We start from the raw sequence: 72089 nt of genomic DNA on the forward strand, positions 1-72089 counted from the left end.
TCAAGTAGCAATTAAGTCACATAAATCAAATAAGTATGTAACAATTATAGCATGGATTCAAGGCATAATATTGAGCAAGGAATATGAGAGAAACAATTAATATAATAATTAATTCATGATTTAAAATAATTTGTGATTTTTAAATAATTATGTAAACAATTAATTTGACGACGTATAGACACTCGTCACCTCACCTATATGTCGTTCACATGAATTTCCCATAACAAATAATTTAAGGGTTCTATTTTCCCTCAAGTCAAGGTTAACCACGACACTTACCTCGCTTCGCAACCAATTTCAAGATTTTAATAAACCTTTGCCTCGCGAATTCATGTCTGAAAGTTTCAAATCTAGTCACAAACAATTCAATATACTCAACACAAATCGTAGGAATTAATTCCATATGAATTTACTAATTTTTCGGATTAAAATCCGAAATTTATTTTTAAAATATAAAGTGGGACCCATATCTCAAATCCCGGAAAAACTCACGAAATCCGAACACTTGTTCTGATACGAGTTCAACCATATAGAAATTATCGAATTCCGACATCGGATTGACCTTCAAATCTTCATTTTATATTTTTGAAAGATTTTATAAATATTTGTTTTTTCTTCCATAAATTCATGGATTGATGATGTAAATGAGTATGGAATCATGAAATATAATCAATATAGGATAAGGAACACTTACCCCAATGTTTTTCCGTGAAAATTGCCCAAAAATCGCCTTACCCGAGATCAAAATCGTGAATAATAAAAAATGGGGCGAAATCTCATTTCCAGAACTTAAGTTCTGCTGTCGAGGGATTTCTTCTTCGCGAGCGCGACAGTACCCTCGCGTTCGCGAAGCACTAAATTGTGTTGCCCGGATTTCCTCCATCGTGAACGCGAGCTTGGTCTCGCGAACGCGAAGATCAATTCCCCCCAGGTCGGCTTTTCCCATCGCGAACGCGAGGCCTCGACCGCGAACGCGAAGCTTTGCCCCTCGACACTTCGCAAACGCGTGCCCCCAGTCGCAAACGCGAAGCTTTGCCCCTCGACCCTTCGCGAACGCGTCCTCGGTCGCGAACGCGAAGCACAAAATGGGCCATTCCAATTTTCATCTTCGCGAACGCGAGACACGTCTCGCGAACGCGATGAGGGAAACCAGATACAGGCATCAGAAAATTCCATCAGCTGTTTAAGTCCAAAATTCGATCCGTTAACCATCCGAAACTCACCCGAGACCCCCCCTGGATCTCAATCAAATATATTAACAAGTCTTAAAATATCATACGAACTTAGTCAAAATCTCAAATCACATCAAACAATGCTAAAACCACAAATCATACCCCAATTCAAGCTTAAGGAACTTAAGAATTTTTAACTTCTACATTCGATGCCGAAACCTATCAAATTAAGTCTGATTGACCTCAAATTTTGCACACAAGTCATAAATGACATAACAGACCTATAAAAATTTTCAGAACTGGATTCCGACCCCGATATCAATAAATGTCAATTTTGGTCAAACTTTAAAATCTTTAAGCCTTTAAGCTTTTAGTTTTCGTCAACTGGCGATAATTCAAGCTAGGGACCTCCAAATTAAATTTCAGGTATACGCCCAAGTGCCAAATCATGATACGGACCTACCGAAACTGTCAAAATACTGATTTGGGTTTGTTTGCTTAAAATGTTGATCGAAGTCAACTCAGTTGAGTTTTAAAGCTCTATTTCACATTTTAATCAATTTTTCATATAAATCGAGGAATGATGAATAGTGCTATTCGAGGTCATAGAACACAGAAATGAATGTTTAAATTAAAGATGATATTTTGGGTCATCACATTTCATCTGTACCCCGATTATGTGGTTGCTTAATTACTTGGTTGTTTCTCGTTGCCATTCGTGCTCCCATTATTTTTACTGTTAGGAAAGGTTATGACTTGTACTACCGATTTTTGGATATTGTATCATGTTGAGATTGTTGGCTTATTATAGAAACTTCTCTTTCATGCTTATTAATTATTTGGTTAGAGATCTTTTATTAAATCAGCAAGTGTTAGGCTTACCTAGTTTTAGAGACTAGGTGACATCACAATAACCTACGGAGGAAAATTTGGGTCGTGACAAGCGTTCAGCAGGAAATAGTCTTACTTAAGGTGTTAAAATAAAATCCGAAGCTAACTTTAAGGTATCATCTATGTATTTGGCCTATTATTTACCTTTTTATAATAGATGTTTACCTATAACAACATCATTCATCATTACTCCGGTATGATCTTTATAAAATTACCTCTCTAAACAACCTTACTCAAATATCTATAATATATATTACTTTGTAATAACCAAAGAGCAATCTATTAATTATATCTTATTGGTGACATAAATTTAGTAAATTTTGTAAGTTCCAACAAGAAATCTGGAATATCAAAAACTAAATTAAAAAATGAAGTTGGTGACTGTTTGTATTTTGCCATATTTTACATTTTCTATTTTATTAATATTATATTAGATTTTAAAAAAATTTAATTAATGAAATATGAATATTATTGGAGATATTAAAATTAATAACTTTATTATTTTTCAAAACATCTACAAAATGAAAAATGAGTTTTTCAGTATTTTTTCCGATTATAGCAATGAAATAAGATTTGAGTGTCAAATATTGGTATAGTTACTATATAACAGTCAATTGCAATAAAAATAAACAAAATTTTGAACAACAAAACTGTTGTTTACCCGTAAAACAATACCGTTGAATTTGTTACGTGGTTTATGGACAAGCGAATTGATTTGATCCAAAAATGTTAAATAAACAAGATTAAAAGTAAGACTTAGCGAAGAATATGTAAGAAGATGGCAAGCCTGGCTCCGAGAACAACGTCTCCGAGGACTGAAATAAGAGCAATATAGAAAGCAAATAAAGTTGTTTTAATTGAGAGCGAAAATGTAATATAGCATAAGTTTTGCCAAGAATTTTGTGTCCTTACAATGGTTGTTGAGCCTAATATTTATGGCTATAACTAGGAAAACAATATCCTAGGATCAAACCCCTTCTTAAATGACAATAAAGGGATTATGAATATGTAACGGCAGACCATGAATGCAAATATTCTCTACAACAGTTGCCCATTTAATGTTAGGGAATATTTTTCATTGAATGTTGTCTGATGGCAAACATTCAAACCGCTCCCGTTGACCAGGCTCCCTTCGGGGTTTATCCGATATTAACTGCAGCTTGTTGTTCCCAATACTGGTAGTTACTTGACTTCGTCTTTTACCGTTCTTCGGTTCCACATGGTACGCTATCATTCGACTATTTATTACGAACCAATTTTACCCTATACAACTGTTATAAAAATATTTCATTGTACAGGTATCCTTCAAACAGGCTCTTAATTAAACTGCACTCAACTAGTGGACTGGATTGACCCGATCTTGCGAGGATAAGTTCATTTAGACAGCACTACCCAAGGGTGGCAAATAAAGCAAATACCCTCTTATATGTAGTTTGCTTAGTCTGGAGTGATGTAGCTACGATGTGCTATAGTTGAATTACACGAACGCTGAGGTCGTTTAGGAGTTGATTACGAGTTCACGTTAACGTAGTATTCCGTGGCGAAGGCATGACTTATGCCAAGAAGACTCAAAAAATTAAAAAAAAGAGAACACAAAGAAGCCAACTACATTGAATGAATACAATATTGACAATATTCCCTCTCATACTTTACGAAATTTTTATACTTCACATAACTTCATGAAGAATCAACAATGCAACTGCTATACTACTTTTAGCAAATGTGACTTGAAGACAACTACATTTTCAAGTTTTTCTGTAACACTCTTAATTACAGAAATCTGCTATCCATTGACAATAGCAATAAGTTGAATCTTTCCCATTTAAATAATAATGAGTAACGGGGTTATGACCTTTTGATAGTTTAGAGCATTCTGTCAAGCATATCCTTGAATCTACTTCTGGTGGACAGACAACGCCAAGAACTAATCTTTCACAAACATTTACTGCTTGCCCTTCAACTGTATGCATTCCATTTTCTGCAAATAATAATAATAATAATATAGCATTAAAAATACCAGGTTAAATAATAGATTAATACTCATATATCATCATTTTTAAATTTAGACCTTAACTTGTTTGGGACTGATCAGCTATTGTTGTTGGTGTATCCTCTTTTAAAGCTCACGAAAATTATAAACGTGTTCAAATATAAGAAATATAAATTAACTTAGCAGAAGAATATACCTGATGTGAGAATAAGAAAAGCGATCACGACGAAAAATGTTGCTAAAGCTTGCTTCATCTTCATTTCATAATAATTGTTAGACAGTTTGGGGGTGTTTGGTATAACGGAAAATATTTTTCGTGGAAAATATTTTTCAAAAAAATATTTTCTTGGAAAATAAGTAGTAATTTTACTCATTTTTCGGTGTTTGGTACGCAAATTAAAGAAAATAATTTCTCAAGAGTATTCATAAATAATTTAAATACAATAAGTATGAAGTCATAAACTTTCGAACCAACAACCTTCCTAACCCATAAATTTGATAAACTTCTAAACTGCTAAACTGTCGAACCCGTAAACTTTTGAACTCGTAAACTTTATAATTTCTAAACCCGCAAACTTTCAAACACATAAACCTCTAAACTCATAATTTTGAAACTCGCAAAATTTTGAACATGTAAACCGAAAAAATAAAAAAACTAGCACTGAAAATATTTTTTTTTAAAACTTTTTCCGGATCGGGTGGCGTGGGTGGGTGGTGCAAAAAAACGAAAAAAATAAAAAATTGAAAAATACAAAAAAGGTAATTTATTTTTTGCGGCAAATGGGGGTGGGTGGGCGCTGACGGGAAAGAAAAAACCGAAATCTGAAAAAAAAAATATCTTTTTGGATAGGAGGGCGAGGTAGGCGAGAGAAGGGGGAGGAGGTTGGGGTTAGATGTGAGAGTAGGTGGAATTTTTGGAAACTGTTTTCCTAACTTTTTCTAGGGAAGTCATTTTCCTCCAATTTCAGGAAAATATTTTATCTAGGAAAATATTTTTCAAACTATTTTGTGTAACCAAATAGTGAAAACTGAGATCTCAAGTCTAATATGAATACCTTTTACACATATTTACAAGGATTAAATTAATACTGAGATCTCAAGTTTATTTCAAATTTGCAAAAAAAGGATTTTGCCAGTACAGATCTTTTTCACCTAATTGCATATCTAACTGCTGAAATGAGATTTAAATAACTCTTCCATTCTATCACAGTTGCTAGATGAGCAATCAAAGAAAAAATTTAAGCACATAAACTACATACCTATTTATTTTAATTTCCTAAGATGGTCAACTTTTACACATATTGTCACGACCCAAATTTCTGTCGGAACCGTAATGGCATCTAGCACTACTTGCTAGGAAAGTCAACAGATTCACAATATCAATAAACTCAATAAACAGAAAGTGATAATCTCAACAACAAAAGTAACCTGAAATATATGAGGAGAACAATGATAATACCATTACAACCATCCCAAGAATCTGGTGTCAACAAGTACATGAGCATACTGAATATCAAAATAAAAAGTCAAATCCTCAATACAACTGTGTGAACAATAGAACAGTAATAACACAAATAAATAAAAGAGAACTTCAAGGTCTGCGAACGACATAACAGCTACCTCGTAGTCTCCCAAAAGTTGGTACCAACACAACTCCAGCAATCGCCGCGTCCGGGAGTACCTGGATCTACACACGAAGTGCATAATGTAGTATGAGTACAACCGACCACATGTACTCAATAAGTAACAAACATAATCTTGGACTGAAAGCAGTGATGAGCTCAGAAGAAACAGTCCGTGAACAATATCAATAACAAGTAACAGCTCAGGATATAAGGAACAATATAAGTAAATAACTCAATGATATCATGTTCAGCTCGTTCACATTACAGAAATTTAGACATGCTTTCCAAGTATAACAGTTAAAGCTCAACACAAATAAAACAAATCATTTACCAGCTAGCATGAGGAAAGTAAATCTCTATGCCTACATGTTAAGTATACATGTCAAGTCAATATCATCACGGTGAAACCATTAGGAGTAACACACTCAACAGCTCACGGTACCTGGAACAATGCCCCTCGCCATCACACAACTACTCTCAGCACTATACGGGTGTCTGGAATAATGCCCCTTACCAAAGTACATATATATAACTGTGGTTGCGATCACTGTAATATCAGACTCCGGAGGGACGGATCCTAGCACAAGCGCTAATCAATATCATATAGCCCAATAATGGGTTCTGGTGCATGCATCGCGCCTAAACAGTACTAATTATCCCAATATGGACCTGATGCACGCGTCACCTCAAAATCAATATCACATCGTCTCTATGGCCCAACTCAGTCATTAACCACGCATGTCTCAGTTAACCATCTTTTACAGTACTCAGTTCAATAGTGTTGCACATATGAGGCATCAATAACATATGAGAAAATCAAAATAAGTAAACACTGAGACAGAGATATCATACACGAATATAGTATCATGACTGAGAATATGTGTACAATTAAGGCAAACAGCGCAAAACAGCATGAATAGCCCTATCACGTCTCAAGAAATAAGCACATAGTCTAGACATGATTTCTAATATGAATCACAACTCAAATAATCAATCAAGTAAAGAAACCACAGATATAACAAGGCATGATAGCAAACAAGTCCCACGATAGTCTAGAATCTACCCAGATCATGAATACACCAGCGCACGCCCATATGCCCGTCTGTGTCACCCCAAAATATCTCAAATATATAGTCCTCGTGGATAATTACCCTCAAATCCAAGCGTAGATATGTTACATACCTCAAAATGTGTGAACCAATACTCCAGAAAGCCCTTCCCACGTGAATCGGTCTCTGAACGACTCGAATCTAGTCACAAACAACTTAATATCATCAAATGATGCCGTAGGAAGCAACCCCAAATAATAAAGCTTCGATCTTTATCAAAATCAAAAAGTCAACCTCGGCTCACATCCCGGAACCCAACAAAACTCACAAATGCCTAACACCCATTCATATACGAGTCCAACCATATCAATTTCATCCAATTACGACCTCAAATCGACTTTCAAATTATCAAATTTCATCTAAAAAGGTTTTTACTAAAATCTCCAATATCTTCACTTAATTTCACCAATTAAATGCTAAAACAAGGATTGAATCATGGAATATAAATAAATACGAGTCAAAAATACTTACCCCAATTCAAATTTTGAAACTTTTCACCAAAATCGCCCAAAACCGAGCTCTCTAACTCTAAATGTGATATAATAACCAAAACCCTCGAAATGAGATGTTAAATAGCCTGCCCAGGCATACCCTTCGCGATCGCGGGGCCATCTTCGCGATCGCGAAATACAACCAAACACTGCCCAGAAAAAGCTCTTCGCGCATGGTCGCGAATGCGATGCACTCAACCTCTAAGCCTACGTGAACGCGTCCATCCCCTCGCGATCCCGAAGGCCAAAAGCCTGACGCCCTAGCTGGACTTACCTACTACGTGAACACGTCTGTCTTCACGCGTTCGCGATGACCACTACCAACCAAAGCTTCGTGAATGCAGGATCCCTTACGCGAACGTGATGAAAAATCACCCCTGCCAACAAAATAACCTAACGCGATCGCGAAGAAGGAAACCAGACATCAAAAATTAACAATGTTAAAACATGGAGAAATGGTGTGGAACCCATCCGATACACACCCGAGGCCCTCGGGACCCTGACCAAGCATACCAACCAATCTCAAAATATAACACGGGCATGTTCAAGGATTCAAATCACATCAAACAATATCAAAACCATGAATCGCACCTCAATTCAAGCCTAAGGAAACTAATAAACTTTTCCAAGTTCAAAACTTACACCGAACAAGCCTAAACAACTCGAAATGAGCTCAAATTTTGCATATTAGTCCCAAATAATACAACGGACCTATTTCAACTACCCAGAACCAAAATCCGAACTCGATATCAACAAAGTCAATTCTCGGTCAAACATATCAACCTTCCAAACCTTCAACGTTCTAACTTTCGCCAAAAAGCACTAAATCAACCTACGGACCTCCAAATACACATCCGAACATACGCCTAAGCCCAAAATTATACCTAAGCCCAAAATTATCATACAAAGCTATTGGAGCCATCAAAAATCTATTTTGGAGTTGTCTACACAAAGTCAAACTCCGGTCAATTCTTACAACTTAAGCTTCCAACCTTGGGACTCAGTGTCCCAATTTACTCCAAAACCTCCCCGAAATCTAACCAACCACCCTGCAAGTCACCTAACCATAACCACTCATAAGTAAATCATCAAATAGGGAAAACGGGGCTAAAGAACTCAAAATGACCAACCAGATCATTACATTCTCCCCCTCTTAACAAATGTCCGTCTCGAACGGGTCTAGAATCATACCTGAAATCTTAAAAAGGTGAGGATATCTGCTCCACATCTTTTGCTCGGTCTCCCAAGTAGCCTCCTCGACTGGATGACCTCTCTAATAAACTTTCACCGATGCAATATTCTTTGACATCAACTTCCAAACCTGCCGATCCAAAATGACCATCGGCTCCACATCATAAGTCAAATCCACATCTAACTGCACTGTACTGAAATCTAAAATATGAGATGGATCACCATAATACTTCCGGAGCATGAAAATATGAAACACTTGGTGAACCCCCGATAGACTAGCTGGCAAGTCAAGTTTTAAGCCACCACGCCAACCCTCTAAAGCACCTCAAAAGGACCAATATACCTAGGGCTCAACTTGCCCTTCTTCCCGAATCTCATCACATCTTCCATGGGCACTCTGAGTAGAATTTTCTTACCCACCATATATGCAACATCATGAGCCCTCCTATCAGTATAACTCTTCTACCTGGACTGTGTTGTACGAAGCCGCTCTTGGATCAACTTTACTTTCTACAAAGTATCCAGGACCAAATCAGTGTCCAACAACCTAGCCTCCCCGGGCTAAAACTAACCAAACGGAGAACAATAGTGCCTCCCATATAAGGCCTCATAAAGAGCCATCTGAATACTCGACTGATAGTTGTTGTTGTAGGCAAACTTTGCTAACGGAAGAAACCGATCCCATGAACCCCCGAAATCAATAACACATGCACGTAACATGTCCTCCAAGATCTGAATAGTGCGCTCGGACTACTCGTCCATCTGGGGATGAAATATTGTACTCAGCTCTACCTATGTGCCCAACTTTTGCTGCTCCACTATCCAAAAATATGATATGAAATGAGTGCCTTAATCCGAGATAATAAACACGGTCACACCATAAAGGCGAACAATCTCACGAATGTAAATCTGAGCCAGCTGCCCTGAAGAGTAGGTAGTCATGACTGGAATAAAGTGTGCAGACTTGGTCAGTATGTCCACAATAACCCACACTTCATCAAATCTCCTCAAGGTCCGTGGAAGTCCAACTAGAAAATCCATTGTAATATGATCCCACTTCCACTCTAGAATATCAAGCCTCTTAAGCAACCCACCGAGTCTTTGATGCTCATACTTCACCTACTGACAGTTCAAACACCGAGCAACATACTCAATAATATCTTTCTTCATTCTCCGCCACTAATAGTGTTGTCTCAAATCATGATATATCTTCTCACTACCCGGATGAATGGAATATCGCGAACTATAGCCTCCTCAAGTATCAACTCTCGCAACCCATCCATATTTTGAACACATATCTCACTCTATATCCTCAATACCCCCATCATCACCAATAGTAACCTCCTTATCATCATTGTGTTGCAATGTGTCTTTCAGGACAAGCAAGTGAGGATCATCATACTGACGTGCCTTGATGCGCTCAAACAAAGAAGACCGTGAAACCACACGAGAAAGAAACTGGCTAGGCTCCGAAATATCCAATCTCACAAACTGATTGGCCAAAGCCTGAACATCCAATGCTAATGGTCTCTCCCCAACTGGAATATAAGCAAGATTCCCCATGCTCTCAACCTTCCTACTCAAAGCATCGGCCACCACATTGGCCTTTCCCGGATGATAAAGAATTGTAATATCATAGTCCTTTAGAAGCTCTAACCACATTCGTTGCCTCAAGTTGAGATCCTTTTGCTTGAATAAGTGCTGGAGACTCCTATGATTCGTGAACATCTCACAAGACACACCATAAAGATAATGCCTCCAAATCTTCAACGCGTGAACAATGGTTGCCAACTCCAAATCATGTACAGGGTAATTCTTCTCACGGGGCTTCAATTAATGCAAATCATAAGCAATAACTCTACCCTCCTTCATCAACACACATCTAATGCCAATCCGTGAAGCATCATAATAGACGGAATAAGAATCCAATCCCGAAGGCAAAACTAGAACTGGAGTTGTAGTCAAGGAGGTTTTGAGCTTCAGAAAGCTCTTCTCCCACTCATTAGACCACTTGAATAGGGCACCCTTTTGGGTCAATCTAGTCAATGGGGCTGCTATAGATGAAAATCCCTACACAAAACGGCGATAATACCCTGCAAAATAAAGGAAAATCCGGATCTCAATATCAGAAGACGGTCTGGGCCAACTCTGAACTGCCTCAATCTTCTTCGGATCTATGTTAATCCCCTCACTGGACACCACATGGCCCAAAAATGCTACTGAATCAAGCCAAAACTCGCACTTGGAGAATTTAGCATATAGCTTCTTGTCCCTCAACGACTAGAGCACGATCCTCAAGTGTTGCTCATGATCCTCCTAGCTGCGTGAATACACAAATATATCATCAATGAAAACTAGGACAAAGAAATCAAGATAGGGCTGAAATATGTTGTTCATCAAGTGCATAAAAGTTGTTAGGGCATTGGTCAGCCCAAAAGACATCACCAGAAACTCATAGTGACTATAGCAAGTCCTGAAAGCCGTCTTTGGAATATTTAAATCCCGAATCTTCAACTGATGGTACCTCGATATCAAATCAATTTTTAGAACATTCTAGCACCCTGAAGCTGATCAAACAAATCATCAATATGCGGTGGTGAATACTGGTTCTTGATTGTAACTTTGTTCAGCTACTTGTAGTTAATACACATCCTCATAGTACCATCCTTCATCATCACAAATAGAATCGGTGCACCCAAGGTGACACACTAGGCCTGATGAAACCCGTATCAAGTAGCTCTTGTAACTATTCCTTAAAATCCTTCAATTCTATAGGTGCCATGCGATATGGTGGAATAGAGATAGGCTGAGTGCCCTGCACCAAGTCAATACAAAAATTAATATCCATATCGGTGGCATGCCCGACAGGTATGTAGGAAACACATCTGGGAAGTCCCTCACTATTGGGAACTAACTTAACGGTGGGAGTATCAACACTAACATCCTCAAGAAGGCAAAATATGCCAAACACCCCTTCTCAATCATTCGTTGAGCCTTCAAATATGAAATCAGTCTACTAGTAACATGATCCAGGGAGCCTCTCCACTCCAACCTCGGCAACCCGGCATCGCCAACATCACGGTCTTAGCGTGATAATCTAGAATGGCGTGATATGGTGACAACCAATCCATACCTAAAATCACTTCAAAATCTACCATGTTGAGCAATAAGAGATCAACCCTCATCTCATAACCCCCAATGCTCACCACACATGACTGATATGCCCTATCCACCATAATACAATCACCCACCGGTGTAGATACATGAACAAGCATAACTAAAGAATCACGATGCATATTCATATAACGAGTAAAGTATGATGACACATATGAATAAATTGAACCAGGGTCAAATATCACTGAAGCATCTTTGTGGCACACAAAAATAGTATTTGTGATCACGGCACCGGAAGCATCTGCATCTGGTCTGGTGGTAAAAGCATAGCAACGGGCCTGACCACCACCGAACTGGCCTCCTCCTCTAGGGCGACCTTAACCCGTACGACCTCCACCCCGAGCTAGCTGCGAGGATGGTGTAGAAACTAGTGTGGGAGCCACAGTCTGGCCTCCCTGCTGCACTGGACCTAATAACGGGGGAAATACTTCCTCACATGCCCCAACTCTCCACACTCATAGAAACCTCTACCTGGAAATGGTTGTGGGGCCTGAATCAGACCCCATGAACTAGAGTAACCACTAGAACAACCCGGTACTGACGAACCATGAACTGATGGATCACGGTACGAGCTCTGAGCTGGGAGTGCACTGAATGGTGACTGAACCGGACGAGCATTATATAAATTATGGCTAACTGATGAGCCACGAGGAATCTGAATAGCTGCCTGAGCGGGCCTGAAAGGACGACCTCTGCTGTGATGTAACTGACCTCTATATGAGGTACCACTAAAACCACCTGAACCATGGGGCCTCTTGCCCTCCTGCTCCTAGCCCTCAAGCCTGAGAACTTTCTCCAAGAGCCTAGAAATCTCAACCACCTGGTCAAACCTAGCTTTTGTCTCGACCTCTCGAGCCAAACTGTAACGTAGTCCATAGTTAAGGCCATCAATGAACCTCCTGATCCTCTATCTATCTCAGTAGGAACCGACCATATGGTATGACATGTCAAATCCGCGAATCTCTTCTCATACTGAGTCACAGTCATATCACCCTAGCGTAGCTGCTCAAACTCCCTACGCAACTCCTCTCTGTGAGTCCGGCGAACAAACTTCTCCAAGAACATAAGTGAGAACTCATGCCAGGTAAGTGGTGTTGCGTCAGCTGGCCTGCCCAACTCATAAGTCCGCCACCATCTGTAGGTTGGTCCTATCAACCGAATGGTAGTGAAAGCAACTCCACTAATATCTATAATGCTCGCGAAGCGAAGAATCTGATGACACCGGTCCAAAAAATCCTGAGCATCCTCTGACTCTCTTCCACTGAACTCGGGCAGATCAAGCTTCCTAAACTGCTCCAACCTCTCCTACTCCTCATCAGTCATATGTGGACCAACCTCGGCCCGAGCAGCAATAACTGGCTGGACTGGTAACACCCCTGGTGTCTGATAACCTTGAGCTAGCTTCTCCAGCATACAGGCGGCGGGAGTCTAGGCTCCTCTCCCATCCAGTGAGGTAGCTAGTGCATATGGCATCTTAACCGCCTGAGCCAAGCCTGTGCACACTCTTCAAATCTGAGCCATAACCACTTAAAGACCCGATATGACAATAGTACCGCCTTTGTTTGAGCTGGTCCCACCGGCTCAACAGTATCTAGAACCTACTCCTCCGCTGAAGCAACTGGTGACTCCACAAGTGTTGCTCTAGCTGTAGTGCATGAATCCCAACTTGGCCTCTGCCTCGATCGCGGCCTCTCGCGGCCCTGACATGTGGTACTGGTGCCTGATCAGCACAGTGTGTCCTCACCATCTGTGAGAGAATAGAAGAGTAAAGGTTCAGACTTCGGAGTTAACAAATCTGCACATCAGGGATACAAGATAGTGAAATTTCCTAATAGTTTGGTAGCCTCTCGAAGATAAGTACATACATCTCTGTACTGATCCGCAAGACTCTACAAATCTAGCTCATGACTCGTGAGACCTACGCAACATAGTGCTCTCATACCAACTTGTCACGATCCAAACTTCCACCGGAGTCGTGATGGCACCTAACATTACTTTCTAGGCAAGCCAGCAGATTCAAAATATCAATAAACTTAGCAAACAGAAAGTGATAATCTCAACAACAGAAATATCATGAAATATATGAGGAGAACAATGATAACACTACTACAACCATCCCAAGAATCTGGTGTCAACGAGTACATGAGTACTACTAGATATCAAAATACAACGTTAAATCCTCAATACAACTATCTGAACAATAGAGCAGTAACAACATAAATAAATGAAAGAGAACTTCAAAGTCTGCGAATGACATAGCAGCTACTTCATAGTCTCACAAAAGTTGGAACCAACACAACTCTAGAGATCGCCGCGTTCGGAAATACCTGGATATGCACACGAAGTGTAGAGTATAGTATGAATACAATCGTCCCCTTGTACTCAATAAGTAACAAACCTAACCTTTGGCTGAAAGTAGTGATGAGCTCAGAAGAAAAGGTTAGTGACCAATATCAATAAGCAGTAACAGCTTAGGATATAAGGAACATTATAAGTAAATAACTCAATAATATCATGTTCAACTCGTTCACATTACATGAATTTAGAGATGCTTTCCAAGTATAACAGTCAAAGCTCAACACAGATAAAACAATTTATTTATCAGCTAGCATGAGGAAAGTACATTTCTATGCCTACATGTCAGTATACATGTCAAGTCAATATTATCACGGTGAAACCATTAGGGTTAACCACACTCAGTACGTTTATGTACGGGTGTCTGGCATAATGCCCTCACCATCACACAACTACACTCAGTATTGTACGGGTGTCTGGCATAATGCCCCTCATCAAAACACATATATATTACTGTGCCTGCGCTCACTATAATATCAGACTCCGAAGGGTGGATGCTGGCCCAAGCGCTAATCAATATCACATAGCCCAATGGTGGGGCTTGATACACGTGTCGCCTCTAAATAGTACTAATTAGCCCAATATGGGCCTGGCGCACGCGTTACCTCAAAATCAATATCACATCGGCTCTATGGCCCAACTCAGTCATCAACTACTCAAGTCTCAGTTAACCACCTTTCACAGTACTCAGTTCAACAGTGTTACACATATGAGGCATCAACAAGATGTGGGGAAATCAAAATAAGAAAATACCGAGATGGAGATATCATAAACGGATATAGCATCATGACTGAGAATATGTGTATAATTAAGGCAAACAGCTCAAAACAGCAGGAATATCCCAATCATGTCTCAACAAATAAGCACATAGCCTAGACATGATTTCTAATATGAATCACAACTCAAATAATCAATCAAGTAAAGAAAATACGGATATAATGAGGCATGATAACAAACAAGTCCTATGATAGCTTAGAATCCACCCAGACCATGAATACACTGGTACACGCACATACGCTCGTCACCTAACACGTGTGTCACCCCAAATCATCTCAAATATATAGTCCTCATGGATAATTACCCTCAAATCCATATTTAGATATGTTACTTACATCAAAACGCGCAAATCAATACTCCAAAAAGCCCTTCGCATGCGAATCATCCTCCGAACGACTCGAATCTAGTCACAAATAACTTAATATCATCAGTTAATGCCATAGGAAATAACCCCAAACAATAAAATTTCGATCTTTATCAAAATTCCTAAGTCAACCCAAAAGGTCAACCATGGGCCCGCACCTCAAAACCCGACAAAATTAATAAATTTTGAACACCCATTGAAATACGAGTCCAACCATATAAATTTCATCCAATTCCGAGCTCAAATCGACCTTCGAATCACCAAATTTCATCTAGAAAAGGTTCTTACTAAAAACCACATTTTCTTCACTTACTTTCACCAATTAAATGCTAAAAACAATGATTGAATCTTGGAATATAAATATATTCGAGTCAAAAATACTTACCCCAATCCAAATTGTAAAAATTCTCTCCAAAATCGCCCAAAACCGAGCTCTCTAACTCCAAATGTGATATAATAACCAAAACCCTCAAAATGAGATATTAAATAGTCTGCCCAGGCATACCCTTCGCGATGGCGGGACATCTTCGCGATCACGAAGAACAACCAAACACTGCCCAGAAGAAGCGCTTCGCGAACGCAACATCACGGTCGCGAACGCGCTGCACTCAACCTTCAAGCCTACCCGAACACGTCCATCCCCTCGTGATCTCGTAGGCTAAAAGCCTGACGCCCAAGCTGGACTCCCCTTCTACGTGAATGCGTCTACCTTCTCGTGTTCGCGATGACCACTGCCAACGCTTCGCGATCGCGGGCTCCCTTACATAAATACGATGAACAATCACCCCTGCCAACAAAATATCTTATGCGATTGTGTTTGCCTTCTCGCGATCGCGAAGATAGAAACAAAACATCAGAAATTAGCAATGCCAAAACATGGAGAAATAGTCTGAAATCTATCCGAAAAACACCCAAGTCCCCCGGGACCCCGACCAATCACACCAGCCAATTCCAAATCATAACACAGACCTGCTCGATGCATCAAATCACATAAAACAATATCAAAACTATGAATCGCACATCAATTCAAGCCTAAGGAAACTAATAAACTTTTTCAAATTCAATACTTACGCCGAATAAGCCTAAACAACTCGAAATGACCTCAAATTTTACATGTTAGTCACAAATGATACAATGTACTTATTCTAACTCCCGGAACTAAAATATGTACCCGATATCAATAAAATCAACTCCCAGTCAAACCTATCAACCTTCCATACTTTTAACTTTCTAACTTTCTCCAAAAAGTATCGAATCAACCTATGGACCTCCAAATCCACATCCGAACATATGCCTAAGTCTAAAATCACCATAAGAAGATATTGGAACCATCATACTCCATTCCATAGTCGTCTATACAAAAGTCAAGCTCTGATTAACTCTTACAACTAAGCTACCAACCTTGGGACTAAGTGTCCCAATTCACTCCAAAACCTCTCTGAAACTAAACCAACCACCTTGTCAATACGTAATCATAATTACACATAAGTAAAGCATAAAATAGGGAAAATGGGACTAAAGTACTCAAAATGACTGGTCGAGTCGTTACACATATTTACGTGGATGAAACTAATAAAGAGATCAAATATTATTTAACTTTATGAGAAAAGGATATTGCTACTTGACACTTTTTTCATACCTAATTAAATTGTGCATCTAACTGGTAAAATGAGATTTAAATAAGGAAAAATACATAAACGACTCATTTAGGTTGTCCTCGTCAACCAGGTAGACATTTTAATTGAGCTCATTTCCAGTTGGACACTTCGAGTATTCATTAAAGCAGATCAACTAAACACCCCACCTTGTCAACCCACTTCGCTGAAATAATACTCTCGAATTCATGTCAAGCTTGCCCTACCCACGTGTCTCTAAAATTCCACTGGAGTTATCTAGACGGGTTGTTCTGTCACTGTTCATCGTATGCATAGCCCCCATGACCTTCTTAATATTTATGCACCTACAATGCCTAAAATCTCAACGATTCTTGGAGTTCTCCAAATCACCTATCAGAATGTTCATGTCCCCCTCTTTATTCAGGAGTTTATGGAAGTAAGTCTGCCATCTTCGTTTAATATGTGTCTCTTCCATTAAAACTCTGCCTTTCTCATTTTTTATGCACCTCACTTGGTCCAGATCATGACCCTTCAGTCCTCTCACCTTGGCCAACCTGAATACTTCTTGTCCCCGCCTTTATCCTCCAATTTTCATAAAAATAACTAAACACTCCAGTATTATCCTCTGTGACTGCTAACCTCGTCTCTTTCTTAGCATTCTTATACCTTCTCTGTCCGTCCTCTTCTCCTCATCGTATGTGCTCTCCACTAACTTCAAATATATTATTTTATTTGCTTATACTTTTTCTTGGACCTCTTCATTCTATCACCGGCCCTCTTTGTGACTGCCAAAATAACTCTTCGAGACCCCTAACACCTCTCTCGCAACCTCCCTAATATAGTTCACCGTCATGATCCATATGCCGCTCGCTTCTCCACCAGTCCTCCAGTCCCACATAGCCAGCAATTTCTCCCCCAATTCTTGCGCTTTGTCCTTAGTCAAGACTCCCCACCTGATCTTCGGTCGACCCCATACAACCCTCTTCTTCCTCTGCATCATGATGTATAAGTTCATCACCAAGAGTCTATGCTGGACGGCGAGGTTTTCGCTTGGGATAACCTTGCAATAAGATGAAGGAAGAAAAAAAGTGCAGGGAGAGACGAAGTGAGAGATGTGTGTGTATCAGTTATTCCCTACTAAATGTCTAATAAATTAGGAATCCTTATTTCCAACTAATTTGTATATAATTAATAAATTATATATTAAATTATAATTAAGTTAAAACCTCTTTAGTATGAGTAAATAAATTTATAATAAGTATAGCTAGGTAATCTCAATTTCTTACCAGTTAAGCCCAATACTACACAATAGTCCGCTTTTATTTTAAATTGTGGTCTCCACTCCTTTTCTCTCTCACCCATGTGCCTGCTTGCTGACAATTCTATTTTACCCTCTTAACCTTTTAGGATTTGAAAACAATCTCTCTTTCTTTTTGCCCAAAAATCAACTAATAAAATTTATAAACTATTGCGAGAATTCACAAAATGTCAGAACTATCCCTTGTTTGCAGGGAAAACTAATGTTATTGCACATGGGGGCAAAGATAATACGGGAATTTCTTGTAGTTTCCTTCTTTATATCCTTTCGAATATCTTTGTTGCATGATACCAAGCCCTCTACCTTATCCCTATGCCTATGGCTATCGAAAAGAACCCGGTGAGAAATTTGTGGAGACGGAGAATAATTTTTGTTTGGTGAGAACGAGCATATGCCATTTCTTTTATTTATCATGTATCACATAAAGGAAGGAAAAAGAAATGGAGATGCATAGTTGGCCATTGTGCCAAATAAGCAATACCGATGCATGATCTCTTATAATACTTCTTTAAGTATCTCTTCTTCTATTTATGTTATTCTGATGTGTCTTTCTCCAAGAACTTGATGCTAGGTAGGTTAAATTTCTATCAAGAAGCTCTGCCAACTATCAGCACCTCACTCCAAGGTGCATAGATTTGTCACACTTCCAAAATTCAGTTATTGCCTAATTCGGAGATGAATGCATTTCATGATAATAATCGACACATATTTACAATTAATGAGGATTATAATCTTAGTCTGAGTTGATCATTGAATTAATTCGAAAGGATACAAAGTAGTAAAATAAAAGAACTTTTTTGTATTATCTTTGCTCTATATGTATCTGGCACTAATTTCTTCTCCAAGCAAGGGATAGTTATGACATTTTGCCAATTCCAATGACAGTTTTAAATATTAGATTTTGTTGGTTGAAATTTTAGGTCAAAGGATTTTCTTTCTGTCACGACCCAAGATCTATTAGTTTTGATGGTACCTAACCCAACCCGCTAGGTAAGCCAACTAACAGTCAACATAATCCAAATGAGATTTATAAGAAAATAGTGAAGAATTATCTAAACATTTATATAATAACTAAGGACTAGTAGTACAAATCATGAGCTTCTAAGACATAGAATTTACAAAAGCTGGTATGAAATTATGATGACCCGATAGGTAATTTATAGTTTTACCTTTAATTTCTGTGTTCTGAGACCTTGTATAGCTCTGTTTAGTCTTCCTCGATTTGCATGCGCAGTCCGTGTCCTTTTTCCGGAAGGTTTTTATGAGAAAATTGATGAAAGTGTAAAATCGTGCCTTAAAACTCATTTGAGTTGACTTCGGTCAACGTTTTGAGCAAAAGGACCCGGATCAGTATTTTGAAGGTCCCGGAGGGTCCGTATTGTGATTTGAGACTTGGGCGTATGCCCGGAATAGAATTCGGAAATCCCTAGCTCGATTTAACGTAATTTGTTGAAAACTAGAAATCTAAAGGTATAAAGAATTTCTACCGGGTTCATATTTCGGTTCCGGAACTTGATATAAGTTCATTACAGTATTTATGACTTGTCTATACAAATTTGGTGCGAAATGGAGTTGCTTTGACGTGATTCATACGTCCGGTTGAAAAATTGCATGTTCTTAAGTTTCATTAAAATTTCATTCGTTTTGGTGTCTAATTCGTAGTTCTAGGTATTATTTTGGTATTTTTGATTACGTGAGTGAGTTCGTATGATGTTTTTGGACCTCTGTGCATGTTTGGTTTGGAGCCCCGAGGGCTCGGGTGAGTTTCGGATAGGCTACGGATTGATTTTGGACTTAGAAGAATAGCTGATGCATGTTTGTTTCTGGTGCTGGACTGCAGATCTCGCATTTGCGAGGTCTAGCTCGCAAATGCGAGCCTTGCTTTTGCGAACAATGAGTCGCATTTGCGAGCATGGGCTGGGTTGGGAAGAGTTCGCATTTGCGAGAAATTCTTCACATTTGCGGACTCTATATCTTCGCAGTTGCGGAGGTTTTGGTCGCAATTGCGACCACTGACTGACTTTGTACTGCTTCACTTTTGCGAAGGATTGTTCGCATTTGCGGACAGCCTTGGTTTGCAATTGCGATAAAATTGTCGCATTTGCGACGACAACATGCTCAGTGACCTTTTCGCATTTGTGAAGGGTTGATCACTTTTGCGATCATCGCAATTGCGAACTATGTCGCAATTGCGATAACTACAGCTAGGTAAAAGAGGGGGAAAATGGGATTTAGCTCATTTCTTTCAAACTCTCAACCCTAAATACCCTAGAGGCGATTTTTCCAAGAGATTTTCTTCTTAATTTCATTGGTAAATGACTTTAATCTATTTATTTTCAATAACCCATTACATTTCATAAGTTTTCAACATCAAATCTTGGATTTTTATTGTACAAATTAGGGATTTGGGCAGAATTAGGAATTTTTATAAATTTGGGATTTAGACCTCGAATTGAGGTCGGATTTCGAAACTAATTACATAACCGGGCTCGGAGATGAATGGGTGATTGGATTTTGGTCCGAATCTCAGGTTTTGACCAAGCGGGCCCGGGGTTGACTTCTGTTGACTTTTTTGAAATCATTAAAGATTTAATATTCTTCACTCATGGGTAGTTTCTAAAGCTTATTTTGCATTGTTTGAACCATATTTGGATAGATTCGATTGATTTGGAGGAGGACTTTAGAGTAAAGGCCCCGGTTGAGCTTTGAGTTGATTGTGGAGCGAGGTAAGTATCGTGGTTAACCTTGACTTGAGGGATTAGGACTTGTTTACCTATTTGCTACGTGATTAACATGTGGGTACAATGTATATGTGAGGTAACGAGCATTTATGCATTGTTGGGGGATAAAACATGCGGGTATACTTGTTTCCTTGTGATTTGTTGCCTTTTTATTATGTCGTGCGATTTTATTCTATCATTGATGATTGAACCCTTATATTCTTATTCTCTAACAGATGGTGAGAACACGCACTGCATCTACGGTCGGACAGGAGCCGGAGCCCCTAGTGACAGCTACGACTAGGAGCAGAGGTCGAGGTCGAGGTTGCGCCAGAGGCTAAGGCTGAGGCTGAGCTCTGCCTAGAGCTCGAGTAGCAGCCCCCGCAGTGGAGCCTCGGGTGGATTTTTATGAGGAGGTTCTAGCTCAGACTGTACCGGTCAGACTAGCTCAGGTCCCGGAGGGGTTCACAGCCACTCTAGTGCTTCAGGACAATCTAGTCCGTTTGGTGGGCCTTATGGAGAGTGTGGCCCATACCGGTACATTCCCGGTGGCACTAGATGTCTCTCGAGCTAGGGGAGGAGCACAGACTCCCGCTACTCACACCCCGGAGAAGGTGGCTCCCCAGTATCAGACTCTAGCAGCACCGCCAGTTGGGGTAGTTCAGCGGGTTGTTGCGGCATAGGTCAGTGATATGCCCGCTTGGTCTTCTGAGGTTATGTTGAGGTTGGATAAGTTTACCAAGTTCTTTCCTGTTTATTTTAGTGGCACATATTCTGAGGACCCACAGGATTATCTGGATCATTGCCACAAGGTGTTGCGCAACATGGGTATAGTTGGGGTCAATGTGGTCGATTTTGCAGCATTTCAGATGAGTGGTTCCGCCCGGAGATGATGGAGAGATTATATGTTGACTAGACCAGTTGGGTTGCCTGCACTTACCTGAGATCAGTTCTCAAAGCTATTTCTAGAGAAGTTCATTCCTGTCACTCTGAGAGAGGAGTACCGTAGGCAGTTCGAGCGTCTTCAGTAGGGTGGTATGACTGTCACCCAGTATGAGACTCGATTTGTGGACCTAGCTCACCATGCCACTATCTTGCTTCCTACGGAGAGGGAGAAAGTGAGGAGATTTATTGATAGGCTTACGTTCACTCTCAGGCTACAGATGGCCAAGGAGACCACGAGTGATATTTCTTTCCAGACGACCGTAGATATTGCTAGACGAATCGAGTTGGTTCGTGCTCAGGAGAGGGGGCTGGTGTCAGATAAGAGGCCTCATCATTCCGGTAGTTTCAGTGGTGCCTCATTTGGAGGCAAAAGTACTTTTGGTAGAGGTCATCCTCTCAGGCCATATCATCCAGCGCTTTAGGCATCTCACAGTGCTTCATGGAGGCATGGTTCTTATGTGTCTCATCCTGAGCAGCTAGCCTACAGTGCACCACTAGCTCATATTAGTGCACCTCCGATACAAAGTTATCAGAGTGGCTACCCAGGTCGACAGGGCTAGTTCCAGGGTCAGCAGTCATAGTAGCCGAGGGATTGTTATACTTGTGGTGATTCGAAGCACACTACTAGATTTTGCCCCCGGTCATAGGGCAGCGTGCAGCAGCAGGGTTCTCGTGCCATGTTTCTAGCAACGACTGCTCCACCGCCCGCTCAGCCAGCTAGAGGCAGGGGCAGTCAACCAGAGGTGGAGGTCAGTCCGTTAGAGGTGGAGGTCATCCCAGAGATGTAGTTTAGAATAGTGGGGCCTAACCCCGATGTTATGCTTTCCCAGCTAGCCTTAGGCCAAGTCATCTGACGTCGTTATCACAGGTATTGCTCCAGTTTTCCATAGAGATGCTTTAATTCTATTTGATCCGGGATCCACTTATTCCTACGTGTCATCCTATTTTGCTTTATATATGGTTGTGCCTCGTGATTATTTGAGTGCTCTTGTGTATGTGTCCACACCTGTGGGAGATTCTATTATTGTAGATCGTGTCTATCACTCATGTGTGATTACTATTGGGAGTCTTGAGACTAGTGTAGATCTTTTACTTCTTGATAGGGTAGATTTCGATGTTATCTTGGGTATGGATTGGTTGTCATTTTATCATGCTATATTGGACTGTCACACCAAGACGGTGACCTTAGCCATGCCGGGGTTGCCTTGATTAGAGTGGAGAGGGACTCCTGGCCACTATACTAGCAGAGTTATTTCCTATGTGAAGGCTCGATGTATGGTCGAGAATGGATGTCTAGCTTATTTGGCCTATGTCCACGATTCTAGTGCGGAGGTTCCTTCCGTGGATTCAGTACTAGTTATTCGTGAGTTTCCAGAGGTATTTCCTGCAGATCTGTCGGGGATGCCACCCTACAGAGATATTGACTTCTGTATTAATTTGGTTCCGGACACCCAGCCCATTTCTATTCCATCATACCGTATGGCCCCACTGGAGTTGAAGGAATTGAAGGAGCAGTTGTAAGATTTGCTCGATAAGTTATTCATTAGACCTAGTGTCTCGCCATGGGGTGCACCCATATTGTTCGTGAAGAAGAAAGATGGGTCGATGAGGATGTGTATAGACTATCGGCAGTTGAAAAAGGTCACTATCAAGAACAAGTATCTGTTGCCGAGGATTGATGACTTATTTGATCAGCTTCAGGGTGCCAAAGTGTTTTCGAAGATTGATTTGAGGTTTGGCTACCATCAGTTGAAGATTAGGGCATCCGATGTCCCAAAGACGGTCTTTTGGACTCGGTATAGGCTATGAGTTCATAGTGATGTCATTTGGGTTGACAAATGCCCCAGCAGCATTTATGGATTTGATGAACTGGGTGTTCAAGCCCTACTTGAATTCTTTTGTGATCGTATTCATTGATGATATCTTGATTTACTCCCGCAGTCGAGAGGAGCATGAGCAGCATCTTTGGATTGTACTTCACACTATGAGAGATAGCCAGTTATATGCCAAGTTTTCAAAGTTTTAGTTTTGGTTAGACTCAGTCGCCTTTTTGGGGCATGTTGTATCGGCAGAGGGCATAAAGGTGGATCCTAATAAGAATGAGGCAGTTCAGAACTGGCCTAGACCCACATCAGTTACAGAGATCCGGAGTTTCCTAGGTTTGGTTGGTTATTATCGCCTATTCGTGAAGGGGTTTTCATCCATAGCAGCCCCATTGACTAGATTGACCTAGAAGGGTGCCCCATTCAGATGGTCGGATGAGTATGAGTTGAGCTCCCAGAAGCTCAAGACTGTTTTGACTACGGCTCCATTGTTGGTGTTGCCCACAGGTTCAGGATCCTATACGGTGTATTGTGATGCATCTTGTATTGGGTTTGGTGTAGTATTGATGCAAGATGGTAGGGTGATTGCATACGCGTCGTGGCAGTTGAAGGCTCACGAGAATAATTACCTTGTTCGTGACTTAGAGTCGGCAGCCATTATTCACGCGCTGAAGATTTGGAGGCACTATATTTACAATGTGTCGTGTGAGGTATTCACGGGCCATCGGAGTCTTCAATATTTGTGCAAGCAAAAGCATCTCAACTTGAGGAAGAGGAGGTGCTTGGAGCTGTTGAAAGACTATGATATCACTATTTTATATCATCCTGGGAAGGCCAATGTGGTGGCCGATGCCTTGAGTAGAAAGGCAATGAGTATGGGTAGCCTTGCGTATATCCCAGTTGGTGAGAGACCGCTTGCAGCAGATGTTCAGGCTTTGGCCAATCAATTCGTGAGGTTAGATGTTTCAGAGCCCAGTCATCCGCTAGCTTGTACAGTCACTTGGTCTTCCTTGTATGAGTGCATTAGAGAGTGTTAGTATGATGATTCTTATTTGCTTGTCCTTAAGGGCATGGTGCAGCACGGTGGGGCCAAACATGTTATTGTTGGAGATGATGGGGTTTTGCATATGCAGGGCCGTATTTGTGTGCCCAATGTGGATAAGTTTCATGAGTTGATTCTTGAGGAGGCCCACAGTTCCCGGTATTCTATTCATCCGGGTGCCGCCAAGATGTATCAGGACTTGCGACAGCATTATTGGTGGAGCAGGATGAAGAAGGATATAGCTGCATATGTAGCTCGGTGTCAAAATTGTCAGCAAGTAATGTACGAGCATCAGAGGCCTGGTGGTTTGCTTCAGAGGTTAGAGATTCCTGAGTGGAAGTGGGAGCGTATCACTATGGATTTTTTTGTTGGACTCCCACGGACTCAGAAGAAGTTCGACACGATATGGGTCATTGTGGACAGGCTGACCAAGTCGGCACATTTCATTCCAGTGGCATTCACCTATTCTTCAGAGCGGTTAGCTGAGATCTACATCTGCGAGATCGTCCGTCTTCACGGTGTGCCAGTGTCTATCATTTCTGATCGAGGTACGCAGTTTACCTCGCACTTCCAAGGGGCCGTACAGCATGAGTTGGGCACATAGGTTGAGTTGAGTACAGCATTTCATCTCCAGACGGATGGGCAGTCCGAGCGCACTATTCAGATATTGGAGGATATGCTTCGCACTTGCGTTATGGATTTGGGGGTTCTTGGGATCAGTTCTTACCGCTTGCGGAGTTTGCCTACAATAACACCTACCAGTCGAGCATTCAGATGACTACCTATGAGGCATTATACTGGAGGCGATGTTGTTCGCCAATTGGATGGTTCGAGCCGGGGGAGGCTCGATTGTTGGGTACAGATTTGGTACAGGATGCTTTGGATAAGGTCAAGATTATTTAGGATTGCCTTTGCACCGCTCGGTCTAGGTAGAAGAGTTATGCCGACCGTAGAGTTCGTGATGTTGCATTTATGGTTGGTGAGAGGGTATTGCTCCGGGTTTCACCCATGAAGGGTGTGATGAGGTTCGGAAAGAAGGGCAAGTTGAGCCCTAAGTATATCAGACCCTTTGAGATTCTTGAGAGAGTGGGTGAGGTGGCCTACAAGCTCACATTGCCACCTAGTTTATTAGCAGTCCATCTGGTGTTCCATGTGTCCATGCTCCGGAAGTATCACAGTGATCCATCCCTTGTGTTAGATTTCAGCTCAGTCCAATTGGACAAGGATTTGACTTATGAGGAGGATTCGGTGGCTATTTAAGCCCGACAGGTCCGACAATTGAGGTCTAAGAGTGATCCTTCAGTTCGAGTGCAGTGGAGAGGTCAGCCGATCGAGGCAGCCACGTGGGAGTCCGAGTCGGACATGCAGAGTAGATATCCACACCTTTTCACCAGTTCAGGTACTTTTCTATGTCCGTTCGAGGATGAACATTTGTTTTAGAGATGTAGAATGTGATGACCCGATAGGTCATTTATAGCTTTACCCTTCATTTCTGTGTTCCGAGACCTCCTATAGATCAGTTTAGCCTTCCTCAATTTGCGTGCACATTCCGTGTTCTTTTTTCGCAAGGTTTTTATGAGAAAATTGATTAAAGTGTGAAATCGTACCTTAAAACTCATTTGCGTTGACTTCGGTCAACGTTTTGAGCAAACGGACCCGGATCAGTATTTTGACGGTCCCGGTAGGTCCGTATCATGATTTGGGACTTAGGCGTATGCCCAGAATTAAATTTGGAAGTCCCTAGCCCGATTTAACGTAATTTGTTGAAAACTAAAAATCTAAAGGTTTAAAGAATTTTTAAGTTTGACTATAAGTTGACTTTGTTACTATCGGGTTCGAATTTCGATTCTGAAACTTGGTATAAGTTCATTACAGTATTTTATGACTTGTCTGCAAAAATTTGGTACGAAACGGAGTTGATTTGACGTGATTCGTACGTCCGGTTGAAAAACTGCATGTTCTTAAGTTTCATTAAAATTTTCATTCGGTTTGGTGTCTGATTCATAGTTCTAGGTGTTATTTTGGTATTTTGATCACGCGAGTGAGTTCGTATGATGTTTTTGGACTTATGTACATGTTTGTTTTGGAGGCCCAAGGGCTCAGGTGAGTTTCGGATAAGCTACGGAGTGATTATGGACTTAGAAGAATAGCTAATGCATGTTTGTTTCTCATGCTGGACTGGAGATCTCGCATTTGTGAGGTCTGGCTCGCAAATGCGAGCCTCGCTTTTGCTAACAGTGAGTCGCATTTGCGAGCATGGGCTGGGATAGGAAAAGTTCGCATTTGCGGACTCTGTATCTTCGTAGTTGCGGAGGTTTTGGTCGCAATTGCGACCACTGACTTACTTGGTACTGCTTCGCTTTTGCAACGGATTGTTCGCATTTGCGGACAGCCTTGGTTTGCATTTGCGATAAAATTGTCGCATTTGTGACGACAACAGGCTCAGTGACCTTTTCGCATTTGTGAAGGGTTGATCGCTTTTGCGATCATCGCAATTGCGAACTATATGTCGCAATTGCGTTAACTGCAGTTGGGTAAAAGAGGGAAAAACGGGATTTAGCTCATTTCTTTTAAACTCTCAACCCTAGACACCCTAGAGGCGATTTTCCCAAGAGATTGTCTTCTTAAATTTATTGGTAGGTGACTTTAATCTATTTCTTTTCAATAACCCATTATATTTCATAAGTTTTAAACATCAAATCTAGGATTTTCATGGTAGAAATTAGGGATTTGGGTAGAATTAGGGATTTTTGCAAATTTGGGATTTAGACCTCGAGTTGAGGTCGGATTTTAAAACTAATTACATAATCGGGCTTGGTGGTAAATGGGTGATTGGATTTTGGTCCGAATCTCGGGTTTTGGCCAAGCGGGCCCTGTTGACGTTTTTCAAAATCATTAAAGATTTAATATTTTTCACTCATGGGTAGTTTCTAAAGCTTATTTTGCATTTTTTGAACCATATTTGGTTAGAGTCGATTGGTTTGGAGGCGGATTTTAGAGGAAAGGCCCCGGTTGAGCTTTGAGTTGATTGCGGAGCGAGGTAAGTGTCGTGGTTAACCTTGACTTGAGGGATTAGGACTTGTTTTCCTATTTTCTACGTGATTAACGTGTGGGTATAATGTATATGTGAAATGACGAGCATTTATGCGTTGTTGGGGGATAAAGCACGCGAGTGTACTTGTTTCCTTGTGATTTATTGCCTTTTTATTTATGATATCCATTCTTAGATTAGATTATTACTTATTTGATCATTCCTTCCATAATTATTGCTTAATTAGTAATGGTTGAGTATTTTGGAAGTTGAGGTTTGGTATCTTGGAATCATATTTGACGTAAAGCACATCCTCCGCATTATTTATCTCCCGAATTTATATTATCTTTACTACATGGTAAGGGAGAGTGTTAAAGCACGAAGAGTGATGCCATGCCATTTCATTATCATTTACTGATGAATACATAGTGAGGAAGAGAATTAAAGCACGAAGGGTGATGCCGTGCCATCTATATCATTCATTCATTGTTACATTGTGAGGTCGAGAGTAAAAGCATGAAGGGTGATGCCGTGCCATTCTTCCCAATTATTCATTGATACATGGGCAAATTGAGAGTAAAAGTATGAAGGGTGATACTGTGCCATTTCATTTTACTTATGCCATCATTTCATGGTAAGGATGAGAGTAAAAGTACGAAGGGTGATGCAGTGCCATCTTTATACCGTATGTTTATTTGTCTTCATTAGTTGAAGAGTTATTTGGCTATCTTGTGATGTCATATCTGTCATAGTTATCGTATATTTTCCCCCTTCGCATGTCCCCTCCCAATTGTACATTGTTAAATCTTTGTTTTGTTGTTGTTGTACATATATACATATTTGTACATGTTTAATTACGTGAGTTTCCTATCATAGCCTCGTCACTACCTCGTCGAGGTTAGGCTCGACACTTACGGAGTACATTGGGTCGGTTGTACTCATACTACACTTCTGCACTTCTTGTGTAGATTTTGGTATTGGTCCCAGCGGTGTGTGAGGTGCGTCAGCTCGGATCATTGCATATGGAGACTTGAAGTAGATTTGCTCGCGTCCGCAGACCTTGGAGTCCCCTTCCTCTTCCCTCTTTTACTGTTCATTTCATTCGAAACAGTTGTATTTATTTCAGACTCTGTTTGTAGAATTTCTAGTAGCTCGTGTACTCGTGACTCCGAATCTTTGGGAGTAGATACTATTACATGAATTATGCTGGTGTTATATTAGATAGAGTTCCTATCTCTCATTATTTATCATCACCTTGTTTAAACTGTTAAAATTTGGCTAATCAACTATCTCACGTCGTCTTGCCTAACAAGTGGATGTTAGGCGCCATCACGACCCCGAGGTTGTGATTCTGGGTCGTGACAGAAATAAATACTTCATCTGTTCGAAGTTTACATAAACATATTAGGAAAATCTAAAGCTACCTAGGACAAGTGGCAGTTATAACCGGAACGCAGGTACATCTTCGATGCCAACTCCCGCCATACACAGCAACTCTCGCTCCAAAATTTTCACGCAAGGTGCAAAAGTATAGTATGAATAGAACTGACCCCATGTACCCAGTAAGTATCTTTTCTAACCTCGGTGACGTAGTGATGAAGCTTTTTAGTTAAAAGATACTCACTGATATAACATGTGCACTAGACTAGCAATAGAAACGATACTAGAACATAATAGAAAAGAGTAAAAGAACAAATATACGAAGCGGTAAATGATTACTAGAAGAAATCACAGTCAATATCTCTCAAAGAGAGAAACGAAGAATCGAGTCGGACAGGACGTGCACGGCCTAATGTGCGAGCACCTTCCCAGGTGCGCAGCCGCGCACGTCCTGTCTGGGAAAAGTCCTATTTCATGAAGGAGGAGGTGTGTTTGTTTGGGCCCGACCCTACTTAGTATATATACATGGAAAAATGGTATTTTGAAGACTTTTGACATAATCTAGACCTAAGGAAGCTAAGGAGAAGTTGGAGAAGCAAGAGCACAAGGATTTCACCATTCAATCCTCACTCAAGACAAGGGTTTGGATTGTTTTATGTTTTCCTTTAACTTAAACTTATTTGTGATGAATTTCTCCATATCTATGGAGTAATTATTCTTTAGGTATTGATGGATTTGGTGTTTTGAAAATTGTTTGTGGATATTAACTCTAGTTTTTATGTATTGAATTGTTTTGGATATTTTATTTGTTGCATATATATTCACATGTTTATGTAATCGAAAGAGGCATAACTTGTGATATTTTTGCATTATCTTGTTGGTTGAATTCATTGATTCTTCTTAGTAATCAAAAGAGGCTAGTTGAATTATTGTTTAGACCTAGTTAGGAGAATAAGCAAAAGAGGTTCGCTTACAAACCAATCCACTACGAGTTCTTGCATATCTTCACCGAGCTTAACTTAGTTCATATTGTGAGGTTGAGACTTAATCGAGATAGGAGTTTCTACTGAACATTCGACTAATAACAGAGTGAATTCGAGAGACTCACTTGAACCTTAGAAGTGAATTAACTAGAGTTAAATCCCAGATAAGTATCTTGCACTTATCCAATCAACCCTTATTTTCTCCCATTGATAGCTTCTTTGCTTACTCTTGTTGCGATTGTCATTAGCCAGTAGTTTAGACTTTTAGTTAATTTTAGTTTTAATCAAACAAAATCTAAATTGTTGATCATCTTGGATAGTAATCAAGTTATAAACTATAAAAATACTGTTTAACTCCAATCCCTATGAATACGATATTAAATTATACTATATTCGACTAGCGAGCATATTTAAGTGTGTGTTTTGCGCTCGTCAATTTTGTCATCGTTGCCGGGGATTGGCAATTAATAGTGTTTGAAATAGTTTGCGGTGCTAATTCAAGAATTTTTCTTTTTATTTTGTTTTTCTCTTTTTACGTTTGGTGTTACTTGACTATGCACAGGCTACAGGTTAGATTGGTGCATGACTCGATCCTCTGGGAAGGAAGTGCTACCTTACGAACCAGAAATTGAGAAGCAACTGTGACAACTGAGAAAGGAAATAAATCTCCCCGAGAATACAGAGAAGGTTGAGCAATCTTCAACCAAGGAAGTTATAGCGGGAGATGAAGATAATGTTGATTTGGCTGCAAGAGAGGCAGCTCAGCAAAGAGAAAAAGCTGCACGAGATGCTGAGGAGACAGCTCTTCAAAATGCGCAATGTGTCTATGAGGAGGAGAGGCTCAGCGAATTGCTCAGAATCTACCTTTGGGTGCAGACAAATTCGGAAATATAGCTCCCGGTGTTGGGAGACACCTTGGCGATTATGCCAAACCGGTTTACAACCAAGGCTTATCGAGTGTGAGACCGCTTCCTATTGCAGCTAACAATTTTGAGTTAAAGAATGGGTTGCTTCACACCCTTCAAAATAGTTGTGTCTTCAGAGGAAAGATGAACGAAGATCCAAACAATCATCTGATGGACTTCGAGGAGATTATGAACACCTTTCAATACAATGGTGTGTCACAAGAGGCAGTTTACTTAAGGGCATTCCCCTTCACACTCAAAGATGATGCAAAGCACTGGCTTCGAAGCTTGCCTAATGGATCGATTAGAATATGGGATGAGATGACCAGAAAATTTCTTGACAAATATTTCTCATCAGCTAAGACAGGCAAGTTTAGAAGAGAAATCCATAACTTTTGCTAGAACGAAACTGAAACTATGTTTGAAGCTTGGGAGAGGTTTAAGGAGATAGTGCGAAAGTGTCAACATAGTGAAATTGAACTCTGGATGCAACTCCAGGATTTTTGGGATGGATTGACACCGGCCTCACGCAGAATATTGAGCAATGCAGCTGGAGGTCCGTTGATGAAAAAGACTCCAGAGGAGATAGTCACAATTCTAAATGAGTTATCTAAAGACGCAAATCAGTGGCCCTCTGAGATTACTGAAAGAAGAAGATCGACTGGTGTTCACCAAGTTGGTGCTAACACATCTGTGCAGGTACAACTTGATGCCATGGCAAAAGAGATAAGGAAGCTGACCTTAGCGTCAATACAGAGTAAGGATCACACAGGTTGTGATATATGTCGAAGAGGGCACCTATGATGACCCAATATGTCATTTTAAATTTTAAATATTCATTTTTGTATTCTGAGACCTCAAAAAATATTATTCAGCATTCCTCGACTTGTGTGCATAGTCCATAAATTTTTCCGAAAAGTTTTTATATGAAAAATTGATTAAAATATGAAATAGAGCTTTAAAACTCAACTAAGTTGACTTCGGTTAACGTTTTAAGCCAACGGACCCGGATCAGTATTGTAACTGTTGTGGTAGGTCCGTATTGTGATTTGGACTTGGGCGTATGCCCGAAATCGAATTCGAAGGTCCCTAGCTCAAATTATCGGCATTTAACGGAAACTAAAAATTTAAAGGTTTAAGAATTCCTAAATTTGGTCATAATTGGGTTTTTTTATACCGCGTCCCGATTTAGATTTCGAGAGTTTGATCGGCTTCGTAACAATATTTATGACTTATGTACAAAATTTGAAGTTATTCCGAGGTACGTAGGCACGTTTTCCGTTAGTTTTTAAAAAAAAAATAAAAGGTTTGACCGAAGATTTGATTTTTGAGCAAACGACCCTGGAATGGAATTTTGATAATTCAAATAACTTTGTATGGTGATTTCGGACCTATGCACATGTTCGGATTTTGATTTGGAAGTCCGTAGGACAATTCGGCGCATTTTGGTGAAAGTTGGAAAATAATAGATTTTTGGAATATTTGACCGGGAGTTGACTTTATTAATATCTGAGTTGGAATTTGATTCTGGAAATTGTAACAGCTTCATTATGTCATTTATGACTTGCATACAAAATTTGAATTCATTCCGAATTGATTTGGCATGTTTTGGCGCAAGTTATAGAATTGAAAATTTCATAAACTCACAAGTCCGAATCGACTCGTGATTTGTAGTTTCGCCGTTGTTATGTGTGATTTGAGGCCTCGAGTAGGTCCATAATATGTTTTGAGACTTGTTGGTGTGTTCGGACGTGGTCCTGAAGGGCTTGGGTGAGTTTCGGAGTGGTTTCAGATCATTTTTAGGTCATTTTTAACTGCTAGTTTTTGACAGCAATGTGCGAAATTTCTGATGCGCAGAGCTGACTTTGAAAGTTTATATCTCGCAATTTATAATGAATCTTGAAATTATCGAAACATAAAAGTTGTAGCTCTTTGATTCTAGTTTCCATAAAGATAAACCATTCATCATTTGGATATTTGTATAGAAAGTTATGATCAATTGACTGAAGGCTGGTAATACAGTTTTTGTTTGCCTGGCAGTGTGCATCGCCAGAAATTTCTAATGCACAGGGCCGATTTTGGAAGCTTATATCTCGCAATCTATACGGAATCTGAAAATTATCAAAACATGAAAGTTATAGCCCTTTGATTCTTGTTTCTAGAAAGATAAACCATTTATTATTTAGACATTTGTACATAAAGTTATGATCGATTGACTGAAGGCTGGTACCGCAATTTGTGGGTTGAAAAGTTTGAGACAAGTCGAATCTGAGAGATGCGACTTGCTTAGACAGAATATATATGTCCGGAGTCCGACATTTTTGTTCATTTTTAGAGTTTTAGACCTCAGTTTAGGCCGATTTCAGAGGCATTTTTCACGCGTTTGAGTTGGGTAAGTATTCTTTATCCGAAACTAGTTATATTTCATGATTCCGTACTCATTTACATCATGAATCCGTGAATTTATGGAAGAAAAAATAGATTTTTTTAAAATCCTCCAAAAAAAAGAAATTTAAGATTTGAAAGCCAATCTGATGTCGGAATTCGATAATTTTTATATGGTTGAACTCATATCGGAGCGTGTGTTCGGATTTTATGAGTTTTTCGGGATTCGAGACGTGGGTCCCACTATCGGTTTTTGAAATGAATTTTGAATTTTAATCCGGAAAATTAGTAATTTCATATAAAATTAATTCCTACGATTCGTGTTGAGAATATTGAATTGTTTGTGACTAGATTTGAAACTTTCAGACATTAATTCGCGAGGCAAAAGTTTATTGGAATCTTGAATTTGGTTGCGAAGTGAGGTAAGTGTCGTGGTTAACCTTGACTTGAGGGAATAGAACCCTTGAATTATTGTTACGTGAATTTCATGTGTAATGACGTATAGGCGAGGTGACGAGTGCCTATACGTCGTCAAATTGATTGTTTGCACATTTATCTGAAAATCATAAATTATTTTAAATTATTAATTAATTATTATATTAATTATTTCTCTCATATTCCTTGCTCAATATTATACCTTGAATCCATGCTATATTTGCTACATGCTTATTTGATTTATGTGACTTAATTGTTACTTAACATTTAGCATACTAAATATTAAATTACCTATTTCCTCCTTACTTCCACAATTAATTGCTACTTATCATCACTTATTTCTAAATAAATCATAATTATTATATGTTTGTTGTCATACAATTTCATATTAATTGTTGCATTTATTGGAATAATTTCTTTTATAAGAATTGGTAAATTATATTATTGAGGAGTGGGTTGCACGCCACAACCGAAATGAAAGTGAATATATTGGAGGAGCGGGTTGCACGCCGCAACAGAAATGAAAGTGAATATATTGGAGGAGCGGGTTGCATGCCGCAACAGATATGATTGAAAAGATATATTGTGGGATCGGGTTGCACGCAACAACGAAATTGAATATGAATATATTGTGGGATCGGGTTGCACGCCACAACGGAAAGTGATTTAAGTAATAATTGGTTATGACTGCCGAGTTGGCTTGATTGTTGATATGATTTACCAGTTTAATTTATATTCATGTTCTCCTATATTGTTATTATTATTATTATTGCATACAGGTTAATGTAATTGACTTGCCTTAGACTCGTCACTACTTTGTCGAGGTTAGGCTCGGCATTTACTGGGTACATAGGGTCGATTGTACTCATACTACACTCTGCACTTCTTGTGCAGATACCGGAGTTGGTCCCAGCGGCGTACAGTAGATTTGCTCGGATTCAGCTATCCACAGGAGACTTGAGGTATAGCTACACGGTGTTCGCAGCTCTGAAGTCCCTATCTACTTTATTTTAGCTGTGTATTTCTGTCAGACGGCTTTATTTTCATTCAGTCCCTTATTTGTATTATTATAGTAGCTCGTGCACTTGTGACACCAATTCTGGAATGGTATTTAGACATCGCTATTATTATGGTTTACTCACTTTATTTCAGATTTTATTCGAGTTATAAGTTTATTTATTATTAATTAAATTAAATTGTTAAAAAAATAGTTAAAATTATTCTAATGTTGGCCTGCCTAGCAAGTGAAATGTTAGGCGCCATCACAGTCCCGAAGGTGGGGATTTCGGGTCGTGACAAGTTGGTATCAGAGCACTAGGTTACATAAGTCTCACGAGTCATGAGCAAGCTTAGGAGAGTCTGAAGGATCGGTACGGAGACGTCTGTACTTATCTTCTAGAGGCTATGGAGTTTAGGAACAATTTCACTTCTATTCTACTATGTCGTGCAATTTTATTCTATCATTGACGATTGAACTCTTCTATTCTTGTCCTCTCGGAGATGGCGAGAACACGCACTGCGTCTACAGCCGGACAGGAGCCAAAGCCCCCAATGACATCTATGAGTAGGGGCAGAGGCCGAGGTCGCGCCAGAGGCCGAGGTAGAGGCAGAGGCAGAGCTCAATCTAGAGCTCGAGCAGCAGCACCTGTTGTAGAACCTCAAGTAGATTTAGAAGCGGAGGTTCCAGCTCAGATGGTACCTGTTGGACCAGTTCAGGTTCTGGAAGGATTCGTAGCTACTCCAGTACTTTAGGATGCTCTAGTCTGTTTGGTGAGTCTTATGGAGGGTGTGGCCCAAAATGGTATATTTCTAGTGGCACCAGTCGTCTCATATGCTGGGGGAAGAGCACAAACTCCCACTACTCCCGGGTCTCTCCCCCAGGCTCGGGGTGTGTCACGCCCCGAACCTGGGGGCGAGACCTCCCACTCTGGGGCAGACATCTCCCCAGTATCAGGCTCCAGTAGCCCATCCAATTGGGGTAGTTCAACCAGTTATTGCAGCACAGGCCAGTGATAGGCCTGCTTTGTCTTCTGAGGCTTTGTTGAGGTTGGACAAGTTTACCAAGCTATTTCCAATCCATTTCAGTGGTACACCTTCTAAGGACCCACAGGATTTTCTTTACCGCTGCTATGAAGTATTGCAGAACATGGGGATAGTCGAAAGCAATGGGGTTGATTTTGCTGTGTTTCAGATGACTGGTTCCGCCAAGATGTGGTGGAAAGATTATGTATTTACTAGACCAGTTGGTTTGCCTGCACTTACTGGGAGCAGTTTTCGTAGCTATTTCTGGAGAAGTTCCTTCCTATCACACTGAAGGAGAATTACCGCAAGCAGTTTGAGCGTCTCCAACAGGGTAGTATGTCAGTCACTCAATATGAGACCCGTTTTGTGGATCTAGTCCGTCATGCTCTTCTTCTGATTCCTACCGAGAGAGAGAGAGAGGGTGAAGAGGTTCATTGATGGACTCGTTCAACCTATCAAGCTACAAATGGCCAAGGAGACCAAGTGTGAGATTTCTTTTCAGATGGCTGCTAATGTCGCCAGGCGGATCGAGATGGTTCTTTCACAGGAGAGAGGGCCAGTGTCAGATAAGAGGCCCCGTCATTCTGGTAATTTTATAGGCGCCTCATCTGGAGACAGGAGTACTTATGGTAAGGGTCATCCTTCCAGGCCATTTTATTCAACACTTCAGACTTCTTACGGTGCTTTAGGGAGTCAAGGTCCTTATGTTCCTTACCCTGGAAAACCAACATTCAGTGCCTATTCAGCTCCTATTAGTGAACCACCACTCTAGAGTCACTATGGCGGCTATCTGACCTGTTCGGGTCAGCTTCAACTTCAGCATCCATGACAGCAGGATGGGTGTTATGAATGTAGGAACATTGGTCACATCATGAGGCATTACCCTAGGTTGTTGAGCAACAGATCTTAGCAGAATTCTCGTGCCATCATACCGGCACTGGTTGCTCCACCATCCGCCCGACCAGCTAGGGGCAGGAGTCAGACTGTTAGAGGTGGAGGTCAGACTGCTAGAGGGGGAGGCCAGCGAGCTATGGCCTATCCCAGAGATGTAGTTCAGATTGGTGGGACCCAGCCCTGATTCTATGCTTTCCCAGCTAGGCCTGAGGCCGAGTCATCCAACGTCGTGATCACAGGTATTGTTCCAGTTTTCCATAGAGGTGGCTCAGTTCTATTTGATCCAGGATCTACTTACTCTTGTGTGTCCTCCTACTTTGCTTTATATATGGTTGTGCCTCGTGATTCTCTGAGTGCGTCTGTATATGTATCCACGCCGGTGGGAGATTCTGTTGTGGTAGATCATGTCTATCATTCATGCGTGGTTACTATTGGGAGTCTTGAGACTAGTGTGGATCTTCTATTTCTCGACATGATTGATTTTGATGTCATACTGGGTATGGATTGGTTGTCATCTTAACATGCTATATTGGATTGTCATGCCAAGGCGGTGATCTTAGCCATGCCGGGGTTACCTCGATTAGAGTGGAAAGGAACTCCTGGTCATTATACCAGCAGGGTTATTTCTTATATGAAAGCTCGGCATATGGTCGAGAAGGGGTGTCTAGACTATTTGGCTTATATTCGCGATCCCAGTGCGGATGTTCCTTCTATGGACTCGGTACCAATTGTTCGTGAATTTCCAGAAGTATTTCCTGCAGATTTTCTGGGGATGCCACCTGACAGAGATATTGACATCTGTATTGATTTGGCTCCGGGCACTTAGCCCATTTCTTTTCCACCATACCGTATGGCCTCGCCGGAGTTGAAAGAATTGAAGGAGCAGTTACAAGACTTGCTTGATCAGGGATTCATTAGACCTAGTGTCTCGCCCTGGGGTGCACCTATGTTGTTTGTGAAGAAGAAAGATGGTTCAATACGGATGTGTATAGATTATCGGCAGTTGAACAAGGCTACTATCAAGAACAAGTATCCGTTGCCAAGAATTAATGACTTATTCGATCAGCTTCAGGGTGCCAAGGTATTTTCGAAGATTGACTTAAGGTATGGAATGGGACTGGTGGTGGAATGGAGAGGTTCAAGGTAAAGTGGAAGCTAAGAAAGTTGCTTATTTGAAGCTAGTGGAGAGTACAAACGAGGAGGAAAAAAGGACTTATCAGGAGTGTTACAGAAAGGCAAAGAAAGAGGCAAAGCTAGCAGTTACGATGGCTAAGAACGCAGCGTTCGCTCATTTGTACGAGGAGCTCAGGGGCGAAGGCGGGGACAAGAAGTTGTACCGATTGGCCAAGGTGAGGGAGAGGAAAGCCCTCGACCTAGACCAAGTCAAGTTCATCAAGGACGAGGATGGCAAAGTGTTGATGGACGAGGCACTTATTAGGAGAAGATGGCAGACAAATTGTTGAATGAGGAGGGGGATATATGTATTGTGATGGGTAAGTTGGAGCACTCCGAGAGTCGGTAGGATTTTGGGTACTGTAGGCGAATTACGGTAGATGAGGTGTAAGGGGCGATGCATAAGATGTGCAGGGACAGAGCAACGGGGCCAGACGAAATCCCGGTGGAATTCTGGAAGATCGCGGGGCGAGCAGGTTTGGAGTGGCTCATTGAGCTGTTTAATGTTATTTTTAAGCCGAAGAAGATGCCTGAAGAATGGAGGTAGAGTACGATGGTTCCTCTTTACAAAAACAAGGGTGATATCCAAAATTACAACAATTATAGGGGTATCAAGTTGTTGAGTCACAGTATCAAGGTTTGGGAGAGGGTGGTGGAGGCCAGAGTGAGGAGGTGCGTGTCTATTTCCGAGAATCAGTTTGTATTCATGTCGGGGCATTTGACTACGGAAGCGACTCATCTGGTAAGGAGATTAGTGGAGCAGTATAGAGAGAGAAAGAAGGATTTGCATATGATGTTTATTGACCTTGAGAAAGCATACGAACGATGGAGGTCATGTGGAGGTGTTTGGAGGTTAGCGGCATTCCGGCAAGGTACATTAGGGTGATTAAGGATATGTATGATGATGCTAAGCTTCGGGTGAGGACTATGGGTGGTGACTCGGAGCATTTCCCTGTGGTGATGGGTTTGTACCAGGGATCAGCTCCTAGCCCATTTTTATTTGCCTTGGCAATGGATGTACTGTCGCAACACATCCAAGGGGAGGTGCCTTGGTGCATGCTATTTGCCGATGATATAATGCTGATTGACGAGACGCGTATCGGAGTTAACGCAAGGTTGGAGGTTTGGAGACAGACCTTGAAGTCTAAAGGTTTCAAACTGAGTAGAACCAAGATAGAATACTTGGAGTGCAAATACAGTGACGGGACCCTTGATGCAGACGTAGATGTTAAGCTTGATGCTCAAGTTATCCCCAAGAGAGCGAGTTTTAAGTATCTCGGGTCTATTATCCAGGGTAACGTGGAGATTGACGACGATGTCGCACATCGCATCGGAGCGGGATGGATGAAGTGGAGGCTCGCTTCTGATGTTTTATGTGATAAGAATGTGCCGCCAAGACTTAAGGGTGGGTAAGTTTTATCGAGTGGTGGTTCTACCGGCTATGCTGTATGGGGCTGAGTGTTGGCCAGTCAAGAACTCCCACGTGCAGAAGATGAAAGTAGCAGAGATAAGGATGTTGAGATGGATGTGTGAGTATACCATGAGAGATAGGATTAAGAATGAAGCTATCCAGGACAAAGTGAGAGTAGCCTCCGTAGAGGACAAGATGCGGGAGTCGAGGCTGAGATGGTTTGGACATGTTAAGAGAAGAAGCATTGATGCTCCTGTCAGGAGGTGTGAGAGATTTGCCATGGAGAGTTTGAGAGGAGGTCGAGGTAGGCCTAAGAAGTACTAGGGAGAGGTGATTAGACAGGACATGGCGCTGCTTCAGCTCACTGAGGACATGACCCTTGATAGGATGCTCAAGTTATCCCCTTGATAGGAGGGTGTGGAGGTCGAGGATTAAGGTATAAGGTTAGTTGGTAGTTTTTAGTTGTTCACCGATAGTCTTAGTAGCATGCATGTCCCTTCATATTCTTAGATTTGTATTACGTTATGTGGTTTTGTTCGCCTCAGGTATTGTATTCCCTATTGCTATTATTTGGTACTACTTATCCTTTATCTCTCCCTTTTTCTTTTCTCTTCCTTATTTCTTCCTTCCTTTCTTTCCTCTTCTTCTTTTAACCCTTCCTGAGCCGAGGGTCTATTGGAAATAGCCTCTTTACCTGCATTAAGTAGGGGTAAAGTCTGCGTACAGATGACCCTCCCCAGACCCCACCTGTTGGGATCATACTGGGTTTGTTGTTGTTGTTGTTGTTGACTTGAGGTATGGTTATCATCAGTTGAAGATTAGGGCATCTGATGTCCCTAAGACTGCTTCACTCGGTATAGGCATTATGAATTTTTAGTGATGTCATTTGGGCTGACAAATGCCCCAGCAGCATTTATGGATTTTATGAACCGGGTGATCAAGCCCTATCTGGATTCCTTTGTGGTTGTATTCATTGATTACATCTTGATTTACTCCAATAGTCGAGAGGAGCATGAGCAACATCTTCGGATTGTGCTTCAGATTTTGAAGGATAATCAATTATATGCCAAATTTTCAAAATACGAGTTTTGGTTAGACTCAGTTGCCTTTTTGGGGCATGTTGTATTGCCATAAGTCATAAAAGTGGACCCTGAGAAGATTGAGGCAGTTCAGAACTGGCCTAGACCTACTTCAACTACAGAGATTCGGAGTTTTCTATGTCTGGTAGGTTATTATCGCCGATTCGTGGAAGGTTTTTCATCTATAGCAAACCCATTAACCAGACTGACCCAGAAGGGTGCTCCATTCAGATGGTTAGATGAGTGTGAGTTAAGCTTTCAGAAGCTCAAGACTGTTTTGACTACGGCGCCAGTGTTGGTATTGCCCACAGGTTCAGGATCGTACACAGTGTATTGTGATGAATCTCGTATTGGGCTCAGTGCAGTATTGATGCAAGATGGCAGGGTGATTGCATATGCATTGCGGCAGTTAAAAGTTCACGAGAAGAATTATCATGTTCATGACTTAGAGTTGGTAGCCATTGTTCATGCGCTGAAGATTTGGAGGCACTACCTTTACGGCGTGTCATGTGAAGTATTCACAGATCATCGTAGTCTACAGTATCTATTCAAACAAAAAGATCTCAATTTGAGGCAGAGAAGATGGTTGGAGATGTTGAAAGACTATGATATCACCATTTTGTATCACCTGGGAAAGGACAATGTGGTGGCCGATGCTTTGAGTAGAAAGGCTATGAGTATGGGCAGCCTTGCATATATTCTAGTTGGTGAGAGGCCGCTAGCTGCAGATATTCAGACTTTGGCCAATCAGTTTGTGAGGTTAGATGTTTCGGAGCCCAGTCGGGTTCTAGCTTGCACAATCGCTTGGTCTTCTTTATATGAGCACATTAGAGAGTGACAATATGATGATCCTCATTTGCTTGTCCTTAAGGACACGGTGCGGTACGGTAGTGCCAAGAAGGTTGGTGTGGGAGATGATGGAGTTTTGCGGATGTAGGGTCGTATTTGTGTTCCTAATGTGGATGGGCTTCGTGAATTAATTCTTGAAGAGGCCCACAGTTCCCTGTATTCTATTCATCCGGGTGCTGCCAAAATGTATCAAGATTTGCGGCAACATTATTGGTGGAGAAGAATGAAAAAGGATATAGTTGCATATATAGCTCGGTGTTTGAATTGTCAGCAAGTTAAGTACGAGCATCAGAGACCTGGTGGTTTGCTTTAGAAGTTAGAAATTCCTGAGTGGAAGTGGGGGCATATCACTATGGATGTTGTTATTGGACTCTCACGAACTCAGAAGAAGTTTGACACATTATGGGTCATTGTGGACAGGTTGACCAAGTCAGCACATTTCATTCCAGTGGCAATTACCTATTCTTAAGAGCGGTTAGCTAAAATTTACATTCGTGAGATTGTTCGCTTTCATGGTGTGCCCGTGTCTATTATTTCAGATCGAGGTACGCAGTTCACCTCACACTTTTAGAGGGTTGTAAAGCGTGAGTTAGGCATGCGGGTTGAGTTGAGTACAACATTTCATCCACAGACAGACGGACAATCAGAGCGCACTATTCAAATACTGAAAGATATGCTTCGCGTTTGCATTATAGATTTTGGAGGTTCTTGGGATCAATTTTTGTCACTTGCAGAGTTTGCCTATAATAACAGCTACCAGTCGAGCATTCAGATGGCTCCGTATGAAGCATTATACGGGATGCGATGCTGTTCGCCAGTTGGCTGGTTTGAACCGGGGGAGGCTCGGTTGTTGGGTACTAATTTGGTGTGGGATGCCTTGGATAAGGTCAAGGTTATCCAGGATCGATTTCGCACAGCTCAGTCTAGGCAAAAGAGTTATGACGGCTGTAAGGTTCGTGATGTTGAATTCATGACTGGAGAAAGAGTATTGCTCCGGCTCTCACCTATGAAAAGTGTAATGAGATTCAGAAAGATGGGCAAGTTAAGACCTAGGTATATCGGACCCTTTGAAATTCTTGAAAAGGTGGGTGAAGTAGCCTACAAGCTTGCACTACCACCTAGTTTATCAGCAGTTTATCCGGTGTTCCATGTATCTATGCTCTGGAAATATCATGGTGATCCGTCCCATGTGTTAGATTTCAGCTCAATCCAATTGGACAAAAATTTGACTTATGAGGAGGTGCCGGTAGCAATCCTAGCCTGGCAGGTCCGATAGTTGAGGTCTAAAAGTTATCCCTCGGTTCGGGTACAATGGAGAGGTCAGCCAATTGAGGCAGCTACCTAGGAGTCCGAGCCGAAAATGTGGAGTAGATATCCCCACCTTTTCACCAGCTCAGGTATTTTTCTAACTCCATTCGAGGACGAACATTTATTTTAGAGGTGGAGAATGTGATGACCCAATATGTCATCTTTAATTTTAAATATTCATTTCTATGTTCTGAGACCTTGAAAAGCACTATTCAGCATTCCTCGACGTGTGCGCACAGTCCGTAATTTTTTTCGGAAAGTTTTTACATGAAAAATGATTAAAATGTGAAATAGAGCTTTAAAACTCAACTGAGTTGACTTCGGTCAACATTTTGAGCCAACAGACCCGGATCAGTATTTTGACAGTTCGGTCCATATCGTAATTTGGGACTTGGGCATATGCCCGGAATCGAAATCGAAGGTCCCTAGCTCAAATTATCGTCATTTAACGGAAACTAGAAATTTAAAGATTTAAGAATTCCTAAATTTGGTCATAATTGGATTTTTGTTGATACCGGGTCCCGATTTAGATTCCGGGAGTTCTATCAGCTTCGTAACAATATTTATGACTTATGTACAAAATTTAAAGTTATTTCGAGGTACGTAGGCACGTTTTTCGTTAATTTTTGAAAAAAATAAAAGGTTTGATTTTATAAAGTTTGAATTCCAAAAGTTTGACCGGAGATTTAACTTTTGAGCAAACGACCCCGGAATGGAATTTTGATGATTCCAATAGCTTCGTATGGTGATTTCGGACTTAGGCACATATTCGGATTTGGATTTGGAAGTCCGTACGATAATTCGGCGCATTTTGGCGAAAGTTGGAAAGTAGAAGATTTTTGAAAAGTTTGACCGGGAGTTGCGTTTATTGATATCGGGGTCGGAATTCGATTCTGAAAATTGGAACAGCTCCATTATGTTATTTATGCCTTGCACGCAAAATTTGAGTTCATTCCGAATTGATTTGGCATATTTCGGCGCGAGATATAGAATTGAAAATTTCATAAACTCATAAGTCCAAATCGACGCGTGATTTGTAGCTTCACCATTGTTATGTGTGATTTGAGACCTCGAGCAGGTCCATAATATGTTTTGAGACTTGTTGGTGTGTTCGGACGGGGTCCCGAGGGGCTTGGGTGAGTTTTGTAGTGGCTTCGGACCATTTTTAGGTCATTTTTAACTGCTGGTTTTGGACAGCAGTGTGCGAAATTTCTAATGCGTAGAGTTGACTTTGAAAGCTTATATCTCGCAATATATAAGGAATCTGGAAGTTATCAAAACATAAAAGTTGTAACTCTTTGATTCTAATTTCCAGAAAGATAAACCATAAATCATTTAGACATTTATACAGAAAGTTATGATCAATTAACTGAAGGCTGGTAATGCAGTTTTTGTTTGCCTAGCAGTGTGCATCGCCAGAAATTTCTGATGCACAGGGCTGACTTTGGAAGCTTATATCTCGCAATCTATAAGAAATTTAAAAATTATCAAGACATGAAAGTTGTAGCCCTTTAATTCTAGTTTACATAATGATAAACCTCATCATTTGGATAATTGTACAGAAAGTTATGATCGATGGACTGAAGGCTAGTAATGCAGTTTTTGTTTGCCTGGCAGTGTGCATCGCCAGAAATTTCTTATGCACAGGGCTGAACTTGGAAGCTTATATCATACAATCTATAAGGAATCTGAAAATTATCAAAATACGAAAGTTGTAGCCCTTTGATTCTAGTTTCCATAAAGATAAACCATTCATCATTTGGACATTTGTACAGAAAGTTATGATCGATTGACTGAAGGATAGTACCGCAATTTTTGGCTTGAAAATTTTGAGACAAGTCGCATCTCACAAATGCCACTTGCCTGGACAGAATATATATGTCCGGAGTCCGATATTTTTGTTCATTTTTAGAGTTTTAGACCTCGGTTTTGGGCGATTTCAGAGGCATTTTTTACGAGTTTGAGTTGGGTAAGTATTCTTTATCCGAAATTAGTTATATTTCATGATTCCATACTCATTTACATCATGAATCCGTGAATTTATGGAAGAAAAATCAGATTTTTTTAAAATCCTCCAAAACGGAAATTTAAGATTTGAAAAACAATCCAATGTCGAGATTCGATAATTTTTGTATGGTTGAACTCGTATCGGAACAGGTGTTTGGATTTCGTAAGTTGTTTTGGGATTCGAGACGTGGGTCCCACTATCAGTTTTTGAAATGAACTTTGGATTTTAATCCGAAAAATTAGTAATTTCATATGGAATTAATTCCTACGATTCGTGTTGAGAATATTGAATTGTTTGTGACTAGATTTGAAGCTTTCGGACATCAATTCGCGAGGCAAAGGTTTATTGGAATCTTGAATTTGGTTGCGAAACGAGTTAAGTATCGTGGTTAACCTTGACTTGAGGGAATAGAACCCTTGATATATTGTTACGTGAATTTTATGTGTAATGACGTATAGGCGAGGCGAGGAGTGCCTATACGTCGTCAAATTGATTGTTTGCACATTTATCTGAAAATCATAAATTATTTTAAATTATGAATTAATTATTATATTAATTATTTCTCTCATATTCCTTGCTCAATATTATACCTTGAATCCATGCTATATTTGCTACATGCTTATTTGATTTATGTAACTTAATTGTTACTTGACATTTAGCATACTAAATATTAAGTTACCTATTTCCTCCTTACTTCCACAATTAGTTGCTACTTGTCATCACTTGTTTCAAAATAAATCATAATTATTATATGCTTGTTGTCTTACAATTTCATATTAATTATTGCATTTATTGGAATAATTTCTTTTATAAGAATTGGTAAATTATATTATTGAGGAGCGGGTTGCACACCGCAACAGAATTGATTGAAAAGATATATTGAGGATCGGATTGCATGCCGCAACGGAATTAAATGAAAATGAATATATTGTGGGATCGGGTTGCACGCAGCAACGGAATTGAATATGAATATATTATGGGATCGGGTTGCACGCCGCAACGGAAAGTGATTTAAGTAATAATTGGTTATAATTGCCGAGTTGGCTTGATTGTTGATATGATTTACCAGTTTAATTTTTATTCATGTTCTCCTATATTGTTGTTATTATTATTATTGCGTACAGGTTAATGTAAGTGACCTGCCTTAGCCTCGTCACTACTTCGTTGAGGTTAGGCTCGGCACTTACTGGGTACATGGGGTCGGTTGTACTCATACTACATTCTGCACTTCTTGTGTAGATACCGGAGTTGGTCCCAGCGGCGTACAGTAGATTTGCTCAGATACATCTATCCACATGAGACTTGAGGTATAGTTGCACGGCGTTCGCAGCTCTGAAGTCTCCATCTACTTTATTTTAGTTGTGTATTTCTGTCAGACGACTTTATTTTCATTCAGACCCTTATTTGTATTATTCTAGTAGCTCGTGCACTTGTGACACCAGTTCTGGTGTCACAAGTGCACGAGCTTCTAGAATAATACAAATAAAGGTCTGAATAAAATTAAGTTATCTGGAAATAAACACACAGCTAAAGTAAAATAGACGGGTACTTCAGAACTGCGGACGCCATGCAGTTATACCTCAAGTCTCCTCTAGTGGCTGAAATCTGAGCAAGTCTATAGTGCGCCGCTGGGACCAACTCTGAAATCTGCACAAGAAGTGCAGAGTGTAGTATCAGTACAACCGACCCCATGTACTGGTAAGTGCTGAGCCTAATCTCGACGAAGTAGTGACGAGGCTAAGACGGGTCACTTACATTAACATGTACGCAATATTAGTAACAACAACAAGTAATAGAAATAAATCGGGTAACTCATTTATAATAATTGAAGCCAACTCAGCAGTCATAACCAATTAGCATTTCCATCAATTTTTGTTTCAGCGTGCAACCCGCTCTCACAATATATTCATATTCTATTCTATTGCGGCGTGCAACCAGCTCCTCCAATATACTCATTTTAATCAAGTCTGTCATATATTTATTTCAATCAAGTATATATAGACTTTTAAATAAGTCTGTTGCGGCGTGCAACCCGATCCTCCAATATGGACTTTTAATAAGTCTGTTGCGACGTGCAACCCGATCCTCCAATATAGACTTTTTAATAAATCTGTTGCGGTGTGCAACCCGATCCTCCAATATATTCATTATAATTAATTCTGTTGCTGCGTGCAACCCGCTCCTCCAAATAATTCTGTTTCTAGTCACCTCGCCTATACGTCGTTCACATGCATTTCACATAACAAATAATTTAAGGGTTCTATTCCCTCAAGTCAAGGTTAACCACGACACTTACCTCGCTTTGCAATTTCCAATCAATTACTCGACCACAGCTTTTTCTTTTAAATTTATCTCCAAAAGCTTCAAATCTATTCATAAACAATTCAATATACTCAATACGAATCATAGGAATTAATTCCATATGAATTTACTAATTGTCCGGATAAAAATTCGAAATTCATCAAAATATTCGACGGTAGAATCCAAGTCTCAAATCCCAGAAAAACTCACAAAATCTGAATACCCGTTCCGCTACAAGTTCAACCATACAAAAATTATCCAATTCCGATGTCAAATGGACCTTCAAATCTAAATTTTTCATTTTTGGAAAGTTTTACAAAAATTCCAATTTCTTCCATCCAAATCCGAAATAAAGGATGAATATAGACATGGATTCATGAAATATAATCACTTTTGGTTATAGAACACTTACCCAATTCAAAGTCGTGAAAACCCCCTTTGGAATCGCCAAAATCAGAAACTTAAAACTCAAAAATGAGTAAAAATGGCTAAGACCCGATTTTATGTATTTTGCCCAGCATTTTCGCATGTGCGGTCTATATTTTCGCACATGCGGCCTCGCATTTGCGAGACAAAGCTCGCATTTGCGGAACAGGGCAACTTGTCCAGTGGCCGCATCTGCGCCCAAAAATGTCGCACCTGCGACATCACAGAAGTGCACTAGTGACCGCAAAAGCGGTCTTCCTCGCAGAAGCGGCTCATCCATCGCGGGTGCGGTTTCGCACCTGCGCCCATTTCTCCGCAGAAGCAGAGCTCGGCAAGGCTGTCCAATGTCATAGAAGCGACTGGTATTCCGAGGAGCGACCACGCACCTGCGCACAAAATGTCGCAGGTGCGACACATCAGAACCAGCACTGGGCAGCAGGTTCCAATTGCTCTGTGGCTCATCCGAAACTCATCCGACCCACTCGGAACCTCGTTGGAATATTCCAACAAGTCCAGAAACATAATACGGACTTTCTCGGGGTTTCAATTCACGTCGAGCAACATCAAAGTCACAATTCACACCTCGATTCGAACTTTTAAGTTTTAAACTTTTCAATTTGCAAATCTCGTTCCAAAACATATTAAATAAATCCGGAATGACTTCAAAATTGGCACATAAGTCATAAATGACATAACGGAGCTATTCAAATTTCCAGAATCGGATTCTCGCTCCGATATTAAAAAGTCAACCCTGTGGTCAAACTTGAAAATCTTTAGCCTTTAAATTACTAGTTTCCGTTAAATAGTCATAACTTGAGCTAGGGACCTCCAAATAAAATTTCGGGCATACACCCAAGTCCCAAATCACGATACGGTCCTATCGGAACTGTCAAAATACTGATCTGAGTCCGTTTGCTCAAAATGTTGACCAAAGTCAACTCAGTTGAGTTTTAAGGCTCTATTTCACATTTTAATCCATTTTTCACATAAAAACTTTCCGGAAAATTTTACGGACTGCGCACGCAAGTCAAGGAATGATAATTAGTGCTTTTCGAGGTCTTAGAATACAAAATTACTTATTAAATTTAAAGATGACATTTTGGGTCATCACATTCTCCACCTCTAAAACAAACGTTCGTCCTCGAACGGAGTTAGAAAAAGTACTTGACCTAGAGAAAAGGTGTGGATATTTATTCACCATGTCCGACTCGGACTCTCAGGTAGATGCCTCTACCGGCTGACCTCTCCATTGCACCCGAACTAAAGGATAACTCTTAGATCTCAACTATCGGACCTGCCGGGATAGAATAGCCACCGGCACCTCCTCGTAAGTCAAATCTTTGTCCAATTGGACTGAGCTGAAATCTAACACATGGGACGGATCATCATGATATTTTCGGAGCATAGATACATGGAACACTGGATGAAACGCTGATAAACTAGGTGGTAATGCAAGCATGTAGGCTACTTCACCCACCCTTTCAAGAATTTCAAAGGGTCCGATATACCTAGGGCTCAACTTGCCCTTCTTTCTGAACCTCATTACACCTTTCATAGGTGAAACTCAGAGAAATATTCTTTCTTGAACCATGAATGCAATATCACGAACTTTACGGTCGGCATAACTCTTTTGCCTAGACTGAGCTATACGAAGTCGATCCTGAATAATCTTGACCTTATCCAAGGCATCCTGTACCAAATCGGTACCCAACAACCGAGCCTCTCCCGGTTCAAACCAGCCAACTGACAAACGGCATCGCCTTCCGTATAATGCCTCATATAGAGCCATCTGAATGCTCGACTGGTAGCGATTATTATAAGCAAACTCCGTAAGTGGCAAGAAATGATCCCAAGAACCTCCAAAGTCTATAACACAAGCGCGAAGCATATCTTCCAATATCTGAATAGTGCGCTCTGACTGTCCGTCTATCTGTGGATGAAATGTTGTACTCAACTCCACCTGCGTGCCTAACTCACGCTGTACAGCCCTCGCCTATATATCATTCACATGCATTTCACATCACAAATAATTTAAGGGTTCTATTCCCTCAAGTTATGGTTAACCACGACACTTAACTCGCTTTGCAATTTCCAATGAATTACTCGACTACAGCTTTTCCTTTTAAATTTATCTCCAAAAGCTTCAAAACTATTAATAAACAATTCAATATACTCAATATAATTCATAGGAATTAATTTCATATGAATTTACTAATTTTCCGGATAAATATCCGAAATTCATCAAAATATTCGACAGTGGGACCCATGTCTCAAATCCCAGAAAAACTTGCGAAATCCGAACACCCATTCCACTATGAGTTTAACCATACAAAAATTATCCAAATCCGATGTTAAATGGACCTTCAAATCTAAATTTTTCGCTTTTGGAAAGTTTTACAAAAATTTTAATTTCTTCCATCTAAATCCGAAATAAAGGATGAATATAGACATAGATTCATGAAATATAATCACTTTTGGTTATAGAACACTTACCCAATTCAAAATCGTGAAAAACTCCTTTGGAATCGCCAAAATCCGAGACTTAAAACTCAAAATTGAGTAAAAATGGCTAAGACACGATTTTATGTATTTTGCCCAGCATTTTCGCATGTGCGGGCTATATTTTCGCACCTGCGGCCTCGCATTTGTGAGACAAAGCTCGTTTTGAGGAACATGGAAGCTTGTCCAGTGGCCGCATCTGCGCCCAAAAATGTCGCACCTGCGACATCGCAAAAGCGCACTAGTGACCGCAGAAGCGGCTCATCCATCGCGGGTGCAGTTTCACACCTGCGCTCATTTCTCCGCAGAAGCGGAGCTCGGCAGGGCTGTCCAATGTTGCAGAAGTGACTGGTATTCCGCAGGAGATACCACGCACCTGCGCACAAAATGTCGCAGGTGCGACACACCAGAACCAGCACTGGACAGCAGGTTCCAATTTACTATGTGGCTCGTCCGAAACTCATCCGAGCCACTCGGGACCTCATCCAAATATTCCAACAAGTCCAGAAATATAATAAAAACTTACTCGGGGTTTCAATTCACGTCGAACAATATCAAAATCACAATTCACACCTCAATTCGAACTTTTAAGTTTTAAACTTTTCAATTTGCAAATCTCGTGCCAAAACATATTAAATGAATCCGGAATGACTTAAAATTAGGCACACAAGTCATAAATGACATAACGGAGCTATTCAAATTTCCAGAATCGGATTCTGGCTCCGATATCAAAAAGTCAACCCAGTGGTCAAACATGAAAATCTTTAGCCTTTTAAATTACTAGTTTCCGTTAAATGGTCATAACTTGAGTTAGGGACCTCCAAATTAAATTCCGGGCATACGCCCAAGTCCCAAATCACGATACAGTCCTACCGGAACTGTCAAAATACTGATTCGGGTCTGTTTGCTCAAAATGTTGACCAAAATCAACTCAATTGAGTTTTAAAGCTCTATTTCACATTTTAATCCATTTTTCACATAAAAACTTTTCGAAAAGTTTTACGGACTGTGCACGCAAGTTGAGGAATGATAATTAGTATTTTTCAAGGTCTTAGAATACAAAATTATTTATTAAATTTAAAGATAATATTTTGGGTCATCATATTAATGTAAACTTGTCATTCACAGAGGTGCTCTCACAAATGCCAGCTTTTGCAAAATTCTTGAAGGAGATCCTTACAAAGAAGAGGAAGATAGAACAGACATCGGTAGTCAAGCTCACATAGCATTGCAGTGCAATCTTGCAAAACAAAAAACCACAAAAGTGTGGAGATCCATGGAGTTTTATTATACCTTGCTCGTTAGGCACTCTTAATTTTGATAATTCTTTATGTGATTCTGATGCCTCAATTAATTTAATGCCTTTTTCTATTTATAGGAAATTGGAGAATGAGCTTGAAAAGATAAGGTCTGCGTCAATATCTTTGCAGCTGGCAGACCAAACAACTTTGATACCTGAGGGGATAGTTGAAGATGTCTTAGTTCGTGTAGATAAGTTTGTATTTCCTGTAGATTTTATTGTGGTGAAGATGGAGGAGAATAAGGAGATGCCCTTAATCTCAGGAAGACTATTCTTAGCGACGGGTAGAGCAATATTAGAATGATAGAAAGCTCATGCTTAGAGTGGGTGAGGATACGGTGACTTTCGAGATGAATGTGGAGATGAGGGTGAGTAAGGAGAAGCCAGCTGCAAGTGTAGAGTGGAGAGTGAAAGGCTCGAAAGAGAAGGTCCCAGTAATTGATAAAGATAAGTGTGGGGTGTACCCCAAGAAGGCTGAGAAGAAGTTGTCCGCGTGGATGTGTGCACTAATTCGGGCAAGAAGAATGGAGCCTGACTTTGACTCAGACCCCAACTAGAGATTCAGGGAAGTTTCCTCTACCTTATGCTTTTTAATTGTGTGTCATGGGGACATGCCACAACTTAAAGTGTGGGGTGGGGGATATATTTGTATGTATGTTGTATGTATATTAATTTTGGTTAGTTTCTTTTGGTTAGTTGTAGTAGTTTGATAGAAAAAAATTTGGAAAATAATAAAAAATTTAAAATTTTCGATTTTTCCCGACGATAGATATCATTCAACAGATTTCTTGAGGGATTAAAGTCGAAAAACAAAAGACAAAAAGATTTTCTCTTGTTAGGTAGTGTATTAATTCCCCCTCGGTTTTTCTTTGTGTCGCGATTCTTTTTCAAGAGTTTTGATTGAACCGGGTGTAGTTAGTTTTTATTTTTGTTAGAAATAGGAAACCTTGTGCTATGATTTGAATTGGAAGCAATATCTTGTGACTCTATCATGCCTTGAGAATAGTGAGTGCTTTAGTTGTGATGCTTAGGCTCAATTTTTGACTCTTGTATAAGTACCTTAAACTGTATGATCTTAACTTTGCTTAACTGCTTTGACTAGAGTGTCTTGATAATCCAATCTTGAGTGAGTTATGTGCCATGTGTGTGTGAGGAGTTTTGTGTTATTTAGTGCATTGCATTTGATGTCTAGAACTTGCCCCGTGTGTTTGCAAAGCGAAATAGTAGTTTTATTCAGTTTTGGAAGTGATATAGGCGTTTCTTTGTTGAGCCAATGATATGCGTTTACCCACCGAATTGTTATGTATCATAGTTAACCCCGTTGAGCCTGTAATCCTGTTTCTTTGGCAACCACATTACAAGCCTTACCCGTTTGTTTGAATTGACCATCTATTTGAACCTTGTACCTCTCATGAGCACTTGAAATTGTATGAACTTTGTAAAAGTTGAAGTGTGGGGTGATTGGGTTAGTTTTTGAGTGGAACTAATGAAATAAGGAGAAAGGTGCACTGTTTTGAAAAAAGTAAGATCCACTTAAATTGAAAAAGAAAAAAATATATAGTTGTATTGTTATGAAAAATTATTCATTGATAAGTGGTAAATCGTGATGTATTTGTGCTTAAAGAAGTTAGGAGTTAATAAAAATTGATGTGAAGATGGAGTATTTATTTGTCATAAATGTGGGATTTTAACAATGAGATGTATGTATTGAAGTACTTAGGGAGGTGTATTCACTCTTATATCTAAATGTATCCTACATGTTCTGCAGCTTACATTACAACCAATTAAAGTCCTACTTGATCCTTCACTGAATGAGCTTAATTAGTAGAGTAGTACACTACGGGCAAGCCTATGGTTCATCGTTTGTGGCATATGAACATTATTTCTGAGAGTGAGTAAATTCTGTCTATCTTGAGTTCCTAGTTGTTCTTAATGTTTATTGTATGTGGAACTACTCCCTTTTGTTGTGAGGGCACTTGATTCATGAAGGAAAGGTAATGTCATTGACCCCTAGGTTAGAGTAAGTGAGTGAGTTGTAAATAATGTGTGGTACTTGCAAGTCAAATCTTGAGGTGAAGATGTTACACTATTGTACTTAATCTATTTTAAATATTCTTAGTATGATGAGTTATGAGAGTTATTTAAAAAGGTCGTGTCATTATGAAGTGTAGTTTGATTGCTCGAGGACGAGCAATGGTTTAAGTGTGGGGTGTTGATGGTAAGCTATAATGGTGTGTTTTCGTTGCTCGCCGCATTCTAATTTACTACACTTTAATTTTGAGCTTTAATCGCTAGTGTTTTGCACTAATTATATATTTTATGCCTTGTAAGAGTGATCCCAAGCTATGTAGATATTATGGAATGAATTCACGCTATTTTGGAGCTTTGAAGTCTGAGTAAAATCTCAATGATTAAGTTGGGATCGAGTTCGGGGATCAACGGACACTAGTGCATTCAAAGAGAGAAACGAAGAATCGAGCCGGACAGGACGTGCGCGGCCTAATGCGCGAGCACCTTCCCAGGTGCGCGGCCGCGCACGTCCTGTCCGGGAAAAGCCCCATTTCGTGAAGGCAAAGGTGTGTTTGTTTGGGCCCGACCTATATATACATGAAAAAATAGTATTTTGAAGACTTTTGACATAATCTAGACCTAAGGAAGCTAAGGAGAAGTGGAAGAAGCAAGAGCATAAGGATTTTACCATTCAATCCTCACTCAAGACAAGAGTTTGGATTGTTTTATGTTTTCCTTTAACTTAAATTTATTTGTGATGAATTTCTCCATATCTATGGAGTAATTCTTCTTTAGGGATTGATGGATTTGGTATTTTGTATTTGTGGATGTTAACTCTAGTTTTTATGTATTAAATCTTTTTGGGTGTTTTATTTGTTGCATATATATTCACATGTTTATGTAATCGAAAGAGGCGTAACTTGTGATGTTTTTGCATTATCTTATTGGTTGAATTCATTGATGCTTCTTAATAATCGAAAGAGGCTAGTTGAATTATTGTTTAGACCTAGTTAGGAGAATAATCGAAAGAGGTTCTCTTAAAAATCAATCCACTACGAATTCTTGCATATCTTTACCGAGCTTAACTTAGTTCATATTGTGAGGTTGAGACTTAATAGAGAGAGGAGTTTCTACTGAACATTCGATTAATAATAGAGTGAATTCGAGAGACTCACTTGAACCTTAGAAGTGAATTAACTAGAGTTAAATCCCAGACAAGTATTTTGCACCTATCCAATCAACCCTATTTTCTTCCATTGATATCTTCTTTGCTTACTCTTGTTGCGATTGTCATTAGCCAATAGTTTAGACTTTTAGTTAATTTTAGTTTTAATAAAACAAAATATAAATTGTTGATCATCTTGGATAGTAATCAAGCTATAAACTACAAAAATACTGTTTAACTCCAATCCATGTGGATACGATATTAAATTATACTATATTCGGCTAGGAAGCATATTTAAGTGTGTGTTTTGCGCTCGTCAATTTTGGATGCATGAATAACATCGAAGAGAGTCATTAAGCGAAATGAACATAAATCACACTTTCAAGCCAATAACAATTCAACAAACCTCAAGAACCTTATTATTCAAGTATCTCAACAAATCTCAAAATAATAATCTTCAACTCAAGTATAGAATCCAATATGTCAAGAATAACGGTCGTAGCGGTATATTTATGATTAAGTATGATGACGACCAAATTTAGCACATCAATAATTTCACTAAAGTCCGTCAAATTTTTAATCAAGTTATAATAAGCTAAATCATGATTTCACTACAAGAAAAGGTATAATTTGTGGAGGTTTTTTCTTAATTTTGTAACTGTTTCGGGCCCCCACAAATTGAATTGTGGAGGTTTTAAGAAACGTCATGGTTATCATCGCCACAAGGCTTTTTGTGACAGTTTTAAAGAACCCTCACAACGACCTCCGCAAATTAAATTTGTGATTAGTGGGGGTTTTAAAGTCGATTAAGGGTGGCTTAGTGACAATGTATAACCATCACAATATGAGCTTTATGTTAAAAATAATTAATTAGTTGGGGTCTATAATCTCCACAATATAATCTCTTTCATAAATTTTAATTTGTGGGGGATTAATTACCATCACGAGTTGAATATTGAAATGCGCTTTCTTCTCATTAAATATTGCACTATTAAATAAGATCAATCTTATATCAGCATATGCATAAATAAAAAAATATAATATATATATATATATATATATATATATATATATATATATATATATATATATATATATATATATATACACACACACTAAATAATACTCATTATATAACAGCAATAAAATTTTATTAAACATCCACAATAGCAACAGTCACAAAGTCAAGTACTACAAATCATACTAAAGCAATATAAACTAAAGTAGCTCCTACACATTACTACTTAAAATCCATAAAAGCAACAGTGGTTCCACATTAAATAAATAACATTCTAAGTATTTGCTTGTTGATTCTGGTAACTGCTGCCTGATGATCCTCTTACATCAACCGGTGAGGTAGGTTCACTCTCTGCATCATCACTTGGCTTGAAACAATAAAAAAAATATTTAAATGAACAATCTGACCATTATACCATATCTAAATTTTGAATGCTTCCTTAAAGTTATCTAGCTATGACCAAGATGAGGACTATATCCTCGTGATAATTCAATTACCTGTGGTTGAGGAGCAAATAGACTAATAAATTGCTGAGGAACTCTTCCTTCCTTTGATATCATGTAAGCTTTCAGTGCGGTTAAGGTATCTACTAATTGTGACTTCAAATGAGTGACCTCTTGTTGCAAGTAGGTGAAAGTTGCAGATGATGCGCCGAATCTAGATAAAGTTCATCCCATTAAGTTGTTGCTTGATATTCTTGAATGTATTTGAAGGAGCTGCTCCCATACTCATACATCATACCCTCCCAGAATGCTCTGCCCCTAACACCTTGCCAATAATATCATCTGGGGAAATTTCAGATTCATTGGCATTGCCTTGAGTCAATTCAATTTGTTCCTACATGCAAATAGATTATCAATTAGTATGTACAGAAAATAAGATTGAGATGTAAAATGTTAAAATAAAACTTCAAATAATGTCAGAGAAACACACCAAAGTTGAACTTACCACTAGAGTCCTTGCCTCATTATTTACAAATAATCCATCATTTCTCTTATGAGTTTCGATAATTATCTTTCCCCAAGTAGGATATTCTCCAGTTTCCAAAAACTAAGAAAGAGATAAACCAAACAGATTGCAATAAAGAATTTAAATTAGAGAACAAGTAAAAACTATTAAGTTAATATGAATACCAACTCATGTCGTCGTCTCGAGTTAGCTTTGGATCCACCAGCGTCGAATTTCTTTATTTCTTCTACAACTTTCCTATCAACAAAATAATAACAACTTAAAATTTTAGTCTAATATTTAATCATAGCGACAGCAAAATCTATTCAAATAATCAGTCTTATAATTGTTGATGATTTTAGACGACAAGCAACAAAATCAGCCCACTGATCTCTATTTATACCCGGCGGTACATTGCTTAAAAGTTCAGTTCTGCTTTTGACCGGGTCATAAAATTCATCACACAACCTATGTCTATGTGTAGCCCACTTCTTATTCAAACTAACATTGCAATATCTGTATGCAATGGCATTAGTAGTCCTAAAAAAGAACCGGGATTTCATATAAAAAAGAAAAATAAAGTTAGTTTTCTATACATGCATAAAAATCTAGTTACAATAAATAGACATATGCGTAATACCTTTAGCATAGTTTCAAAGCAGTCTTCCTTGTAAATTTTAGGAATACCTGACGGTCCTGACCACCTGTCAAAATTAATTGGGAAGAAATTTCCATCAATAGCCAGTAATCCACAATATCCGGCAAGCAACCCTTGCGCTTCCCCATATGCTGCATCATAGATATCAAAGTCCACAATGATGCGGTCTCCGATAGGTAGATTGTTGACCTCATTGACCTTAATCTTAATGTGCTTGGTAGTGTTGTTTGAGTCTTTAATAAAAAATACAAGTTAGTCAACCAAAAGGAAAAACATCAGAAATTTATAAAGTGAAATAAACATACATAAAAGGCATATACCTATTGCCTCAACTTTTCAATATTGTGTAGATTCACGTCCAAGATGGTGTGTGGACATTGCACTTGGATTTGAAGGCTGAGTTGGAGCTTGTCCTTGTTGTGGGACTTCATCAGCTACTGAGGAACTTGCAGGAGCATGCGGGGGAGCTTGTAACGATATTGAGGGCTCTATAACAAGTGACGGGGCTGGAGTTGTTGATGATAAAGAATGTCCAGGAGCATCATATGGTCCATGAGATGATTTTAATGGATTTCGGAAACGTTTAACCTTTGGCATGGCTGCATATTCATTAAAAAAAATAAAAAAATCCATGAATCAAATATGATCTAGTACACGCAAACCATTACCCCTACCTATCGAGGTAGAGAGGTTGTTTCCGAACTGACTCCTCAAGAATTGAAGTTATATACACAATCAGTATAAAGAAATTTTTATACCATCAGTATAGTATAATCTACTATAGCAGGTTAGGATACTATTTTTATCATATTATCAATTAATGCTTATTGTAAAGCTTTAACTATAATTAAACCGTAAACTCATTACTCAAATAACACTTGTCTAAAGACTCAACTTCAATGGGTGGTATTAGACAATGATTGGGATAAGGGTATAACAACACCACTGCCCAGTCCTTTTTTGGATCGAAGTTTGGACATAATTGTGGAAGCATGGATAACTAGGAAGATTCACTCATCAGACGTAGCAAAAAGGATACAAGAGGAAAGGAATAATATAGAGGCCATGCCTTACTCATTGACTAAATTTTGGTTTTCTCATTCCTATGAAGGGAGAACAATGATAGACACAAATATGGAATACACTAGGAGTGGAGCAGTACTATGTAATAACATTGCTCGTTCAACTCATGCAAAGGAAAAGGCATGTATGTATTCAAAGAATATTATATACATGGGGGAACACACATAGCATGGAACACTTTTATGGAATAATGGGAAGAATGCTGGATAATGAATATGCACAAGTAATAGCATGCGCGTTGGAGGACCATTTCATGGCACTGGCTAGATTGGGAATGGGGAAAGGGCAGGAACCAAGGCACAATAAGATACTTTTTGACAATTCAAAATATAACATTACAGTGACCATGCCCTTTTCATTGATTAAACTTCTATGGATGTGTTATCAATTGTTTGCTCATTCCCAGAAAGCGAGATTAATTGTAGGCATAAAGGAGAGTTGGGCAGTGCTCTACACAGCAAGCGTGGCTAAATTTACAACAATATGCCAACCAATTGTGCAAAGATCTAACATTTAAGATGGGCGTCAAACGACATGAATTTTACTGTCCAATTTTATATCTTAGTTTAGCTTCATTAGACTACATTTTGTACTATCACTGTTGGATATTAATCTCTACTGCGATAACAAGGATTATGTAGTTATAAAAATTTTATTTCATACACATTGTAGGACTTCTTGACTTTGTGTATTTAATTTTAATTATATATAAAAACTAGCCCTAGGCTCTTTGCCTAGTGGATTTGCAAAAAAAAAAATTAATAATAACACTTGTCTACTGATAAAGAAAAGTGTTACTGGAGCAATTAAAAAGATCTTGAAAATTACTTAGCAGTAATCTCTAAAACTCCCATTTTCATTCAATAACATAAAAACAGCTTTGAAAATAGAATCTTAAACTGGTAAACTTGAATCCTTTAAGAAAAACATTCATATACAACAAAAACTCAAATGCGAAGCTACAAACATTTAAAACTGAAACTCAAATAACACTATTTCTTATCAAATTAACACTGTTTACTGCAAAAAAAGAGTGTTATTTAAGTCATTAAGAATACTCTTTTGTGAGATTAATCTCAAACTCTCATTTTCATTCAATAACTGAAAGTGAATAGTTTTATAAATTTATATCCTTCAAAGGAAAAAAAAATTAAAATCCTAAAAAAAATCTGAATAAAACTCGGATGATCCAGAACGAACATTGAAGGGCCAATCAGAAACAAAATAAACAAGTAATTATGTAAACATTAAATAAACAAATTCCAAAAAAAGAATAAAAGAGCAGGAAAACTCATCGGAAGGCCAGATCTGAAGATTGCACCTCTGTGTCTCCCTTTTTCCGGCAACCAGAACAAAAACAAAACACACCTCGCCGGCGTCTGAAAGATTCAAATCACTTTTTAACCATTTAATTCAGACACAACAGAAGATTCAACAGCTAGGATTTGATTCACTTCACTCCAAAGCCACCAAACCCTCTGCATAAACACCTAAACATTTTACAAACCCGAACTGGGAACTTAAAGTCTCTCACCAAATAAAAAATCAAAACGTGAAAATAAAATCAGTTGAAGCTTTCCGATTTACAAAACTAAATGAATACTAAAAGTAGGGGGACTAGTATAAGGGTGTTAAAGGCGGAAGTTTCTGGAGAAAAGGGGTTAAAGGCGTGAAGGGTTGGGGAAAAGGAGGGAAAGGGGAAAATGTGGGGGGTAATAAAGCCTCCCTCCCCTCCCCCCCCTAAATTGATACAATTTGTGGAGATAATAAGAACCTCCTCAATAAAACCTCCGCAAGTGGTCCATTTTCTTGTAGTGTTTATAACATGTAACTTCATGTTCATATTAATTTAGAAGACAAGTAAAACACGAAGCAAGAAGGTCACATAATCCTACAAGGCACAAATAATTGTATAATCTACCTCTAAACATGATTAAACCTAGCACATGCACATACACTTTCTACCTCATATATGCATCACCTCTGCAGGTAGCAAACAGTATCAATTAGTAGAAAAAATTCTTCCAACAAAGTTAGGCAATACACTTACCTCAAACAAGCCAAATCGATACACTAGAAGAGCCATCCTGCTCAAATCAACCTCTGAACGGCTCGAAACTAACCAAAAATAACTCAAAATCATTAAATAATGTCATAGGAAGTAAACCCAAACGATAAAGGTCAAATCTTTATACATTTACTCAAAGTAAACCAAAAAGTCAAACACAGGTCCACACCTCAGAACCCGACAAAACTCACAAAAATCCGACAACTCATTCAATTACAAGTCCAATCATACTAATTTCACTCAATTTCGACTCCGAATCGATATTCAGAACTCAAAAATTTACTTTAGGAATGTTTAAACAAACCCCTCCCCCCCCCCCCCCCCAAATTTATCTTTAAAAGTCATAATTCAAATGCCAAAATCGAAGATATATTCATGAAATATAATCAAAACCAAGTAGAGAACACTTACCCCAATCCTTATGGTGAAAATCGACTCCAAAATCGCCCAAATCCGAGCTCACCAACTCAAAATGTGATAAAATAACTCAAAGGTCCGAAATAGAGTACTTATGTGCGCTAACCAGTGGTCCTCTACGCGATCGCGATTGCACCCACGTGACCGCGATGCACAGAAATGAACTCAGCCAAAAATACACTTCGCGTTCGCGGTACTACCCTTGCGAACGCACCGCGAACGCGATGAACACGGGCACCAACACTGCGTGATCGCGTCCACAACCATGCAAACGCGAAGAAGGAAGTCCCCAGCTCCCACCTGCTCCGCGATCGCGAACCTTCACCTGCGAACGCGATGTACCAACCTTTCAACCTTTCATGAACCCGCTTCACCCCTCGCGAACGAGATGAAGAAATGACCAGCAGCTCCCCAATACTCTACGCGATCGTGTCTTTTCCTTCGCGATCGCAAAGAAGGCCTAAAACACCAGAACCAACAGAGAATCAATTATGCCAAACATGTGGAAAAGGGTCCAAAATCAATCCGAAACTCACCCGAGCCCCTCAGGAACGCGTCCAAACATACCAACAAGTCCCAAAATATAACACAGACCTACTCGAAGCCTCAAATCATACATAATAACATCAAAACCATGAATCGCACCTTAAATCGAACTTAATGAACTTTTGAACTTTCAACTTCCAAAATTCGTGTCGAACTATATCAAATCAACTCGGAATGACCTTAAATTTTGCACAAAAATCTCAAATGACATAATGAAGCTATTAAAATTCTCGGAATCATAATCCAAACCCGATATCATTAAAGTCAACTCCCGTTCAAACCTATAAACTTTCTAATCCTTCAAATTGTCAACTTTCGCTAATTAACGCCAAAACCTTCAAGAAACATCCAAATGCAAATCCAGGAAAATGCTCAAGTCCAAAATCACCATTCAGACCTAACAGAATCACCAAAACTTCGATCCGAGATCAAATACATAAAGGTCAAAGTTGGTCAAATCTTCCAACTTAGAGCTTCTTACATGAAATTCATTTTTTCAAATCAATCTTGAATCACCTGAAAACCAAAATCGACAGTTCGCGCAGGTCATAATACTTCATATAAAGCTACTCAAGACTTCAAACAGTTGAACAGAATGAAAATGCTCAAAATGGCTGTTTGGGTCGTTACACTTTCCCATTCAAAAGATGATGAGATGTTGTTTTTCTACTCTAAACGGTTAAGGATAAAGTGAAATTCACTCGACAATTTTCTTGTCCCATTAACCCTTTCAATCCGTCCACTCTATTGTGGTATTTTGTCATATAAGAACCACTAAATGTGAATTAATCATATTGAGCTTTTAGGTGTTAGGATGAAAGTCAGACCTAAATTCATTCATTCAACAGTTGTTCTAACTATCCAAAACAATAGCTTTTTCTTAATTGATATAAAATACCTAAAATGTGTTGAGACAACTTTCTGATTACGGATTCACATAATTAGTCCCCATAAGTTGTCATGCTTTTCTGAGTTACATTACTTTGTTATACAGTTTAGAACTTAGTGAGATAAGAACTAGTCCTTTTTCTTTAATAAAAGAAACATTAATCCTTGTTTGATTGACAGGTCAAAGTTGAATATTAATTATGCCTCTTTCAAAAGAGGCTAGTGACTAATTTATTTATAGCATATTTGGTCAAGTTGGAAAAATTAGTTTATTTTGAAAAGTGTATTTTTCAAAAATGCTTTTCCAAAAAGTACTTTTGAAAAAAAAGCAATTTGTGTTTGGCTAATCAATTTGAAAAGCACATTCGAGCAACAACTTGTATTTGGCCAAACTTTTCAAAAAGTGCTTTTAAGTATCAATTTACGAATAATTTATTTAATAGTTAATATTATATAAGTAGATAAATAATCACAAAAATTTATTATTAAAGATAATAATTAAGTTTTAATTTTATTTAAGTAAAATATAAAAATAAAATTGAAGGGTGTGTTTGGTAAGGGTTGACATAAATTGTTTGGCAAATATTTTTCCTATCGACTTATTTTCCTCCAATTGCGGGAAAATATTTTCATGAAAACAAAACGTGTGGCACGCTGCCCGTCCACCCCCTCCCTCCGCTGGTGGCCCTTCCCAAACCAGTGGATTCTCTCCATTCTCTCTCGTCGGTCTCTTACCACTCCAATCTCCCTATTTAGTCTAGGATTGTAAGAATCTTTCCTCCCCTGCTGTACCAATCTAGGGTTTTGGTGATCCTCTACTATGATCTTCTCCACTCTCTATCGCACCTATCTACCATTTTTATAACGATCTGGCCGGTCATTTTCAGTATTTTAACCTCGATTCTCCTATTTGATATTTTATATATGTGTATTTGTGATTACGCAACTTGCCGGGGTGATTGAGTTGGTTTTAGATGAGTTTTAGATTGATTAGGGATACTTAGTCCCTTGGTTGAAGGCCCTAGTTGTAAGAGTTGACCGGAGTTTGACTTTTGTGTAGATTAAAAGTGGTGTTTTGATAGCTCCAATAGATTTATATTAAGATTTTGAATTTAGGCATATGTCCGGATGTGAATTTGGAGGTTCGTAGGTTATTTTGGCTTGAATTTTCAAAAGTTGAAAAGTTAAAGGTTTGGAAGGTTGATAGGTTTGACCGAGGGTTGACGTTATTGATATCGGGCTTCGAGTTTTATTTCGGAAGTTGGTATAGGTTTGTTGTGTCATTTAGGACTTGCATGCAAAATTTGAGGTCATTCGGAATTGTTTAGGCTTGTTCAGTACAAGTTTTGAATTTGGAAATGTTTATTAGTTTATTAGGCTTGAATCGAGGTGTTATTCATGGATTTGATGTTGTTTGATATGATTTGAGACCTCGAGTAGGTTTGTGTCATGTTTTGGGATTGTTTGGTATATTTGGACGGGGTCCCGGGGGCCTCGGGTGTGTTTCGGGTTGAGTTCTGACGAATTGGAGACTTAGAGGATTGTTGAAGGCTACTGAGAACTGGTGATTTCACACCTGCGATGTCTGGGCCGCAAATACGGCACCGCAGGTGCGAGGTTTGGCTAGGGGAGTTGGGTCCGCAGGTATGGAAATGGAAGCGCGGATGCGCAACCACAGAAACGGATTTGAGTTGAGGGAGCAGGGACTGCAGGTGCGGTGATTTGTTCACAGAAGCGGAAGCACATGTACGCCATTTGGTTTGCAGAAGTGGAATCTCAAGTCTTAAGTGAAGACCACATCTGCGATGCATTTTCCTTAGATGCGGAGTCATAGATACGACTTTTTGTCCGCAGAAGCGAAATACTTGGGCAGGTTATAAGCTTGGACGAGGGTTTTATTTCATTTATCATATTTTGAGTTAGAGATCTCGGTTTTGGGCGATTTTGGAGAAGATTTTCATGAGTTGGTTTGGGGTAAGTATTTTTTACTCAGATTTGCTCATTTTTCATGATTCCATCTTTATTTTTATTATTTAATTGGTGATTTGAATTGGAGAAATTGGAGGTTTTTGTAAAAACGTTTCTAAAGTATAAATTGATGATTTGAGGGCCGATTTGAAGTCAGAATCGGATGATTTTAGTATGGTTGGACTCGAATCGAAATGGGTGTTCGGAATTTATAAATTTGGTCGGGTTCTGAAGTGCGAACCCGGGGTTAGCTTTTTTATTTTCACTAAATATCGAATCTTTATTATCCGGAATTGCTTCCTATGACTTTTATTTATGATATTAAGTTATTTTGGCTAGATTCGAACTGTCCAGAGTTGGATTTACGCAGGAAGGGCCTATTAGTGGATTGATTTAGCTTGTTTGAGGTATGTATCTTACATAATTTTATGTAGGGGACCCACCCCTTAGGATTGGGTTTGATTGTACTATTTGAATTATGTGGAAGACGTGTACATAAGGTGACGAGTGTGTACACAGGTTTATATGTGAAAATTGACCGGTTTTAGACTCTTAGGTTACTTATAAACATTTAATTGAAGTTATTATTAATTTTTCTATCTTTCGTTGTCAAGTTTATTCTTACATATTTTAATCGAAGTTGCTATTACATGTTCTAGTTTTTATTGTCGAAGTTACTCTTATATGCATTTATTTGTAGTTGTTGTTACATGCTATTCTTTTCATTGTTGAGTTATTCTCATGCATTTAGTCGTAGTTGCTATTTTATGCTACCTCTTCCATTTTTAAGCTTATGTTATGCATTAGAGTTTGAAGTTGCCATTTCATGAAAACACATTCATTGTTGAGTTATTGAAGTTGTAGTTGTTGAGAGCTAATAACACATTCGTGGTTGAAATTGTTGGTTATTAGAATATCTTTCCTTGTTGAGTTATTTTCTATTTACTTTGTTGTTATTGAGATTCTTGTACACATTGTGGTTGAGCCATGGACTATGTGTTATGGTGATATTTTAATGTTTATTTTGGCAAAGTTGTGGCATATGGGCACGTGTGGTGCCAGTTAATTATTGTGTTGTGATATTGATACACATGCGGTGGTATAAGGGTGGGTATTGAAATGCATGTGGTGAGATAATATGGGATCTATACGTGTATTGCTAGTAAGGGAATTACTTGAAACCACGTGGTGAGATAAGGGGGCTAAAGCGCGTGAAGCTATTTCGGAAAAAAATATTTTATTTTCAAAAATATATGCAAGGCTCACGCGACAATATAAGGAAGATTGTGATTTTAACTTGTGAAATATGATTATAAGGTGTGGTACCCCGGTTGTGATTCTTGTTGTACGTTCTATATTGGAAAGGCTTGTTGATTTGAATGGCTATTGTTTTTGTTTTCTTACTTCATTCCATTTGTATTTTGATTGTAATTGGTTACTTGATGTCTTTACCATATGAACTCGCTTGTTGTCATTTGTTGCTTTTAGTTTTATTGTTAGCCTTGTATTAATAAATTACATTATTGTCATTTAATTTCCTTTATTTCTCCGTTGTTAGATTATATTAATATTTTGTACAGGTTTTTAAGTCTAGTAGGTGTCTTGACCTAACCTCGTCACTACTCTACCGAGGTTAGGCTTGATACTTAGTGGGTATCATTGTGGTATACTCATACTACGCTTCTGCATATTTTTGTACAAATCCAAGTACTTCTGCTCGTGTCGGACGTCAATGAGTTGACTCAGATATTTTGGAGAATTCAAGGTATACCTGCTTGATGCTCGCAGACCTCGGAGTCACCTTCTACTATTGTCTTTTCTACTATTTATCTTCATATCAAAATAATATTGTATTAGAGATTTCTAGTATATTTCAGTAGAGCTTATGACTCTGTACCACCAGAGTTTGGGGATTATACTACTGTTGTTCAGTTATGGTTATTATGTCATTCATTAGCTTAATTTAATATATTAGTCATTATTTCTGTTAAATTCTCAATGCGTGTTAGGCTTACCTAGTCCTAGAGACTAGGTGCCATCACGACTACCTAAGGTAGGGTTTCGTGACAATTTTCCGGCAACAACAATGTATTTTCCATTTTCCAGCGAAGTTTTGTGATGCAATTTTTAACATTTTGTTTTTGTTTTCTTTTGTTTCATCTCTATTTTCCTAAATGGCTAGTGAACTTTGGTTGTGTTTTTGTGTTATGATTTGTTGATTTCTTTGCATCTTATAAATCCTAGAAATGTTAGAAGTGAAAAAGTATTATTATAAGGGTAAGTAATATAGAGGACAAGATAAAAAAAAAAGTTAGCTTTTGTTGCTTTTCTGTATTCTCTTTGCACCGTATGCTACATTTGGAGCTTGTTTGATGTTGTAATGACTGTTGTTCCACCCTAAAATATTGTGAAAATGGATTTATGTCCTCAAATTTGTCAAGACTGATTTTTTGTAAATAAATGTGAAATATTACTATTAACAACCCAAATAGATACATCGCATAAGCACCTATAACTGCAGTTCTCAAAATAATACAGTTAAGGCCTCCAGAAAAATAGAAACAGACTAAAACATACTATAGTTACAAAGCACTAAACTCTATCTATTTGTAATGATCCGGCCGGTCGTTTTGAGTATCTTAGACCTGTTTCCCCTATTTGATGCTTTACATATGTGTGTTTATGGTAACAAGACTTGCGGGAGGGGGGGAGGGGATAGGTTTCGGGAAAGCTTTGGATTGATTGGGACACTTAGTCCCTTGGTTGGAGGCTTAAGTTGTAAAACTTAATCAGAGTTTGACTTTTATGTAGCCGACTACAGAATAGTATTTTGATGATTCCAATAGGTTCGTATGGTAATTTTGGACTTAGGCATATAGCCGAATGTAGATTTGGAGGTCCGTAGGTTGATTTGATGTTCTTTTGACGGCAGTTGAAATATTGAAGGTTTGGAAGGTTGATAGTTTTGACAGAGAGTTGACTTTGTTGATACCGAGTCCGGATTGCAGTTTTGGAAGTTGGTATAAGTCCATTGTGTCATATGGGACTTGCATGCAGAATTGGAGGTCATCCGAAGTTGTATAGGCTTGTTCGGCGTAAGTTTTGAATTTGGAAACTTGAATTAGATTATTAGGCTTGAATTGATGTGTGATTTATAGTTTTGATGTTGTTATGCGAGATTTGAGGTGTCGAGTAGGTCTGTGTTATATTTTGGGATTGGTTGGTATAATTGGTGGGGGGTTAGGCATCACATTCGTGACTAGGATGTCGCGTTCGCGTAGAAAGATTTAGCAGCTGGGTGAGTTTGTTCTTGGCGATCGCGAAGGTTTTTCCGCGATCGCGATGTGTATACCTGAGCATCTCTATTTAATACTCTATTTTAAGGGTTTTGGTTATTTTATCACATTTTGATGTAAGGCTCATGCGACGTTATAAGGAAGATTTGGGATTTGTGACTTGTGAATTATGATTAGTTGTGGTACCTCGGGGTGATTCTTGTTGTAAATTCTGTGTTTGAATAGCTTGACGATTTAAACTGTTATTGTTTTTCCTTAATTTATTTCATTTGTATTTTTATTGTGTTTTAATTATTTTTCTACTTATCACATGTTTACTCTTGTTGCCATTTATTACTATTACGTATTGCTGTTAGTTTTATATTAATATTCTGCACAGGTTTTCATGTCTAGTGAGTGTCTTGATTTGTACCTCGTCACTACTCCATCGAGGTTAGTCTTGATACTTTTTGGGTATCGTTGCGGTGTACCCATACTACGCTTCTGCATATTTTTGTGCAGATCCAGGTACCTCGGAGCGTGGCAGAGGTTAGCTAGTTGCTTTTGAGTTGCTGAGGAGACTTCAAGATATACCTACCATCCCGCTCGCAGATCTCGGAGTCACCTTCTGAAATTACCTTTACTAATGTTTATTTTAATTCTAAAACAGTGTTGTATTTAGAGGTTTCTAGTGTTTCGATGGAGCTTATGACTCCGTACTATCAGTTTTGGGGATGTATGACTATTGGTCAGTTTAAGTTTTTATTATGTCATTATCAGTTTAAGTTAATAGCTAAGTTGTTTATTTCTGTTAAATTCTCAGCATTTACTAGGCTTACCTAATCTTAGAGACTAGGTGCCATCACGATCCTAAAGGTGGGATTTTGGGGTCGAAATAAGTTGGTATCAGAGCTCTAGGTTTGTAGTGCTACGAGTTATAAGCAAGTTTAGTAGAATTTTATAGATCGGTACGGAGACGTCTGTGCTTATCTTTGAGAGGCTACGGGACTAATAAGAAATTCAACTTCTTTCGTTCCTTATCGTGCAGGTTTGTTGATTCAAAATCTGAGCATTTATCTTTATATTCTCTCACAAATGGCAAGGACACACACAACTGGATCAACTGAGTAGAGACACGCGCCTTCTACTAGAGCCGCAAGAGGTTGGGGTCGAGGTAGAGGTCGAGGAGAGACATGTGCCCTAGCTATAGCACATGCCAGGGCAGCGACTGAGAAGCCACCAGTGGCTCCGGTTGGGGAGAAGGCATCTGAGGTGCCTGTTGCTACCCCGAGACTCTATGAGACCTTGGCACATTTTCTGAGCATGTTCGGTACTTTAGCTTAGGCTGGATTAATCCTAGTTACACCAGCTACTTCTCAGGCTGGGGAAGGAGCTCAAACTCCCATCGCCCGTACTCCAAAGTAGCGGGTCCATCTTGATCAGGTTTCGGGTGGTATGCTAGTATAGCTCGTTATCACGTTTTAGCTTGAGGTCAGGCCAGTGGAATCAGAGGAGGAGCAAAGGAGGCTTGAGAGGTTCAAGAAGTATTGTGATGATCCGTTAGGTTATTTTGAGTATTAGCCCTTAATTTTGTATTCTGAGACCTCCGTTAGCTTTGTTTGATGCTTTTTAGTTTGCGTGTCTGGTCCGTATCACTATTTGAAAAGCTTTTATGTGAAAATTTGAAGAAAACATGATTTTTGGCTTTAAAAATAACTTGAGTTGACCACGAACAACATTTGTGAAAACGACCTCAGATCGGTATTTTGACGATTCTAATAGGTCCGCATCGTGATTTTGGACTTGGGCGTATGCCTGAAATTGAAATTGGAGGTCCCTCAATTGATTTGACTCATTTTGCCAAAACTAGCATTTTGAAAGTTTGAAAATTTACTAAGTTTGATCGTAAGTTGACTTCTTAGCTAAAGGGTTTGGATTTTTGATGTTGAAACTTAGAATGGGTTTGTATTGCTATTTGAAACTTGTTTGCAAAATTTGGTGCAAGTCGGAATTGATTTGACATGATTCAGACGCTTAGATGTGATTCTAGTATTCTTGAGTTTTACTTTGAAATTTCATTCATTTTGAGGATTGATTTGTAGATTTACATGTTATTTTGGTGATTTGATTGTACGAGCAAGTTCGTATGATGTGATTACACTTGTGTGCATGTTTGGTTTAGAGCCCGAGGGGCTCAGGTAAGTTTCAGACGTGTTTTGGATGAGTTTTGCTAGTGTGAAGATTGTTGGTGCAATACCAGCTCTGCTGGCTGCTGCAAATCTCTCATTTGTGAGGTCTGGCTCGCAATTGCGAGCCTCGCTTTTGTGAACAAGAGTTCTCATTTGCGATCAGGGCCTAGGATTGGGTAACCTCGCATTTGCGAGGAAATGGCTTACAATTGCGAATAACTCAAGATCATATTTGCGATCAATTGGTCGTATTTATAATGCCTGGCAAAATAATATTTCTTCGCAATTGCGAAGATGTTGGTCGCATTTGTGAAGGTGGGAACTTCGCATTTGCAATTATTTTGTCGCATTTGCGACTTCTGTGGCTCTGAGGCAGGGTTTGCATTTGCGGTGTTCGAAATTGCGAACATGATTTCACAATTGCGATACCTGCAGCTGGGTAAAAGAGGGAGAAAATGGGACTTAGCTCATTTCACATAATTTCTCAACCCTAAACACTCTAGAGGCGATTTTCCAAGAGACTTTTCTTCCCAAATTCATTGGTAAGTGACTTTAATCTATTTTCTTTCAATTACCCATTACATTTTATGAGATTTCAACATCAAATTTAAGATTTTCATGGTAGAAATTAGGAATTTGGGTAGAATTGGGAGGTTTTGTAAAATTAAGATTTAGACCTTGAATTAAGGTCGGATTTCAAGACAAATCACACAACCGAGCTCGGAGGTGAATGAGTAATCGGGTTTTGGTCCGAACTCAGGTTTTGACTAAGTGGGCCCGGGGTTGACTTTTGTTGCCTTTTTCGAGAATGATAAAAATTGAACCTCTTTCATTTGTGGGTAGTTTCTAAAATTTATTTTGAATCATTTGGTCAATAATTTGCTAGATTTGGTTGGTTTGGAGGATTGTTCAAAAGGCAAGGCCGTGGTTGATTGATTGCTTGAGTTTTGGAGTGAGGTAAGTGTTAGGTCTAACCTTGATTTGAGGGAATTATTATTATTATTATTGCGTGCAGGTTATTGTAAGTGACCCGCCTTAGCCTCATCACTACTTCGTCGGGGTTAGGCTCGGCACTTACAGAGTATATGGGATCGGTTGTACTCATACTACACTCTACACTTATTATGCAGATATCAGAGTTGGTCCCAGCAACGCTAAGTGAGATTGCTCGGATCAAGCTATCAGTGGAGACTTCATGTATAGCTGCACGACATCCGCAGCCCTAAAGTCCCCTTCTATGTCATCTTAGCTGTTTATTTTGATTTAGACAGTTAGTTTTATTCAGACTATTATCTGTAGTACTCTAGACGCTCATGTATTCGTGATACCAATTTCTGGGATTGTATTTGGATTATGTCGTTTATTAGTTTATCACCCTATTTCAGACTATTCAGTTTCATTGGTATCATTTGATTTCAATTGCTAAAAATGGTTAGTAATTATAGCTAACATTGGCTTGCCTAGCAAGTGAAATATTAGGCACTATCACGGTCCCGAGGGTGAAAATTTCGGGTCGTGAAAAGTATGATCCTCCTACTTTTAGTGGCGCAGTTTCTGAGGATTCACAAGGTTTTCTAGACCAGTACCTCTGTATTCTTTGCACCATGGGCATTGTGGAGGTGAGCGGAGTCGACTTTACTATATTTTAGCTGAAGGGGTTGGCATATAGGTGGTGGCAAGCTTATGAGGAGGGTAGGCCAACTCATGCGGCGCCAATTGCTTGGGCTCAATTTTATGATATGTTTCTTAGGGAGTTCGTCCCATAGATCCTCCGGGATATGTGGCACACAAATTTTGAGTAGTTGTGTTAGGGGACTATGACGGTGTCAAACTATGCCAAGAGGTTTAGTGAGTTATCCCGCCATGTACCTACTTTGGTATCTATAGTCAGAGAGCGAGTCCACAGATTTATCGAGGGGCTCGGTTATGGTCTTAGATTCAGTATGGCACGGGAGTTGGAGACTGATACTCCATTTCAGGAGGTTGTGGAGATCGCTCGAATGTTGGAGCATATGCGTGGCTAGAAGAGGGAGGCCAAGAGGACTCGAGATTCTAGAGGATTTAGTGGTTCCCGCTCTTTAGTTTCACATCGTCATGGTAAAAGTTATGTCAGTCGACTAGTTCATTCGGCGCTTCAGGCTACTCGCAATGCTCCAACTATTCATAGGCCTCGAAGCACCCATTTTGCACAGACATTTTCTAGTGTACCTCTTGCGTGGGGTGCCTACAGTGGTCATTCTAGCTGATCGGGTCAGACTCAGTTCCAGCAGCCACACCCACATAGAGGTTCTTTCGAGTATGGTGATACTAGGAATATCTGAAGGATTGTCCCAGACTTAGGAGGGGTGCACCTCTATAGGGTCCACAGGCTATGGTTGCTGCTCCAGTTGCTACTCCACCTGTACAACCAGTTAGGGGTAGAGGACTGGCGGGTAGAGGTCATCCTAGAGGAGGAGGACAGACCCGTTGTTATGCTTTTCCTTGTAGGACTAAGGCAGTTGCATCAGATGCTATCATCACAAGTATTGTTCCAATCTGTCATAGAGATACATCCATTTTATTTGATCCGGATTTCACTTATTCGTATGTGTTATCCTATTTTGTTTCATATTTGGATGTGTCTCGTGATTCTTTGGGTACTCTTGTTTATGTGTCTACACTTATGGGAGATTCTATTATGGTCACTATCGGGAGTTATGAGACTAGGGCGGACTTTGATGTGATATTGGGCATGGATTGGTTGTCGCCCTTTCACGCTATTCTGGATTATCATGCCAAGACTATGACATTGGCTATGCAGGGGTTACCGAAATTGGAGTGGAGAGGTACATTGGTCATGTTCCTAGTAGGGTGGTGTCCTTTCT

The 72089-nt window shown here is 39.4% G+C and overlaps 3 protein-coding genes and 1 non-coding gene across 4 annotated transcripts; 1 reads left to right on the forward strand and 3 right to left on the reverse strand.

Moving 5' to 3' along the window:
- Positions 1-9768: 9768 nt before the first annotated feature.
- LOC138910044 (uncharacterized) lies at positions 9769-10131 on the reverse strand. The gene has a single exon (XM_070201263.1). The coding sequence runs from the start codon at positions 10129-10131 to the stop codon at positions 9769-9771; it is 363 nt and encodes a 120-aa protein (XP_070057364.1).
- Positions 10132-31271: 21140 nt separating this feature from the next.
- Positions 31272-31378, reverse strand: LOC117274147 (small nucleolar RNA R71). The gene has a single exon (XR_004504228.1). It is a non-coding gene; the product is annotated as a small nucleolar RNA R71 (small nucleolar RNA).
- A 6366-nt stretch (positions 31379-37744) lies between these two features.
- LOC138910045 (uncharacterized) lies at positions 37745-38101 on the forward strand. Its single transcript, XM_070201264.1, has one exon. It carries the CDS (start codon positions 37745-37747, stop codon positions 38099-38101), a length of 357 nt encoding a protein of 118 aa, XP_070057365.1.
- A 17358-nt stretch (positions 38102-55459) lies between these two features.
- LOC138910047 (uncharacterized) lies at positions 55460-57388 on the reverse strand. Its single transcript, XM_070201265.1, has 8 exons — positions 57148-57388; positions 56821-57024; positions 56640-56673; positions 56319-56391; positions 56134-56235; positions 55927-56022; positions 55683-55784; positions 55460-55552 (listed from the first exon to the last, which is right to left on the reverse strand). Exons 1-8 carry the CDS (start codon positions 57386-57388, stop codon positions 55460-55462), a joined length of 945 nt encoding a protein of 314 aa, XP_070057366.1.
- Positions 57389-72089: the final 14701 nt, after the last annotated feature.

Source organism: Nicotiana tomentosiformis, chromosome 4, assembly GCF_000390325.3.
Source record: "Nicotiana tomentosiformis chromosome 4, ASM39032v3, whole genome shotgun sequence".
Taxonomy (NCBI): Eukaryota; Viridiplantae; Streptophyta; class Magnoliopsida; order Solanales; family Solanaceae; genus Nicotiana; species Nicotiana tomentosiformis.

Bases quoted from the DNA above. Each gene is read 5' to 3' on its own strand.
- LOC138910044 (XM_070201263.1), bottom strand. From the start codon at position 10,131: ATGTGGTTAGAGCTTCTAAAGGACTATGATATTACAATTCTTTATCAT.
- LOC138910047 (XM_070201265.1), bottom strand. From the start codon at position 57,388: ATGCCAAAGGTTAAACGTTTCCGAAATCCATTAAAATCATCTCATGGA. The intron at 56,674-56,820 runs GTATTCCTAAAA...GTTCTTTTTTAG, and splicing joins CAGGTGGTCAGGACCGTCAG to GACTACTAATGCCATTGCAT. The intron at 56,236-56,318 runs GTATTCATATTA...TCTCTTTCTTAG, and splicing joins CGAGACGACGACATGAGTTG to TTTTTGGAAACTGGAGAATA.
- LOC138910045 (XM_070201264.1), top strand. From the start codon at position 37,745: ATGGAATGGGACTGGTGGTGGAATGGAGAGGTTCAAGGTAAAGTGGAA.